Source organism: Eschscholzia californica, unplaced genomic scaffold, assembly GCF_041429995.1.
Source record: "Eschscholzia californica isolate CP2 unplaced genomic scaffold, dmEscCali1.0.p SCAF_5, whole genome shotgun sequence".
Taxonomy (NCBI): Eukaryota; Viridiplantae; Streptophyta; class Magnoliopsida; order Ranunculales; family Papaveraceae; genus Eschscholzia; species Eschscholzia californica.
The window spans coordinates 30379168-30441056 of NW_028238472.1; the positions used below are offsets into that span (position 1 = coordinate 30379168).

General features: G+C 37.1%; 1 long non-coding RNA gene across 2 annotated transcripts; it reads left to right on the forward strand.

The window, feature by feature from the left end:
- Positions 1-42534: 42534 nt before the first annotated feature.
- Positions 42535-53429, forward strand: LOC147538536 (uncharacterized). 2 transcript variants are annotated; one of them, XR_015226172.1, is made up of 5 exons: positions 42535-42746; positions 43398-43469; positions 43900-44215; positions 44571-44678; positions 44766-45317. It is a non-coding gene; the product is annotated as an uncharacterized LOC147538536 (long non-coding RNA). The 2 variants fall into 2 exon arrangements; XR_015226171.1 differs by lacking the exon at positions 43900-44215 and adding an exon at positions 52966-53429 and having other exon boundaries at positions 42559-42746; positions 44766-44830.
- The last annotated feature ends 8460 nt before the right edge of the window (positions 53430-61889 follow it).

Below are 61889 nucleotides of genomic sequence, written 5' to 3' on the forward strand. Positions count from 1 at the left end.
GCTTAGAACCTGAAAAAAAAACCCACATTTTCTCAACCCAAAATGGAGACTTATATATATATGTATCATATTTGTGCAGTTATAGAGAGAGAGAGATGACACACCTATCTAATTCCAGCAGAAAAGAAGGGAACAGGTACTTCCTTAGCAGAAGCTCTATAAGTTTGAGGAGGCATAACGCCGTAAACAAAGACCTTAACCCCAACTTTCTCCCAAACATTCCCATCCTTTAGTTTACCTCCTCCAACAGTTTCTTCGATTGCTATGCAAACACTATCTTGAGCATCCCTGATCCTCTTCTCAAACCTAGACCTAACAGACGTCGATGATGATGAAGGATCATCAGATTCTTTTATAGAAGGAATTGGTCTTTCAGTTTTAGGTGTCTCTTTCAAATGATCTTTCAGGTGTCTCTTTCATTCTCAAACCTCCACTTCTATTGGCGGCTATAAATGATTATTGTTTTGGGAGCTCTGAGGTACAAAAAGAGATTAGAGTTTTAGAATAGATTGAATCCTTTAGTTAGAAGTGAGATATATATATATATATATATATATATATATATATATATATATATACAGAGGGACAGATACTTGCAGGGGTTGCATGAGAGAGGTTGAGGAAGGTGAGAGAAGGTGAGAGGAGGATGTCGGTTTCCTAAGAGTGGCAGAGACGGGGTTGATGAACAAGCGGGAAAGAGGTTTTGGGGGAGGGAAGGTATACTCGAAAAAAGCATCTTTGCAAGATGCTCTTTTTATTTCCTTTGTAATCTAAGCCCTTAGATCATTTGCAAAACCAATCTCAACCATCAAGTTTTGAAAAATTAAATCTCAGCCACTAAATATAAAGTCATTAGATTAAATCATGGTCGTTAGGAGGAGGGGGGAGATACCTTCCTCCCTTATAATATAGATGTTGTTGGGAACTAGGTAAACTGTTCTTGCTGATGAAATAACATAGTGGATCATGTAGCTTTTATGTTTGGATTTTACTTTTAAGATCAAAATTTGGAATGTTGTTTAGGATTCTCTAGATTTCTTATGCACATCTTGTACTTTTTATTTAAAGTTTAACCTAATAAATCACTTAACAATTAGCTTACAAGAGTCTGACACAAATTTAGGTATGTATTCATGTTATCATGTTTATAAAACTACAAGAATTCATATCTTCTTTTACAAGGTTTATCCGGTAGATCCCTCTCGGTTAAAGACCATAGATCACATTTAGTTTTAATTTACATCAAATGAAGAAGATGAGGATGATGATGGTTAAGTTTGTCTCTCGGGTAGAAGAAGAAACATAGTGAGAGATATTCTTAAATATTTTGAGAAAATCACTGGGTTTTAACTACCTCCCATTTTTTCAAAACTAAAAATAAGGGGACAAAAAACTAAATTATCCTATAACTATTTGTACAATTACTCAAAATATTTAAATCGAGAAAACTAAGGAAATAGATATTATCTCATGATCTGACTCATATAAATTGGTAATATCTCTAAAACCGGAAGATAATAGTGAAAAGAGAATGAGATGGATGCAAATCGTGAGAGAGAGAGAGAAAAGTACGTGGCGTGGTAGTTATTTTAGGGAGACCATAACCGATTTTGGTATACTAATTTTTTTTTGGTAACTAAATAAATAATTATTGACACTAGCACCCTTCTACTTAAATTCTACAGTATATAAAAGGGAGCGCTTAAAGCACCCGACATTAATATTATAAGCGGGAGGGGTTTTTCTTGACTCAGATCAATGATCATTGACCCGAGGTCTCCACCTAGTCAACTAATTTGGCCATATATTATAAACGAGCGGGGTTTTTCTTGACTCGGGTTATCGATCATTGACCCGAGGTCTGTATAAGCACCCAGTCAACTAATCTGACCATAATATTATAAGCGGGCGGGGTTTTTCTCTCTCTTTCTAGATTTTTATGATTTCTAGCCTATAATGTGTTGATTTATGAGATTAGGAGAGAGAGTGCAGTTGTGGTTCGGTGAAGTTGTGATATGATAATGCAGGGGTCGCTGATTTGGAACTAAGAATATTATCCAGGGTGGAAAATTTTATAGGGAATATGTGAAATTTAGAAGATTATTCGGGGAAACAAATTTTAAGGGGAACTAAAATATTTCTTCTTCTTCTTCAATTCCGGCCATCACCTTTGGTCGCCACCACTAGTACCATTTTCCTCCTATTGTTTTCCTCCTTTCCTCTCGCTTACTCTGTTTCTCACTGTTTGTCTCCTTCTCTCACACAATTCCTCTCTCTTTCACGGTCTTTCTCTCTCTCACTATATCTCCCTTTCTGTCTCTAAGTATCTCACGCACAGTCCCCCTCTATCTCTCATGACATCTTTTTCTTTATCTCTCTCTCTCTCTCTATATATATATATATATATATATATGTATTTCTCACAGTCCATCTCCCGCACAGTCCATTTCTCTCTCATAGTATCTCTCTTTCCCCCTCTCTCATACACAGTTCTGGCGAACGGAACAGTTCCCTTCGCCAGAAACAAACCTCGAGGATGGTTTTGCCATCCCCCCTCGAGGGACTCGTGGCTGGTTGACCATAAAACTTTTTGTGGCCGACCAACCACAGGTTTTTCGTGGTCGGATGGCCACAAAATGGTTCGTGGTCAACCGACCACGAGATGTAGAGTCCACATTTCGTGGTCTGTCGACCACGAAGTTTTTCGTGGCTTACCGACCACGACGCATTTCGTCGTTCATCGGCCGCAAAGTCTGAAATAGTGAGAAAGAAAAAACGAGTGAGAGTTAGAGGGATAGAGAGACTGTGAGAGTGAGAGAGGTAGAGAGATGCAGTTTGAGACAGAAAGTGAGATAAATAGAGAAAGAGACAAAGAGAGTTAACGAGAGAAAGAGTGAGAGAGAAATAGTGAGAAAGAAATGATGATGGTGGTGGTCGGAGGTGGTGTGGCCGGATTTGGTGATCGGGGAAAGAGAGATAAGAAAGAAAGATTTGAAAAAATCATTTAAGGTTGCCGGCATTGGCAGTTTTCCGACGACTCTTGTCGGCATGGAGAAGATATGGTGAACACAGTTTTATTTCCCGTAACAATTAGAAAATATATTAGTCGACTAAAGTTGACCAGTTTTCTATGAAGTCTTTGCACCCAGATATTTTCTTATTTCTCCAATTTCTCCAAATCAACGGCAAAAGGGCTAGGTGCTTACAAAATCTCGGAGTTGTTTAGTTTTTTAACTATTAGGCTGCCTATTAGTAGTCCCCGCCGTTTATAGCACTTTCGGCACCCGCCGAAAATTACATCCATTAGGGCAAGTCCAATGTGGGGATCGGGCTCCCAATTTTGGGAGCCCTTGATTTTTAGGAGCCCCGGGGCTTTTTTCAATTCCAACGCCGGGCTCCTAACAGGGGCTCCCAAATCTAAATTATGTACGTGTGTAATGTACGTGTGCGGACTTTTAATTTCAATTTTCAACTATAAATTATTAATTTAAAATATAAAATTAAAATTTAATATTATGTTAGAAAGAGAAGGAAATTTGAAAAGATGAAAAAGAATTAAAAAAGGAAAAAATTTGAGAAATGATTGGAAAAACAAATTTAAAACAATTTATATTTTTTGAAAAAAAAATTAGTTTAAAAGAAAAATTAAAATTAAAAAAAATAAAAAGAAGTGGGGTGGATCCACCCCAAATATGACCGTTGGGAGACCCCCAACGGCCATATTTGGGGCTGGGAACCCCCCAGCCCGGGCTCCCAGCCCCACCGGGAGCCCAGCCCCGGGGCTCCCGGGTTAGACTCCGTGGGCTAGGGACTGGGGCTCCCAAATTTTTCCAGCCCCCCCACCCACACATTGAAGTTGCTCTTAGCACCCGCCGAAAATTACATCCATGAAAGATCAGGAGATGGATGTAATTAGTACAACCTCTTTTAACAAAAAATAAAAATAAAAAGAATGCTACAGGCTCCATATATTGGTTATCAATGAGCTGGCAGTTTTCAACAAAAAAAAAAAAAAAAATGAGCTGGCAGTCCTGGCCTACTACTACTATGGCAGGGTCTACACTATTTATGATGGACTAAATATTTCTTTTTTTTTTTGTTGAACTTGATGGATTAAATACTTGGAGCCCCACCAGGCCACCATCCAATATCCCAAAGAAACCTCAATTAGGTATACATGGTGATGGTCCAGTTACATATGTTTGTGTTTGTCCAAATAAAAGCAATATAAAATTGCATTTGTGGGGACTATTGGTCTAAAGAATATACCAGCTCTAAAACCATTTTTGACAACAACAAAATCTATTCATTCAAGCTCATATTGGTTACATTCATGCTGTCATGTGAGGTGTTACAAGATAAGAAAGATGAATCGAATTTAATTTTGTACTTGAAAAGTCATGTACCACGAATGCATTCAATGAGGCTTCTGTATCCATGAGGTGGAGGATTCCAGTATAATGCAGCCATATATTTTTTTTTTTTTTTTTTTTGAGAAAGTAATGCGGCCATTGAAGCTTGTGTACTTTGCTTAGGGGAAAGCCTTTGCATTGGATATGCAGCCACTGCAGTGTGTGAAATAGAGTGCCCACATCATTTCTTATTACGCCTCAGACATTACTATGAAGGCACCACACATACTTGGTGGGAAAGCCCGTCATTAAGAGAATTATGTGGGCATCCTCTCGTAACAAAAAGAAAGTTGCAGCATAGTTTCTAACGAAGTTGTCCATTCAGATTTAAAATATTTATTTTCTCAAAAAAAAGATTTAAGATATTTATCACCAAATGATTTAAGATATGGTCGCGGCTTTAGGGAATAAAGAAAATTCTCCGGGTAATAAAGACTAAAGGAGAGCATATTTACATTTTAGACCGAAAATTTACAAAGTTGTATCTTGCCCCCCTAATCTTCATCTTCCACTAAGTTTATCTTCTTCTCCTCTCTAAAAACCCTAATCCAAGAAACCTAATAGTAGTACTACAAATCAGAATCCCGAATAAATCAAGAGAAGAAGATTGAGGAATTTAAAGACCAACGGGGTTCTTCTTCCATCAAATTTGTGTTGGAATGGATACTAAATCATTGTCAATCAACTCGCCCAATTTTGATATAACATCACTTTGTAGGTTTCAAACTAATTGGATTTTTGAAGGTGTATGAATATTACTTCTAAAACTCAATTTGTAACCCTAATTCCTCAATCTTCTTCTCTTGATTTAATAGGAATTTTGATTTGTAGTACTATTATTGAGTTTCTTGGATTAGGGTTTTTAGAGAGAAGAAGAAGAATATAAACTTAATGGAAGATGAAGATGAAGATTAGGGGGCAAGATACAACTTTATAAATTTTTGGGTTAAAAGTAAATATGCTCCCTTCGTCTTTATTCTCCGGAGAATTTTCTTTATTCCCCAAAGCCGTGGCCTAAGATATTTATCACTAAATGATTCCTACCTTGGGAACAACTCACGTGGTTTTGTTTTATTCAACGGTTATTTCCCAGAAACTAATTTATGAGCCGTTTGTTCCCTGACCTTCTAGTTTAAGATAATCTTTTGTCTAGCCTCTTGTTTTTAAGAAAACTAGGGTATAGTCCGTGCTTGTGGGATACGGAAATTTCTATATTTATGTTATACATAATTATCAAATATTTTGGTCTTATACAAATATTGAAGTAATAAAAATATATTTAAAATAATAACCCAGATTATGAGTTGTTTGAAGGGAGAAATGAGGAAAGAGAGAAAAAGAGTTAGAGAGTTTTTAGGGAGTGGGTAGTTATTTTAACAGTTAAATATCTATCTTTTCAAAGAGTCGATAAAATGAAGGGCCATGCTTTACAAAAGAAAATTGGACGACCGAGATTTATAAACAAAAGATATGACATGGCACCAAAACCTATATCATTTGTTATATAGATATCTACATGACTCTTGTTTCAAATTCCTCAAAACCAAATACTTCCTACTTCTCCCGACCCGGTCCGACCAAACAAATCCATCCTTGAGTTTGGAAAACTCTCGTTAAACATCACAACTCTATAAAAAGCTTCGTTTTCTGGGAGATTCATAAAGGTACCCGTATTAACATTTGAATTGGTTACTGGATTTCATTGACTTACAGAAACACAGGCAAGACACTATGAGATGGCCACTCACGAAATTTCAGAAACTATACCATAAGCTCCATGTACCGACATATTAGAGTTACCCAAGGAGACCACCAATCCACAAACATAAACTGACTTTTCATTTGGAAGATTCCTACCACCCCCTGAATTATATTCATATGGGAATGTTGCATGGACAACTAACCGATCAAACATAAAATCGGTAAATTCATTGGTAACACTTACAATTGCATGTACTGTAATAACATAAAAACTTTAAACCATGCTTTGCTTCATTGCTCATATGCAAGCTTGATCTGGTTTTACTTTTTTATTAAAGCTGATAATATCAACTCAGTCAAAGAACATCGATTTATATGCAAAAATACTATGGTTCATCTGAAAAGCAAGATGCGAATTATGGTTCCAAAAATAGGTACTCTTACCCATGCAAGTTATACAAATAATACTGGCTCTCCCAGACATCAAATACACACCCCACACTACAACGATCTCCACGTCTCGTGAAATAGGGTCCCCTCCAACCTTCCCCTACATCAAAATCAAAACAATCGCCCCCTTCAAAAAAATTCAAGAAGTGGCAAGTATTGACTGCATCATATATGACTCCCAAGCTATATTCAAAGCTGCTATTTCAGAAACAAGCACAAGCAGAAATTCGAAAGAATGTGAATGTAAAGCTATTTTACACGGCATCACATGTGCGCTAGAACAACAAATCGAATTCCTGCACATTAAAAGCGAGAACGAGTCTAATAGATCATCTTGGTAACCCCTACACGACTATTCAATGGCAATATTTAGGCCAAATCGAGTTAATCCGTCAACATAGCTCACACTTCAAATGCATCGTCTTCTGGCATACCTCGTGCAAAGGAAATCTCAAAGTTGACAAACTTGCCAAATGTGACGTTGCCATAACTGTACTTGAGCTTGGAGCACTTTTCCCTACCTCCGTGTAACTAGTTCTTTTGGGTTAGATGGTTCATGTTTTATTTCAACAAAAAAAAAAAACAAAAAAGACTCTTGTTTTAAAACTTTCATCTACTAACCATTCATTGAGTGTTTTCTTTTATGATATTCTATCTTTTTAAAAAAAAAAAAATTAGTTTCTCTCCTCAACTAATATCTTTCTCTCCATGAACTTCAAATAATGAACATTCATTAATAACTTGAACCAAAGCACCCCTAAAATGGATATCTAAAAGTGGAATCTTTAAATTCTGAAAAGCATCAATAACATAAAAAAATATCATTTATAAATTTGGTAAGTTTCCTCTCTTCCTTTGTAATATCATTTATAAATTTAGTATGGACGCTTCTACAGGCACCAGGCCAAATGGTTGTAAGTGGACAGCTCTATAAGCACCGGGCCCAACAACTATTTTCTCTATTGGTGTAGGTCAATCTGTAAGCACCCGTCCAAACCAAATTTGTCACCTGTTCAGAATGAAAAAGGGAAAACCGAGATTTTCTCTTTATAAGAACTCAATAATCGAACCTCAATCTCCTCAATTAATCAAAAAATAATCTCACTCGTCTCTCTCAAATCTTGCTCTCAATCATTTGGTGAAGACGAAGTAGAAATCAAGCTAGATTTGATCCTTTAAGGTTGGTTGAGAAAACCCTAAACTTTTATCAATTTATTTACTTAATTTTTTGTCTGAATGATTGTGGAAGTCAATAACATCTTATAACACATTTAGAATACTTTTTTCAATAATTTCGAACATATTTAGAGCCTATTGTGTGATAATTTGACCTAGAATGAGTCTGCCCTAGCGAAGGTGATGTAGTAACGAAGGTAACAGACTGATCCAGTCCGTCCGACTCGTCGTGGTCAAGGAGAGGCCTATCCAAGACCTTTCATACCGTCACAGATTGCCTTTCTAGTCCGCCACAGATAGGGTAATTCGTTAGGGACGGAAAAGTCACGGGCAGGCCGTGACTTATGTTATTTTTTTCCTTTTCTTTCCTTATCGAAGGATCCCACTCGCCCTAATCTTCATTATATCTTGTCTTTTACTAGTGACACATGAATTTATAAGAATCTAAATTTATATGATTACTCGGAAATTCTATTATGATGTATTTATTCTAAGAAAGCATATTAATTATTTAACGTTTAGTCGTTGCATCACGTATTAGGGAACAAATATTATGACATCACATGTTCCTACCGCGAGTAAAAGGGTTTGTAAGCAACAACGAAGAACAAGAAATTATAATGACTAACCTTCGGAGGAAGAGCCTCCTGTTTCGAAATTACAAACAGAAGAAGTGGTGTCGTGTCATCTTCTGGCTCGGACCCGTATTATAGAGGTCTCACATATCGTTCGCTGCTAAAATATTTTAAGAATCATGCTGCTTTCACGATTTGGAACAAACAGATAAACAAATATTATTTACTAATTTTGGTACATATAATAAAAATTTGTTAATCATTAATCTAAAATATATTTTTATTGTTTTCACGAGATAGCAGTAATGAAGTTACATAAGGTTCTCGTTTGAAGAAGAATAATGGGTCGGACTTAAAAATGGAGTGTCAAGGTGTTCAAGAGAGTGTCCGGAAAATAGGATTGACCCACATTTCCAAATATTCATACATCAAGTTAGATCGGGCTCTACTCACGGCATTTACGTACAGAGCGGTGGTACGAGGACACAAATAATTTCCACATGTCGTTCGGGAGATGCCGGTCATGTTAGAGAATGTGTATCGCATATGTGGTCTTCCAATTGAAGGTCGGTCCATTGTTATGTCGAAGGGAATAGATGAAGAAGATGGTGATGATGATGATGATGATTGATGGGCCTAAAAGGTCTACACCCGCAAGTATACTGGCGTCAAGTAATAAAATCCGGTAAGACCGGGTCGATCCGCAGGGACTAAGTGAAACCTATTCTATAACTCAGAATTAGTACGGTTTTTGGTTTTGATGTGGTTTTGGTGATAAAATATTAAAATAAAATTACGGAAAGAAAATAAATACAAATGATAAAAATGAACTCAAATGGGGGAGGAGTCTAGGTTTTAGGAATTCACCACAAAAAATCACCTTTAGAAACAAATACTTAAAATGGTTAATTCTCTTTTTTATAACTTAGAATTTCGGATAATGAACTATCCTAATTCCGGGAGATGTTTTCGTTAAAACCGAATAAAACATAACGATGTAATCGTTTTATTTTAAATAAATCTCTAAACTATTATCTATCAATTGGTAAGTATGCATCATCAAAGGATTCAACCTAAGTATGATGCATCAAACTAAAAGTATAGATAATGAATTGAAAATCTATTTATCAAATTAAAACGAATTAAACTATGAAGCATTAATCAAGAGTTAATCAAAAAAATATATCTCTAAGAGATCAAAAAAGGGTTTCATCGTAAAATCCTAGATGGAGAGTGATGTGGCGTTAAAATACCACATTGAGATCACTTAACTGGGAACCAGGGGTATTTTGGTCATTTTGTGAAATTTAGAGGTTAAATGGAAAGTGGAGTCAATGGTGAGTCCGACGGCGAAGACGGAAGTCGAATCGGAGTTCGGACGAAAAAGTTAGAGAAGAAATAAAGAAGTCGAGAGAAATGACAAATTTGAAGGCACCTCCTTGGTTTCTAATGAGAAGTAACAGCCCAAGAGTATAAAGAAGATAAGAACTCAAGATTTTATGAGCACCCCCGTCTAAAGGGTCCTCAAAGTCTCATGACTAAGTCTAATTGGGTCAAAAGTCAAAGGGACCTAGGGTTTTTAGTGGGAGACTTCATCTTCTATGATCAAGCAGCTAGGGTTTTGGTTCATGAAGGGGGAGAAAACTAGGGATTAGAGTTCTCGAGTGAGGGAGAGAAAAGGAGGAAGAGAAAGTTGCCGGCCAAAGCTAGGCCGGCCAGCACACTAGCCGGCCATAGCTTGGCCGGCACGGGAAGAAAGGCACCACAAAGCTGCTCGGAACAGCAGTTCAAAGAAGAGGAAGCAGCTCCCGCGAGTTCGCACCAGGCCTCCACGAACAGCACAAGGAGAGCTCGGGTTCTCAAGGCATCAAGCTCGAGAAGGGGTGCCGCGACAGGAACTGACCGGGAACATCAACTGTACCTTGGTCGGCCAGGAGCTGCTCGGGTTTTCAAGCCCTAAACCAAAAGACCATCTTCTTGGCCGGAATTTAAAGCTTCACTTGTGATTGAAAACTTAGGGATTTGTTATTGAGTCTACTGTCTTGATTTCATTGGTGGTTGATCTTGCTGTTGGGTTAATATATTTAGAGAGAGAGCTTAAGTGAAGTTTTCATGGTGATTTTGTGTAAAGGAAAAAGAAGACACTGTCGCTAAGGGGAGGTCCAGTTCGGCTGAGTGGACACCTATTGTATTCTGTTAAAGGGACTCCTATATTCTTTCACAGGGAGATCGACAACATTTCAACACATATATTTCCCGTCGATCTTAGTCTCGCGCCTCATCGGAATAGGGAGATTCTCACCTTAACTCGTGTCTTTCTTTATTATCTTCTCGTTTATTGTGTGTTCCACCATGTCTAGCTAGCTTTTGTATTCGGATACTCCTGAAACATGTTTTGATGTGACAAATGAGTTTTAATGTTTTTAATGATAAAATCTTCCGGGTTTCTAGACCGTTCATGGACTAGAATCTGAGTTATACAAAGAGTTCGTTGATCAATCCAAGTAAATGGGTGAAGTTAACTAACTTTTCATGCTTATAGATCATTAGTACTAGTCACTATCGATTTTTTGGATCGAAGTATCCTTCTCATTCGATTCTTGCTCGACTCTTCCCGAATCTCTCACCTTTAGTTTGGTTAACCTTATTTGTTTATTTATTTGAAATCAATCCAAAAACCCAACTTATTATCTTTTCGTTTTTAGTCTTAGTTAGTCAGTGACATCTAGACCGGTGGGCTAGACTCTTCCGGTATTCGAATTACCTCCCTATCCTTGAGGATCGATCCTGGTCTTACCGGGTTATTACTTGACGCCCGTATACTTGCGGGTGGAGACCTATTTAGGAAACTTTTTAGGCCCATCAGAGAGTCTTAGCTAATCATGATCGAGATTTAAATAAATATGAAGAATAAAAGAGAATGGAAGAAAACTAAAAATTTTCTCGCCGTTTGGCAGCCAAACGCATCCTAAGGAGCAGTTTTCCTTCTGTTTTTACTGTTTTACAGACAAACAGACCCTTAGGGAAATCGATTTTCTCATCTTCTCGGAAATGATTTCCCTGTGGGAAAATTATTTTCCAACCAGTTTTCTCGTCTTCCTTAATTGATTTTTTTTTTCTCTCTCTCTCTACTGTTTTCTCTTTCTCTTCTCATTCTTTCTGTTCTCTCTTTATTTCAATCAAGAAGATCAAAATAATAATGAATTGAAGAAGAATAAGATTGTATTACATGAAGAACAATGAAAACAATTCTCTCTCTCTACAAAGGTTTCTCTCTGTTTTTGCTTCGATTTATCTCTTTCTCACTCTACAATTTCTCTTTGATCTTTATATTCCTATAAACTACTGACTCTGTTATTCTCCTCTCTCTCTCTCTCTGTAAAATATTTGTTGAAGTTCCTGAGAAGAGGAGAATGAACATAGCTTAGAGTTCCTGGTTTTGCCCCAAGCCGAGATATTCCTACCCTCTGTTTCTATGTCATTTTATATAGAAGAAGGATGAAAAGAAATGAAAAGAATCAAATCTTTCTTTCTAACCAATCTTCGAGTACAGCTCACCTACCAATTCGAATTGTGAATTCTTTCCATATCTTCTCTGTGATTGACTGCCCATCACACACTCTCTCTCAAATATGTCTCTCTCTCTTTTCAATCTTTCTCGGTTCTTTCCCTCTTTATAGCTTTTTGAATATCTCTTTCCATCTATGACTTTTCTAATCCGGTTAAGTATATAAGAGGGCGGTTGAGAGAGTGAGAGGAAAAGAAAGATTCTTCCCAAGATTTTGGGTAACACGGTTAAGAAATCTGCATAGTGGCGATGGTTGACAAGAGAGGCAGATCCGGTGCATCGCGGAGCACCAAATACAGGCTACATCGCTCTTCGCGGATGAGGTCACGTGTATGGAGAAGAATCAGCTGTTAGATCTGGAGGGAACACCGAACTATCTTGCGCTGCAGTACACCGGATCATACACTTCAGAAGACCCCGTGGTACAACTGCGCCTACCCGAAGATATCCCGAGATTAAGTTTAGTCGTGAGATCAGACTCTCTTGCGCCACTTGTCTCTATTAGCTCTGTGCTGACTTAGTCAAGTGATATGGACTAAAATTTTGACTCGCTCTATCTTTCTCGTCCGGGCTCAGATTCGACTTCCGTTGTCGCCTATTGATTCGTCTGGGACTTTACTTTTCAACCGAGTACTAAAATTTCCAGAACACTCTCATCTCTAAATGATCGAAATTCCCTCAAGTGTATGTTTCTCCCGATTTAAACCATTTTTCACGTCGAACTCCGTAAAAGACACCTGGAAAACAGAAACACATAATTCATCAGAGTAACTGCCCGAAATGGACTAACTAACCCGAGTTAAGAGATTCAGATGGGACATTTTCATGTCTCATCAAACATCCCCAAACTTAGATTTTGCTAATCCTCGAGCAAAACAGAAAGATAGAATTAAGCCCGGTTCACCAATTTCGTAGGGAATCACGATTGCACTTAGCACGTGCAACAAGCCGTTAAACCTCTAGGTTACCCAAGAGGACGAGTTTTGTCTCGTGAGGGTTTGCAGTGAATATACCCACAAAATTCTAAAATCTCAAAAATTCAGAAGGGTCTAAATATGACATGGACTAAAAATGTTTATCCGAGATAAGTTTTTGAAAGCTAATAGAAATGAAATCCAAGTCAGCCAAACCATACAAATGCTAAAAATCCCTTCGCTAGTAATCAAGATCCGAAGTGCACGTGACCAGCCAATATGAGTATCATTTCGGTTCCAAACAGACAAAAGCTCGATTACTTTCTCAATACATTTCGCCTCGACTGTTGCCTCACAGTCATACACTCAAAAATTTAAATCACTCAGAAATGGTTCACTCAATGTGCGAGTATGAGTATGAAGAAAAACTCAACACATTACAAAAGACGAACTAAATTTTTGGTAAACGACTTGTCTCATAGAAAGGAAACAACCACTAATACAGAATGGGGAACCTAACCAACTCTTCTCACCTGATTTACTTTCTAACAATGCTTCCTAGAGGTCGATAGACTAAGGATGAACTAGAACTCCTGAGAACTCGACGTCTTCAAATCTTCAAGAACTACTTTGGGATAAACACTTAAACACAAACAAACACTTTTTTTCTTTGATTTTTTTTCCTTTTTTCAGTACACTAGTACTATACTCAAAATACAAATACTTTCTTGACATTATTCTTTCCTTGGTAATTTCTCTTCCTTTTGCTTCATGCCTTAATTCTCAGGGTTCTAAATGGTGGATCGAGTTTTTATCTTCCTCTAGTTGACACTGTTTTCAAGTTTTCCAGACTACAAGAGTAAGGTTTACATTCCTGAGGACAACCCTAGTGGTTGTAAAATGTGAACTCCAGAGATCAACTAAGCTCTAATGAAAATGTCCCATCTAAGTCGTTTAATTTAGCCAAGTTAGTTCGTTTCGAGTCTTTATTATAATAAAATGGTTGGTTTTTATGATTAGGTGTCTTTTGCGGAGTTAGGTGTGAAAAACGGTTAAAAATGAGAAAAAGTTACTTGAAGGACATTTTGGTCTTTTGGACACAAGGGTATTCTGGGAAATTTGGACAAGGTCAGTAACGAGTGAAAAGTAGAGTCCGAGACGAACTCGTAGGAGAAAACGGAAGTCAATTCGGAGTCCGGAAGAGTGAGATATGCATAGTCAAAGTTGGAGTCAAACAATGTAGACTAGTGGGACACTTTCGGGCATCATTCTGGCTGGTGGGATAATAGCAGGTGACGTGGCACGTCCTGATTGCACAAAACGGACAGCAGCATGTGGTCCCTCTTTTCACTTTTAAGCCCTCCGGAAATTACTTTTATGCCCCTCCTTTTTGTCTCACTTTATGTTCAACCAATAAGAAATCATTCCTTGAGTAGAAAGCAACCCTAACTTCCTATTTTAACCATCTTTCTCCCATTTTCTCCCAATTAACTCCTAAAACCCTAGCCATCAACCCATCTATAAATAAATCTCTACCTCTTTCATTTCTCTCTAGACTTGAAAGCCCTCTCAACCTCTTCTTACCTAATCCCTCTTCTCTATTCCCATACCTTCTCTTTCTCTACTTTTCTTTCTTTAACCCTAGAATCATCCTCTCAATCCTCTTCTTACCTATTTCTTTCTTCAACCTATCCCTTCTTACCTATTTCTTTCTCTCTTCTCTACTACTAAATCCATTTTCTCCATTATTTTTTCATCTTTCTCTACTACTACTTCTTCTCTACCACTATTCTTTCTTCCATTAATAGTCTTCTCCTTCTTTCTTCCATATTCTTCTATCATCTTTATCCCCTTTCATCTCTTCTTTCTAACTTCTTTCTACATCTAATTTCTTCCTTTTCTTTCTTTTTCTTATTTGGGTGCAATAAAATAGCTATTACTTGGAATTCTTGGAGTAAGATTCTTGAGCACAAATGGAGCAAATCTTAGACAAATTGGAGATACATGGGGATATGGAATTTGATTGGTGATTTCTTTCCATTAATTTCTTAGTATTTTCATTTATTTTACAATGTCAATGAATGTTATTCTAGATTCCATATATAGTTAATTTAGTCATCTAAGGTTGTAATGAAACCCATTTTGGATCTTTTATAATACTTGTTCTTGATTAATTAAATCCTTTGATGTGCTTTAATGTCTACTGATTGTTTATCTATATGGATTGGATTTTCTTTCCATTACTCATGCCTCATAATTAGATATTTCATACTTTCGTTAAGTTGTTAGATGGAGTATGCTTTTTAGATGATGAATAATAGTTAAGTGATCCGAATCTTTATAAGGAAGACAATTAGAATGAGTGATTATAAAATTGTTTTATCTAGAACATCATCCGGAATCCAAATAGTTCATTATATTGGATCCCGAATAAATACAAAAGAGATTTAAGTAATTAAGTGCTTGTTTATAAAGTGAAATTATGCGGTGGATTTTATAACCTTAGATATCTTCTCACCTCTTTCTTAGATAGTTTAGTTAGTTTTATTTGTTTTCTTATTTCTTACCAATCAATCATCAAACTTATAAAGTGGGGTGTGTATGTTAGTCTAAGTTAGCTATTGACATTTTGATTATTGGGCTAAACTCGCCGTCAATATCCGAAGTTACCTACCTATTCCTTGGGACGATTTCCCGATTTACAAATTATACTATAACTTGACCCCGTATACTTGCGGGAATAGACCTATTTTGGGCCTATCAATAAACACTTAAACACAAACAAACACTTTTTTCTTTGATTTTTTTTTTCCTTTTTTCAGTACACTAGTACTATACTCAAAATACAAATACTTTCTTGACATTATTCTTTCCTTGGTAATATTCTCTTCCTTTTGCTTCATGCCTTAATTCTCAGGGTTCTAAATGGTGGATCGTAAAATGTGAACTCGAGAGATCAACTAAGCTCTAATGAATATTGCGAGGTTGAGTAGCTCTTCACTCTACTCGGAATTAGCTCAGAAGAGATCACTCAAAACAACAAAAAAGGCTCAGAATCTCACATAGGTTAAGTCTCCACTAATGATCGATCAAGTTCTCTCAGAAAAGCTACTCGTCACCTATCTCACACTCACATGGCTAGGGCACAGACAACCTCAAGACTCAAAATTCATGGAAAAACTTTTAGCAACAGCATAGCACGACTAACTAGACTCTATAACTATTAACAAGCAAAAACAACTAGACTCACTTTTTTAATCAAAAAATAAAAATTTTGAAAAAAAAATTTTAAACCCTTTTGAATTTTTGAAATAAGGACTTAGAAACCCTTTTGAATTTTTGAAATAAGGACTTAGCAAAAATTTCAATCCCCTATCCCCAAACTTAAACCAAACATTATCCTCAATGTTTTGAAGACTATGCAAAAAAATAACAGGGTGAAGGGAAAAATATTACCTGATTCCAACGTCCTAACCGTGGGTTGCCTCCCAGAAAGCGCTAAGTTTAACGTCTTCAGCCAGACGAAACAGATGACTTGAAAAATAGAAAAAATTATACCTACTGGATTACAAATATGTGATTAACTGTAAACCAATAACCGATACATCTGTGGGTCCACCCAAAACACAAAGTTTTCAGTGAACGATAGTCTCACATTTTTGTGAATTGCAGAGAGTGCATGTGAGGCTATCAAAGAAGAGGGGCAATCCCCAAACTTAGTGGATACACAGTCCACTAAGTAACTATAAATACTAGGACCAACGTCTAGAAAGTTATCAAAAGGATCGACATAATAATGAAGGGTTAATATATCAGTCGAAGGCAAAAAGTCATCTGCAAGCTTAGTGGACAGAATATCCACTATCTCCAAAGACGTTCTTGAGGAGACGTCTGAATTGCCCCAAAAGGGATCAACAACCGAGTTTGAGACCATGTGAAAGGTCAAACTAGACTCTAAGGGTAAGGCAATAGGCTCGGGGACCCAGTCAAGGTCCATGGTTTCCTTAGGTAAACAGTCTGACAAACTATCTAACATGTCTCTAACGTCATTGATGTCCTCAAAGACATCTGGAGCCTCGCAGTCATTCATAATATCATGCCTTCTTAGCATTTCATCTAAGACTGACCCCTTACAAATCTCAAATGTCGGAAAGTTCAGAATTGTGTCATCCCCAAACTTGCTCATAGAGCCATCATCCTGGATATCAACGTCTCATGCAGTCCTATCATGGTGAGATGACATAGGTGGAGGAAGCAAGACAACAAGGTCATCAGACCTTTCAGGCTCTAGGATATTATCAGTAAATTCATCGACATTTAACTTAGTACTAGGGTTAGACGTATTAACCTCGTCATAGTACCTAGTACCTTCCTGAGTTTGCGGTGGTGAAACCCCTTCCTCGTCGGCGAACAACTGTGACTTAAGCATTTTTACTTGTTGAGTCAAGGACTCAATCTCCTGCTGCATTTGAGTCGCAAATTGCGACATCATCTCCCTGAGACGACTCGCGGACTCTGATCGAGATTTATCTTCAAGAGTCTCCTCATAATAACTTCCTCCGTACATATTAGGATCATACCTGTCTCTAAAGTCATTGGTCTCAGAATAGTGTGGACTGTAAGGTCTCTCATACATATTTGGTGTCGGACCATATCCATCACTGATCGGACCATCTCTACACATTTGTTGATAATCTCCTAATGTCATATGAGATCGATCAGGCTCATATGGTCTATTCCACTCACTAATCGGACCGTTTCCAGACAATAGTTGATAATCCCCAAATGTCATACCAGGTTGGTTAGGCTCGTTTCTACACATTTGTTGGTACTCTCCTAGGGTCATACCAGTTCGGTTAGGCTCAACTTGCCTATTCCCCTCACTAAGTCGTTGATAATCTCTTAGAGTCGTATCAGGTCGGTTAAGCCAGTCTTTACGCAACTGTTTGTGGTCTCTTAAGGTTATATCAGGTCGGTTGATGACGGGTCCCTTTAGATCAAGGTCATCATCAACCACAGGGTACGTCCAACCATTAGAAAAATGTGCCATGATGGTCAGGCACGATCACAAGATGAGAACTGACACTTATGTAACTGAACTTGACTCCTTTCTATTGGTCCAATTTTTTTTTAACACGAAAACCGAGGAAGCACTACGAAGATCCTAGAAGGAAAACAACCACAATCAAGCTGACTCAACCAAGCAACCTAAACAAAATCTAGACGACAGACAGGTTGGTCAATTTCACTTAAAAATCTAGACAGCTCCTACTTCGTAACAAAGCTTGAACTATGATTGTTATGAGGGTTACTCCGTCAAAGTACTATGGTCAAACAATTCTCCAGGTGACAGCTAACTATGAAAAATTGCAACCGTCCAACCTGAGGCAACGTTTCCTCTTCTCGAGGCGGCCTTTTTTAAAGAATTGTATGACACTTTCCCTTTTGGAATGCCCAAATAAAAATCGAGTTCCTGGATTGTTTTAAAGATCCTATGAGCTCGATACCCTAAGGCCAATGTCTAAACCAGATTTTAATTTTAAGTGAGGTTTGGGATTCGCAACGTTGTTTCCTAAATGGGCAAGAGATCGGTGATTAAATCCGACTCCTATCTTGTAATGGGGTTTGTGCCTTTACTAAAGACGATTAAACTAAGCAGTTCGTCAAATCAATTAGGCACACAAAACACATACAAGGACCCACTGACAGGGGATTCGTGGGAGATCATAAAAGTTACCTCCCTTTCAAGACGGGCGACGACCTTTGTAGAAGACCCGGGCCACTTTCCGTTAAGTATCCGAACCCGGGGCTTCGTTTGATTTTCGGTTACAATTTAAAAGCCCTCTAATTTAGGGTCAAAACTTTAATCCAAAAATAAAAACTAGAAAGTATAAAGTCACTCTCTCACCAAAAATAGGAAAAATAACTAAAAATAAAACTGTATATTCTTCTTCTTGAGCTCCTCTCCTTGTTGCGCCTTTTCCTTCGCTCCTTAGTGTTCTACACACCAAAAATAGAAAAGCAAGTCAAAGTGTCCAAAATCAAAACTTACCAAAAATAAAATTTTCCAAGAATAGAACAAATTTAAAACTTAGTCCCCGGCAGCGGCGCCAAAAACTTGATGGGCCTAAAAGGTCTACACCCGCAAGTATACGGGCGTCAAGGAATAAAATCCGGTAAGATCGGGTCGATCCGCAGGGACTAAGTGAAACCTATTCTATAACTCAGAATTAGTACGGTTTTTGGTTTTGATGTGGTTTTGGTGATAAAATATTAAAATAAAATTACGGATAGAAAATAAATACAAATGATAAAAATGAACTCAAATGGGGGAGGAGTCTAGGTTTTAGGAATTCACCACATAAAATCACCTTTAGAAACAAATACTTAAAATGGTTAATTCTCTTTTTTATAACTTATAATTTCGGATAATGAACTATCCTAATTCCGGGAGATGTTTTCGTTAAAACCGAATAAAACATAACGATGTAATCGTTTTATTTTAAATAAATCTCTAAACTATTATCTATCAATTGGTAAGTATGCATCATCAAAGGATTCAACCTAAGTATGATGCATCAAACTAAAAGTATAGATAATGAATTGAAAATCTATTTATCAAATTAAAACGAATTAAACTATGAAGCATTAATCAAGAGTTAATCAAAAAAATATATCTCTAAAAGATCAAAAATGGATTTCATCCCTGATTCTATGGCAGATTTTCTGTTGTTGTCTTGCTTTGAGAAGCTTCCTCCTTGGAACCCCTGGTTTATTTGGCTAAGTATAAGAAGACTTTGGGCCTCTTTTCAGATTTGCAAGATTAAGCATGTGTATAGAGAGGTTAACCAGGCAGCAAACCTCTTAGCCAACATGAAGCCCATTGGTGAGATTGAGTTTGACCCCACTAAGCTACCTCCTTACTTGAGCAGGATCACTTTGGATGACAGCAAGGGTAGGGTGAGATTAAGAAAATTTTGGAATTGATTGTATAGTCTGTTTTATGTTTCCTTGTTTCTTTTTGGTTTTTTGTTTGCTCTTTGCTTGTTTCCTTGTTTGGGTCTGGGCCCTTTAATCCCTGCTCATAAATGCAAAAAAAAAAATGGGTTTCATCGTAAAATCCTAGATGGAGAGTCTTAGCTAATCATGATCGAGATTTAAATAAATATGAAGAATAAAAGAGAATGGAAGAAAACTAAACTTTTTCTCGCTGGAAATTGTTTTTCCTGTCTGGCAGCCAAACGCATCCTAAGAAGCAGTTTTCCTTCTGTTTTTACTGTTTTACAGACAAACAGACCCTTATGGAAATCGATTTTCTCATCTTCTCGGAAACGATTTCCCTGTGGGAAAATTATTTTCCAACCAGTTTTCTCGTCTTCCTCAACTGATTTTTTTTTTCTCTCTCTCTCTCTACTGTTTTCTCTTTCTCTTCTCATTCTTTTTGTTCTCTCTATATTTCAATCAAGAAGATCAAAATAATAATGAATTGAAGAAGAAGAAGATTATATTAGATGAAGAACAATGAAAAATTCTCTTTCTCTCTCTACAAAGGTCTCTCTCTGTTTTTGCTTCGATTTATCTCTTTCTCAGTCTATAATTTCTCTTTGATCTTTATATTCTTATAAACTACTGACTCTGTTATTCTCCTCTCCCTCTCTCTGTAAAATATTTGTTGAAGTTCTTGAGAAGAGGAGAATGAACAAAGCTTAGAGTTCCTGGTTTTACCCCCAGCTGAGATATTCATACCCTCTGTTTCTCTGTCGTTTTATATAGAAGAAGGATGAAAAGAAATGAAAAGAATCAAATCTTTCTTTCGAACCAATCTTTGAGTACAGCTCACCTTCCAATTCGAATTGTGAATTCTTTCCATATCTTCTCTGTGATTGACTGCCCATCACACACTCTCTCTCAAATATGTCTCTTTCTTTTCAATCTTTCTCGATTCTTTCCCTCTTTATAGCTCTTTGAATATCTCTTTCCATCTATGACTTTTCTAATCCGGTTAAGTATATAAGAGGGCGGTTGAGAGAGTGAGAGGAAAAGAAAGATTCTTCCCCAGATTTTGGGTAACACGGTTAAGAAATCTGGATAGTGCCGATGGTTGACAAGAGAGGCAGATCCGGTGCATCGCGGAGCACCAAAGACAGGCTACATCGCTCTTCACGGATGAGGTCGCGTGTATGGAGAAGAATCAACCGTTCTGGAGGGAACACCGAACTATCTTGCGCTGCAGCACATCGGATCATACACTTCAGAAGACCCCGTGGTACAACTGCGCCTACCCGAAGATATCCCGAGATTAAGTTCAGTCGTGAGATCGGACTGTCTTGCGCCACTTGTCTCTATTAGTTCTGTGTTGACTTAGTCAAGTGATATGGACTAAAATTGTGACTCGCTCTATTTTTCTCGTCCGGGCTCCGATTCGACTTCCGTTTTCGCCTATTGATTCGTCTTGGACTCTACTTATCAACCGAGTACTAAAATTTCCAGAACACTCTCATCTTTAAATGACCGAAATGCTCTCAAGTGTGTGTTTCTCCCGATTTTAACCATTTTTCACGCCAAACTCCGTAAAAGACACCTGAAAAACAGAAACACATAATTCATCAGAGTAACTGCCCGAAATAGACTAACAACCCGAGTTAAGAGATTCAGATGGGACATTTTCATGGCTCATCAATGATGGTAAAGAAGTGACACCGAACGTGTCAAAGATGCTACTGCATGGGCTGATGGGCATAAAAGGTTACCCTAAATAGGTCTACACCCGCAAGTGCACGGGTGTCAAGTTGTAATAAATTCCGGTAAGACCGGTTCGTTCCTCAAAGACTTAGTCAAACTCAAATTCTAACCTTAATTCTAACTTGGAATCTAACTTGGTTTTGATGATATAATTCAGATAAGGATAACAAATAAACTTAAATGATATAAAATTCAAGAGATGGAAGAACCTAGGGTTTTCGAATCCGTTCTCCTAACAATTCTAATGACGATTTATTATGATTTAATTAGCAAATTTCTTACATAACTCAGATTCTAGTCCATGAATGGTCTAAAAATCCGGAAGATTTTATCATGAAAAACAATAAAAATTATTAACAAATCATATCGATAAAATTAATTATGAAGAACTTCATCTAAAACCCTAGATAAAAGATTAGTTACTCATGGACATTATATAAAAAATTGGAAAATAAAGTAAAGAGAGAGAGAGAAGAAAACAGACTTTTTTTTCTCGCTGGAAACAATTTCCTTCTGATTTTCCACTGACAGCCAAACGCACCCCTGATGGAAAACGATTTTCTCGTCTTCTCAGAAATATTTTCCCACAGATTTTCTCATCTTCTTCACTGTTTTTTTCTCTCTAACTTTCTGTAGTCTCTCTCTCTCTTTACTGTTTTTCACTTTCTTCTAATATTTCTCTCACTAAAATTATTAGACGGAGAAGGAAAATACAGTTATAGTATGAATCATTAATGGATTAAACTTTTGATTTCCCAATACAAATCTCTCTCACTACAAGTCACTCTTTCTCTCTGTTTTACTCTCTTGATCTCTCTCTATTATATTTTGTTGACTTTCTCTCACAAAAAGAACAACATAGGAAATAAAGAAAAGAAAATGAAGACAACAAAGACTCTCCCTCTAAATTTCTCTATTCTTCTTCTCTCTCTGAAATATGTTGTTGAAGCCCAGAGAGAAGAAGAAACAGAGCTCCAATAACCCCCTGTTCCCACACAAAAGATGAGATGCTCCTCCCTCTTTTCTTAACTCTGTTATATAGCTGAAAAGAAAGAGAAAATTCGAAAATCCTGTTCCAGCTCTTTCTCTCACTAAAACCAGCAACAAATCCTTCTCTGTTCGAATCTCCCTTATTGATTTCAATCAACTCCTTCAAATTAGCCTCCCTGGAAATCTCTTTGATTTCTTTTTTCTCCACATAAAATATCCGGAGTCTTTCTCTCTCTCTAGGAACATCCATTGAATCCTATCTTCAGAAATCTCTGACCAAATCTCCTCCTTTCAATCTTCTTAGTGTTTCTATACAAATCTTCCTCTTTCTGTTTTTATGAAAATCTATTCCAAAAATTGATTTCGGGTTCACTTAATCACACTTTCCCTTTCTATATTCTCTACTGTAACCATTCAGCAGGGAAGAGAATGTTTCCTTCAAATTTTCGGTTACCAAGGACCAAATTTGGAAAGCATCCTGGCTGCCCATTAGATAACAAAAGTCGGGGTATTCCTTTTTATCTCATCACTAGGTATAGCCCGTGCCTCCGGCACGGCGAAACTAACAGACGCATTATGTAATAGCAACTACAAAGGTCCAGTCCACTATGTTGGTATTCTAATGTTCCATTTTTTCATGATGGGTTGGTCATGTTTCTGATTAATTTACTATATCCTCTAACTTGGTTTGAAGATTGTATGCTATTTTCAAGTCCTAAATTCATAATTATTTCATATAGTTCTTGATTTGTGCATCATTCCTTGTCTAGTTTCATCGATAAAAAAAAAATACTTCATAGGCGATTCATAGAGACATACACAAATATTAATAGGTATGTCTTATTTATTTATATATGTCTCCACACTTCATTCAATTTCTCCTGATAAAGTGCAACATCAAAACATGTCATAGCTATTTGTTTAGCAAACCAAAATCCTAAATTGAACTATGTTGAAGGTTATATAAGCTCAGCCACTTGTTTCAAATTTCATATGAAAAAAAGGGTTTCACATTAGTTGTCACAGACTTGTAGAATTTTTTTAATATTGGTAGTATATAGGATCTTTATAAACAACTAATAGCCGGATTTTTAAGCTAAATACAATTTTGAGTTGTTAGTTCGGAATAAATGAAGTTCAATGGATAAAATTACCGAATTAAAAATAAATAAAAAATAATACTAATTAGTATAATGAACAAATTAAAGCGAATACTAATATTAACAGATGTTAGAAAAAAAAAAGAAAGCAAAAGGACCTTAACTTTTCTCTTTGCGTTAAAAACTATGAAATTAAATATTTGTGTTGACATATCTAAATAATATTTATGTATATAGGGAGAGGGAGAGATCTTGATAAGAAATATTACAAATCTAAATACTTCGAAGAGGAAACTCCACTACTCTCTGCAAATCTATCTTCTCTAAACTAAAATAACAAAAACTTATGAATAATTATAAAATTAATAGTTAGATGATACTAATCACAAATGAAAATTAGATAGATGATAAGAAGTAAGTTTAGAAATTGATCTACACTTTTTGACATAAACTATTTAGCCTTTCGACTATACGAAAATCTAACGTTCATTTCTTAAAAAAAAAAATGAGAGAAAACTGAGGAAGTTGAGAAGTTATTAACCGAAAAACTTGGAAAAGTATGTAATGTACATTATCAAGATTGAAAATCTTGAAAATCCTGTAATCTGGAGCTGCTAAAAAATCTACAAAATAAAATAAACATTTCATTGTTTTCTTAAAATGAATAACCCAATTTATCGAACACCTCGGTTGCAGAGAGAAGCCCAAATCACGATTAAAGAGAACATTATTTCACCCAGTTAATAGTTTGAATCTCTTAATAAGTACATCTCAAGAAACAAAAATACAAAAAGAACAAACACAGATTGCATGTGTTACCTGTAAAATTTGAAAACAAAAATCAATTTGGATATTGCAAACCTAATAATAGATATTATTTAGAGAAAAAAGAAATTCATAATTTTCTACATAAACTATTTCTATATTTCACATTGACATATCAAGAAAACACTTCAAAGTACAACCTTTCCTATTATTGATTCCAAGCTACTTCAATTCCATCAACTTCACCAAATGCCTTAAATCTATACAAAAATCACCATAACTACATATACATTGCTTTGAAAGTGCATGGTCCACGAATCCCTTTACACAACAAATAACAATCAGAAAAGGACAAACCAATTGGTAGTTGCTGGGTTATAATATGAGAGAAATAAATGTGTACCTGCAAGAGAGAATAATGTCAGAAAAATAGGTAAATTTGTATTTCTATATCGCAATATCTGAGAGACAAATAAATACCTTGAAGAGACAGATATCACTGGAAGAAATTGAGATGATTTGTTAGCTCATTGTAATTTATAATGGTGAAGAGGAAGTAGAAGAGGGGAGTTACAATTTAGTAATGATGGAGAATATAAACATAAATTAAAAGTTAGAGAGAAAATAAGGAGTATATATGAGAGGTTTTACTTCATTTTTAATGGCCTATATCTATTATAATAAATTATATTAATGATGAAGAGGAAGAAGAGGGACTGTTACAATTTAGTAATGAGAAAAATAAAAACAGAATTAAAAATTAGAGAGAAAAAGAGGAGTAGATGTGAGAGGTTTTATTTCTATTTTAATGACATATATATATGTAATATATCTATTATACATAAATATAATGTAGTGATAATAATAACAATCTAATGGCTATGATTAGAAGATAAAATAATTGATGGCTAGTTGTTTTATATCATGTGAAAAATCATGTTTTATAATATGAAAATCATAGAACCTTTTGGTAATTCCGAGTGTATAGGGTATACTAAATCACCATTAACTTTAAACATCTAAAGGCTGGGCGTCACCATTTTCCATATGTTTGACCAATTTCTCATAATTCAAAAATCATGTTTTATTATATGAAAAATTATGGAACCTTTTGGTATTTCTGAGTATAAAGGGTATACTAAATCATCATTAACTCTAAAAATCATAGAACTTTTTTGAACTTTTCAGTTTTTTTTTTAGAGAGAGTAGAAGTTATATAAAAAATTTAATGACATTTATTATATATAATGACCATTTAGTAGAGGACATTTAAAGGAGGGTGTATGAGTGGTTTGTGAGGGTAAGATAGGTTAGGGTTGAGATTTAAAGATAGTGAATCAGATGGTCATGATTTAGAGATATATAAAATGGATAACCGTGATAATGGGTGGGTGAACAAATTATGTTTTTGTTAGGGAGGTAAGAGATCTAACCGTCAAGATTTATTGTCAAACTGAACAAACTGCTAGATTTATCTTTTGGTTTGTCCCAGTCAACAAAAAACATTGTGTTTTATATAATAGACGTGGGACCCATTTGAACCAAATCAATTGGATGACATCACCATCCAATTCCAGTCTAAAAACCTGTTCCTGTGGTTCACGTGAGGTCCATCTAAAGGGTCTTTGATAATTAATTTTAGGTTCCTTTGGTAATAATGCCTATAAACTAACTCATTTACAAAATCATCCCCAAATTAACATTACTTGAACCGACTAATTTACATATCAAATTAGACATCTATTTCTCGTAATATTGGCTTCTTTACATCTTTGAGGCTATTCCTGAAAAATCAATTAACTCCATTAATTTTATCAACTTTGGAAATTAACAAGCGTAAATTGACGACATATAATTGAGTTTTAACAAACTCATCATGGGCATACCTCTTGAATCTTTTTTTTGCAGATAAGAGTGCTACTAAGGTTCCTATTATCTCTCTACGTTATCTGAAGAACTTAGATGATATTGGTGGTTACTCGTGGGGAACTGCGGTGTTTGCTTATCTTTATAGGCAGATTGATTTTGCTTCAAGGGAAGGAAACCAATTGGCAAGTTACCATATCCTATTTCAGGTAAATGCTTATATATTTTTTCTCAATTTTTTATTTATTTAATAATTATATTGGAGTAACAAATAACGATTTGGTATTTAACTTTACATTGGTAGGCGTAGATCGATGAACAATTTAACCTTGGGGTGTATGTTCCCAACCCAAGATAAGTTCCTACATCTAACATCCCCCGTAGGTGTAGATGGGAGGAAACACCAACAATTCTCGGGAGCGTTCGTGAATAGTTGGACGGGTTAACCGAGAGAGACGTAAGTACTTTATTTTTCATGTGTTCTCTAATATAATTGTGAATGTTTTCTTGTTATTTGTAAAGCATCTATGTCATGTAGGTCATTTGGGACCCCTATCGTCCCTTATAGTCCGACGTTGTACTTCCCCTTCCAGAATACTCGTTTTACACCGGATGCATCGCGGTGGACGATATTGTCGAGCCCTACCACCCTGATGGGGTGTTAAGGTAGCTTGGGTTGGTTCTAGTCATATTCAAGATGAGAGAATTTATAGTTGGAATGTCCTTCTCTTCTCACTCTCTACCTTTCCTCGAACAATTACTGTATAAATTCTGTAAACAAGAAAGCTTCTCTAAAACAACAAATGCAAGGTTAAATTCATAACAAATATGCAACTTCAAAGTAATAAGTCGAAATGCTAAAACAAAAAAACAGACCTACAAAGGATTTTATACTACTAATCTCGTGAAGAGGTTATCGATGACACTCGTCGAACAATGGTCGGTCTTAAATAACAGTCATGTCTTTTTCATGAGTCCATAAGATAAGGCAAGGCACCAACATCAACTTTCTTTTTACAAAAGAATATAAAAAAGAACATATTATAATTACTTAATGCCTATGTCCATAACATATTCAATGTTGCCAAATAGCATGTAGTAAACTATCAATTCGGCATACTATTTGTCCTTTGCACGGGAAGGTGTTGCAGAAGAACAATGTGACAATTGCGGGGGCAATGAGATCAGTAATGCCAATGATTGTTGTGATATTGTGTTCAAATGAAGTGTAAAATATTTTGAGAAACGTAGGGATGATTCAAACTGCTGACACTTGGGCGACTCCTTGGGTAAGAAACATGTATTTGAAATATATTAGATATGAGTCGTAATACGACTATTACTCTCCTAGGAACAAATATATTAGATATGATTCAAATATATTAGATATGAGTCGTAATACGACAATTACTCTTACCTCAACTTCATTTTTCAAGTCCAACTCAAAATCCCACAAAATAAGGTTTATTGTACAAAGAAGATAAAGATGTTGATCACTTGGTATGAAGGAAACCCCCAAAATCGGCATTGTCTTACCTGAACAATAACAAGCCCGAGAGCGAAAGTGTTCCCCTGCTCAACTTCATGTTCAAACGACTTCTATTGTTTGATATCTTCTACTGAAGGTAGGGGAGCCTGAGGTAGCCTTATAAGGCCTGGGATGACACCACCACAGTTATTATATCTACTGATGCCTCAAGAAAATTACAGTTTGGAGAAAAATCAACAAGGGTTTTTTAAAGAATGACCCCCATTTATTTAGATATATTAGGGGGACATCCCTAAAAACATTTTCGTTTAGGCATTAACCCCCAAAGTTCATTTTCCGTTCAAATAGTCGTGCAGTAGTGGTCGTGTCACATGCTCGATCTCTGACCACAATACCCCGTCCTAATTTTTAGTATATGACCCCCCATTATTTAGGTAGATAAGGACTACACCCCCAACCAAAATACTTGGTCCATTCGAATAGTTTATCCCAAGCCAATACCTTCCCATCTCACGATTGGTTGAATCATCCTAGGTACATGTCGAACCACTAACTCCGAGGTTCGCCCATAAGCTGGGTCATGCTCACCCCGAGGCAGAGCTAGATCCAATCCACGACTATCTCCGGTTAGTTGACCCTTGTTACGTGCTTTGTCTCATAAGTCTGAGGTTCGGCTATAGATTGGGTCATACTCTCCCCCGAGCTAGAGCCAATCAGAGAGTGACTTTGTCCGAGGTGTCACTTGTACTCCGATTATAGGGTGGATCGTGTCTTTACCAGTATGAGGTAGTTGTATCCAAAAATTACTTGTATGGGTCAAGTTAAAGTTATAATATCCACCAAACATAACCCAAAAAAAAAATAGAAGAACAACTAGTAGTAGTTGTACTCAAAAATGGTGTAATTGGTTTCAAAAGTCTCTGTTTTATAATGATTTCTCACAAAAAACCGATCTTGAATCTTCTAGTCATGTTTTAAGGAGTTGGTATCCATTTCTTAGACATAAGTTTCGAAGAAAAGATGAAATCTTAGAATATTTTGCTAGAGAATAATTAAAATCTAGAATAGAAGTAGAAGATATTGAAGAAGAAGGAGAAGCAATCAAAAAAAAGAAATCGAGGAAGAAATTCATCCATATTAAATCGGTTTTCTGATTGTCCTTCAACAATTAACCAAGATTCAGAGCAAAAAAACAGAACCCAAGTTTGACAATGAAGAAGTGCAAAAACAAGAAATTGGTGAACTCCAGATTGAAACCAACACCCATTTGCTTAGGTTCAGCAGATCCACAAACTGAAGAAAAATCTGGATTTTATAGTGAAAATTTTACTATTGGAAACATCACTTATTCCAAAAGAAGAAGAAGATACTATAGGTGATGTGGCGTTAAAATGCCACATTTGGATCACTTAACTTTGATGAGTTAGTTCTTTTCGAGTTTTATTTCTAACTATTTATGTGTTTTTCTTGGTAGGTACCTTATTTGGAGTTTGATGTTTGATTCGGAATAAAACGAAGCGATTCATCACGTTTTCATCTCATGCAGACGAAGTCGGAGAAAAATAGCACCAGAGGTATTTTGGTCATTTTGGTGAAATTAGAGGTTCAATGGAAAGTGGAGTCAATGGTGAGTCCGGCGGTGAAGACGGAAGTCGAATCGGTGGTCGGACGGAAAAGTTACGGAGGAAAGAAGCTGAAGGACATTTTTGTCTTTTCTGAAAATTAAAAGAAGTAGAAACAATTATGCAAGCACCCCTTGGTTACTTAATGGAGCCCAAAATCCAAGGCCCAAGAGTTGAAAGAAAGGAGACAAATAAAGAAACTTGTAGGCACCCCTACCAAGTGACTTAAGATTTTGGAGAGTTTAGGCTTTGGGCTGCCTTTAGAAAAAGAAAGAGGGCAAATAAAAGGCAAAATCAGACTTACTTCTTCTTCTCAATTAGGTTTCCAGGGTCTTGGGGAGTTGGATAGAGAGAGAGAAAGAAAGGAGGCAGCCGCCAGCCATAGCTTTGGCTGGCCGGCGCAGCAGCTCCTCCACAGCAGCTCGGGACGAGAAGAAGATACGAGCAGCAGCTCCTCCACAACAGCAAGCTTGGGTTCTATCACCGGTCGGAAAGGGACAACAGCACGGGATGACAGTAGCTGCTCGGGACTTTGCCACAACTCAGGACGGCAGAACAGCCCGTGAAAGCTGCTGTGCATCTCGGGAGCAGCTTGGAGCAGTTGAGGAGCTCGGGATTCATCACCGGCACGGGACAGGAAGCTTCTAACCAGGGGACGCGCAAGGACGGCTACATTTGGCTTGGGAAGGATCTGTTCTTGGCCGGTTTTTCATCCCTTTGGTCGGAAAAATCAGATCTGGTCGGACTATTTTGTGGTGATTCGGCCAGTATTTTGGCCGGAAAGTTTAGGGTTTGTACTCAATATATCATTTCCTTGCTTCCCTTGGTATTTGATTTCATTTTCGGTCGAAAACTCTAGAGTGAGAAAGCTTAGTTATAGCTTTAATGGTGGATTTGTTGTGAGGAAGAAGAAGACACTGTCGTTAAGGGGAGGTCAAGTTCGGCTGAGAGGACACCTATTGTATTCTGTTAAAGGGACTCCTGCGTTCTTTTACAGGGAGATCGACAGCACTTTAACACATATATTTCCCGTCGATCTTAGTCTCGCGCCTCATCGGAATAGGGAGATTCTCACCTTAAACTCGTGGCTTTCTTTATTTTCTTCCCGTTTATTACTTGTATCGCCATGTCTAGCTAGCTTTTGTAGTCGGATACTCGTGAAACATGTTTTGATGTGACAAAAGAGTTTTATTGCTTTTAATGATAAAATCTTCCGTTCTTTTTAGACCGTTCATGGACTGGAATCTGAGTTAAACCAAGAGTTCGTTGCAATCCAAGTAAATGGGTGAAGTTAACTAACTTTTCATGCTTATAGATCATTAGTACTAGTCACTATCGATTTTGTGGATCGAAGTATCCCTCTCATTCGATTCTTGCTCGACTCTTCCTGAATCTCTCACCTTTAGTTTAGTTAGCCTTATTTGTTTATTATTTGAAATCAATCCAAAAACCCAACTTATTATCTTTTCGTTTTTAGTCTGAGTTAGTGACTGACACTTAAACCAGCGGGTTAGACTTTCTCGATATTCGTATTACCTTCCTATCTTCGTGGATCAATCCCGATCTTACCGGGTTATTACTTGACGCCCGTATACTTGCGGGTGGAGACCTTTTAGGGTAACCTTTTAGGCTCATCAATAGGTTGTGAAGTTGATGGTTGAGAGGAAGAAAATACTTGAGAAATAGGTGGTTGTGAATCTCCAAGTGGTATTTTAGTTGGGGGTGTAGTCCTAATATAGCTAAACAAATGGGGGCCATATACCAAAAATTAGAACGGGAGTATTTTGATCAGTAGGCGAGCATGTGATTGGCACGACCACTACTTTACGGCTATGTGAACGGAAAATGAACTTTGGGGGTTAACGCCTAAACGAAAATGTTTTTAGTGGTGTCCCCCTAATATATCTAAATAAATGGGGGTCTTGGCCTAAAAAAACCCTATCAACAATTACCTCCGCTTGTGCATACCTATACAAACAAAAACCATGAACAATATTCTATAACAATCTCAAAAGGAAATTTGGAAAACTAAAACTAAACATTTAAATTATTTGAAACTCAAAACTGATCAAATCTAACAAACTAAATTAACTGGTAGAAAGAAACTATACCTTGCCAAAATGGTGAAGAGGTGTTGCAGGCTGGACCCTTCAACGGGTCTGTTTATGAGGAAAATAAAAAGGACAGTTCAAAACTTATTAATCTTAAGAGTTAATTTTTATTTGGCCTCTTATTTTTATGACCAGCTTCCTTTATGGTCCCCTGCTTTCTGTAAATTCAAATATGGCCCCCTTTTTAATGTAAATGTCATAACTACCATTCCTACGAATATTTTTTTTCAAAATAAAATTAAATAGAAAACATGAATTTCACCTCACCTCTCTCTCCACCTCACCTCACCTCACCTCTCTCTCTCCCCATCTCACCTCTATCTCCAACTCACCTCTCTCTATCTCCAACTCACCTCTCTCTCTCTAACTCACCTCTCTCTTCTCCGACAAAGGTCGTCGGCCGGAAAATTTTGACCTTCAAATAAAAAAAATTCTCATTTCTCTATCTCTCTAAACACTCCGGCGAAGGGGTTCCCCTTCGCCGGAGCAAGGTCTGTTCATAAACTTTAAATTTTATTTTGAAAAATATTTATAGGAAGGGTAGTTATGACATTTACATTAAAAAGGAGGGTCATATTAGAATTTAAAGAAAACAGGGGGCCATAAAGAAAGCTGGTCACAAAGTAGGGGGTCATATAGGAATTAACTCTAATCTTAATGGGTTAGCTAATTTGGTCTTTGGAAGACCAAAAAAACTGAAGAGCAATTATATTTGAATAAGAATTAGTGGGTGTAATTATGAAGGAGAGATCAAAGATGAAGACGTTAAGGATTTGAGAGGAGGGAAAGGAGATGAAGTCATGCATATAGGAGATAAAGAGGTGAATTACTTAAAATGAGATAAAGAGGTGTCAAGGGTCATTTATATTAATTAACGTAATAGTAGAATTTTGATGAGCAATAAAGCACCACATTAATTCACGTCATTAATATTAGGATTTTGATTAGACATTAGAGGGGTCTAAAGGCCACAATTGGAGTTAAATCAACATGGACTATCAAGACGGGGGCTCATGATTAGACATTAATAAACTTTTGACGTTAATCATAATGTAATTATCTAAAGGTTGAAATTAATGTTGATCTGGGACAGACGGCTGGATTTTTTCTTTTCTTTTTGTTCTAGTCAACACTCTTCATGTCATAAATAGAGGGACAAGATTTATTATGGGATAACGGACGACAAGATTCATCTTTGGTTTGTCTCTGAATTTGTCCCAGACAGCACTCACCATCCTATTTTATATAATAGATGATATAACCCAGTTGAGTGGTGAAAAATCTCACTCGAATTAACTGTTTCATTTATTTGAGTTATCGCCGGTAGGTGTCGGTGTCGTTGCTGGATAATTTCGGTAGTAAGTGTACTCTTACCCAGGGTTTTTGTTTGGAGGAAAAATAAATTGTGTTTTGGAAGAAGAAGAAAATAAAGGTGAACTTCACCCAGGTTAGTTGACCGGATGCTTATAGAGAACTCGGGTCAATGGCCATTGACACGAGTCAATGAGTGATGTGACACGAAAATGTCACATTTGGAGAGCCTAACTTAGACTAATTAGTCATTTTCGAGTGTTATCAATAATATTTTATGTGTTTTTCATGTTAGGTACCTATTTTGGAGTTAAACATGTAATTTGGAATAAAGAGAGCGAATTATCACTATCATTTCATGTGCCAAAAATGAGAGAAAAAAACCTCAAGCAAATCAAATGACAAGTATAGTCAATGACGAGTCCGACGGTGAAAACGGTATTCAATTCGGAGTTCGGACGGGGAAGATATGAAAGAAACAAGTCCGAGAGTATTCTAGTCCTTTGTGAGAATTTGAAGATGTAGAGACAAGGATGGAGGCCCTCTCTTGGTTTCTAAATCAAAGCCCAAGAGCCCAAGGAAGAATTATATGGGCACCCTCTCTTTATGGATCCAAGTCAACATAGTCTAAAGAAGTTGACTAAGTCAAGGGACCTTAGGGTTTGAGTAGTAAACACAAGTTAGAGTTACTATTCATCATCTTCTACCTTGGGAAGGAGGAAGAAGGAAGAGAAAGAAAAGAGGCAAGAGGGTTGTTCTTGGAGCTTGAAGGGGCCGAGTTACCCAAGCAAGGGGTCGAGTTCTCATGGTCCAGTAATCAAGAGGATCCTTCTATGAGTTTGCTTGATCGGTTCCTTATATCTTCAGAGTGGGAGGCGAAATATCTGGATGTGACCCAACTCATTCTCCCTAGAATAGGCTCAGACCACTCCCCAGTCCTCTTGAGAACGGAAATTTCCAAGGTTCAGCCTCCACCCTTCAGGATGGAGAAATTTGGATGTTAGAAGAAGACTTTTTAGACAACATCAAGTTGTGGTGGGATGAGTGTAAGTTCAGTGGAGTACACAGTGAAGTTCTATGGAGGAAGTTGCAAGTAGTAAAAGATAAACTAAAAGGTTGGTCGAGAGAGAAGCATAGAAGAATGAATGATCGTCTTAAAAGCCTAAAAGAGAAGATAAGGATGTGGGATCTAGAAGAAGAGGGGAGGAATCTAACCAGACAGGAGTTTGAGGATAGGAAGGTGGCTCGAGTGGAGTTGAATAACTTGCTCAATTTGGAAGAAATCAGCCTTAGGCAGAAATCTAGAGTGCAATGGTTAAAAGCAGGGGACAGGAACTCGGCCTACTTCCATAAAATCATAAATTGTAGGGCTAGACTCAATAGGATCAGCACTTTAGAGCACAACGGGTTGAGGGTGACAGAAGAGAAAGAGTTAGAGGCGGCTGCTATCAATCACTTTAGCTCGCTGTATTCCGAGAACAGGTTTTGGAGGCCTTCCATTGAGGATATGAACCTCCCCAGGATTAAGCCAGAGAGTAGCACTTATCTAGAAGCTGAGATTAAAGAAGAGGAGGTCATAAAAGCTATGAAAGATTTAACCAGTGATAAGGCCCCAGGGCCGGATGGATTCCCTATTAGCTTTTACATTCGGTGTTGGAAGATCATCAAAGAAGACGTCATGATGATGATGAAGGAACTCTCGGAGACTGCAAGAATGGATTGGAGGTTGAATCACACGTTCATTGTGTTAATTCCTAAGAAGAAGGAAGCTCATTCTTTGTCGGATTTTAGACCAATCAGCCTGGTCAGTGGAATTTATAAGATTGTTTCCAAAGTTTTGGCCTCTAGGATGAAAGTGGTGATGGACGAGTTGATATCACCTTTTCAAGGAGCGTTCGTGGCAGGCAGGCAAATTCTGGATGGTATTCTGATTGCTAATGAGCTCATAGATTCCCGTAGGAAGCAAGGTAAACAAGGATTGGTAATTAAGATCGACCTAGAAAAAGCCTATGATAGGGTGGCTTGGGATTTTTTATATCAAGTTATGGAGAAGATGGGATTTGGGTACAAATGGAGGTCGTGGATATACGGGTGTGTCAGCTCGGCATCTTTCTCGATTCTTCTTAATGGATCCCCTACTAGTCCTTTTCAGAGTTCTAGAGGTTTTAGGCAGGGGGATCCGATCTCTCCCCTGCTGTTCTTATTGGTTGCTGAAGCTTTAGGCCATTGTCTTCGAGAGGCAGAGAGGAGGGAGTGGATTCGGGGCTTCAAGGTGGAAGAGAATGGGACAGCGGTTAATCACCTTCAATTCGCGGACGACACTCTTTTTTTCATGGGTGACTCTACGACTCAGGTTGTGAAATTAAAGGATATATTGATCTGGTTTGAAATTGCCTCGGGCTTGAAGGTGAATTATTCTAAGTCAGTAATCATGCCGGTTATTCCTAATGCTCCCATGTCGGCTCAAGTAGGCGTCTTTGGTTGTGTGGTAGGGTCTGTTCCAGCTAGTTACATGGGGCTTCCTCTAGGACAGGCTTACAAATGCAAAGGAATCTGGGATCCAGTGATTGAAAGAATTAATCGAAGGCTCTCCTCATGGAAGGCTAAAACTCTTTCGAAAGGCGGCAAGCTCACCCTCATCAAGTCAGTTCTTTCAGCTTTGCCCTTATATTACTTATCACTTTTCAGTATGCCTATTTCAGTGTTGAAAGTGATTGATAGAAAAATGTGCGAATTCCTATGGCACGATAAGGAGAATACTAAAAAGATACATTGGGTAGCCTGGGAAACCATTTGCAAGGAATTAGAGAATGGGGGTCTGGGCATCAAGAATTTAAAGGTAATGAACGATGCGCTGCTCTCGAAATGGCTGTGGAGGTTCGCTCAGGAGAAAACCTCTCTCTGGAGGGACATAATAGATGAAAAGTATGGCAGTTCCAATGGCGGATGGAGTCAGGGCAACATCAAGGCTCCTTTTGGATGTGGAGTATGGAAAGGAATAGTAGCTCGTGAGAAGGAGTTCAAGAAGATTACTAAGTGGCATCTGGGTGATGGAAATTCTATTAGATTCTGGGAGGACGCCTGGTGTCTCACTATTCCTCTCAAGGAGAGATACCCAGCTATATATTTTATCTCGGTCTCGAAAGGGGAATCAGTCGCAAGCCACTTTAACTGGGCTTTAAGTACGTGGGAGATTAGGACTAGAAGGAGGTTAAATGATTGGGAAATCTCAGTTTATGCTGATCTTCTGAGGGTTGTTGATCAGTTTGCTCCAAGTGTTGGTAAGGAGGATAATAGGGTGTGGGTTAGAGAGGAAGATGAAGTGTTCTCAGTCAAGAATTGTTATCTTAGGCTTAGCTCTAATCCGCTTCCTCAGTCGCACGAGTTTAACTTTCGTCTATTATGGTCGAGCTCTATTCCCCCTAGGGTGAGTTTTATGGTATGGGCGGCAGTACTGAATAAACTCCCAACGGTGGACAACCTTAAGAAGCGAGGTTGGATACTACCCAACAGATGCGGTCGGTGCAAAGATAGTGAGGAAACTGTTTCTCACCTGCTGATTCATTGTCCGGAGGCAATGAAGCTGTGGAACTTCTTCATTGGGTCTATAGGGGTCCTATGGGCATTGCCAGCCTCGGTAGATCAGTTATTAGGCCAATTGAGGCAGGTGCCAATTAAGAAATCAAAAAGAGGTCTGTGGAACTTGGTTCCTTTTGCTATCTGGTGGTGTATTTGGAAGGCGAGAAATGAGGGTACCTTTAGGAACTCTACCTCGGCTTTCAAGGTAGCGGAGGAAGATGGGTTGGGGGTCCTTTTTCATTGGAGTAGGTCCCTAGGTTGGACTAGGGGTTACTCGTTTATTGACTTTTTGTCGAATTGGGGGGGGTATTATGAGGGATATGTAATTAGTGTATTTCCCCCCTATCGATTTGTACAGCATTTCATTCTTTTTTTCTTAATATTAATTCAAAGTTTAAAAAAAAAAAAAAAAAAAGGTTGAGAGTAGGGGTGGGAATCGGGCGGGCGCGGACGGGCTCGGGCAACTATGAGCCGGACTCGGGCTCGGATAAGTCGAGCCCGCGATAGGGAGTCGGGCGGATCGGGCCGGACCAAACTCTCACTATAGGAGTCCGTAGCCCGTCCGAGCCCGGCTGCCCGAGCGGGTTCCAACGGGCTCGGGCCGGACGGCCTCGGGTTTTTGAGACTTAAAAAATATTTTAAAAAAACACAATTTTTTAATAAAAAAATAAATAATTAATTAAAATACCATTTTATATATGTTTATAAAACCCTAGAATATATTAGTGTGAAACCCTAAATTACACAACAGAATTTACAAAACAAACATATAAAAGGACAAATTTAGGAAATATTTATGAAACCCTAGAATATATTAGTGTGAAACCCTAAATTACAAATTTAGGAAAATTAGACTATCAAAAGATTCAAAAAAGATATTAAACTCTCCATCTTCATACTAACAAATATGATTTACATCTTAACAAAAAATAAACAAATCTGATTTACATCTTAACAAAAATTTAGGAAAATTAGTTTATCAAAAGATTCAAAAAGGATATTAAACCCTCCATCTTCATACTAACAAATCTGATTTACATCTTAACAAAAAATAAACAAATCTCATTTACATCTTAACAAAAAATAAACAAATATAATTTATTAAACCATAGATTAAACCTTAAATCTTCGTAATAACAAATCTTCAAAAAGAAATTAAACCCTAGATTATCACTTACCTGATTACATATCCGATTTATTAAATCCTAAATCTTCATAAAAATAAATCATAAAAATAAAACAAGGTTACAGTGAAGCAAAAGATTACAACACTACTATCAAAATAAAAAATAAAATTACATCTTTAAAAAATAAAAAATTCATATCATCATCATCATTAAATAATGTACAATCATCTCATATTAAAAAAAACTAACTACTCATTGTCGTCAAGCAAGCACCAGTGCACTACTAAGAGAGATCAAGTAACCAAATCGACACTAGAATAATAGATTAATAGATGAGATGAGTGTTTAGTTTAATGGAGGGTTGGAGGTTACTGGTTATTAGAGAGAGAGAGGCAGAGATAGAGAGAGATGCAGAGAGAGGCAGAGATAGAGAGAGATGCGGAGAGAGGCAGAGATAGAGAGAGAGCAAAGAGGCGTCATTAGGTTTAGGGTTAGGTTAGCTGTTTGAGTCCTTTTATAGGAGAGGAAGGGTCATTTTCTTTAGATCTAACGGCTGAGGTTTATGTCACCTTACTTCAGCCGTTAAATCTTAAGAAACCACGCGGGTTTGGGACGGACGGGTCTCACAAATGGGTAGCGGGTGGGTTCTCACGGACGGGTAGCGGGCGGACTCTATCGGGCGGGCAGCAGACGGGCTTTTCGGGCCGGGACTCGGATTTGAGAGCCTATCCGAGTCCCGGCCAATAAGCCCGAGCCATCGGGCCGGGTATGTCCGGCTCGGGTAGCTGCCGGTCTACGGGTCTAAACGGTCCGGGCGGATCGGGCCGGATCCCGGGTTCCCGGACCGTTTTCCCACCCCTAGTTGAGAGTTAGAAAGAGAGAAGGAAGAAGGAGGAGGGCCGGCCAAGCATAGGCCGGCCAGCACACTAGGCCGGCCTAGTTTGGCCTGCCGAGCAGCAGCCTGAGCTGCAATACGAGCAGCAGCTCGGGACTGCTGCAACACAAGGGGACGGGAGCTGTAGCATAGCAGCTGCTCCGAGTACGAGCAGCAGCCCGGGCTGCAATCAAGGGTAGCAGATCGGACGCCAAGAGGAGCAGCTCGAGCTTCAAGCTTTCTAGCTCGGGCTGCAGCTGCTAGCACCGGACGCGCGTCTCCATGCTCGGGAAAAGCTTCCTTTGGCCCGGATCTAAGCTTTTTGGCCGGAACTTCATCTTTTTAGCCGGATCTTGAAGCTTCTTTGGCTGGAATTCGGCCACTATCTTGGTCCGAAATCTTAGGGCTTTTACTCCCCATCATCTTGGCTAGCTTCCCATATGGTTTGATTTGATTTTGGGTTAGAAATTTCTAGAGAGAGAAAGCTAGGGTTAGCTTTAATGGAGGTTGTGTTCTAAATGGAGAAGATGATGGTGGTCACTATGGGGAACCCAGAAAATTGCTAAGGGGAGATCGGCTGCAACAAAAAACTCATATTTTCCGACGATCTTAGCCTCGAACCACATCGAAAAAGGGGGATTCTCTCATCATTTTATTTCCATTTCTTATTCAATCACCATGTTTAGCTAACTTTAGTGTGTCGATTATATGAGATGAAATGTGACGAATTCGTGATTATGTTTAATATGATTTGATGTTTTGATTATGAATTGATGTTCATTTAATTCGATTATCGTTTTGATCGTATTTTCATGTGTCTTGTCAAGTACTTTGCATAGTTAATAGACGAAAGGAAGTATTCGATATCGATCGTAGTCTAAGTCATAATTTCATGTGTCTTATCATGCACTTCACATAGTTAGGCGACTAGACAACACTTTCGTTGACTAGGGATTAACCGATTATGACGTTTGTTTAACTAAGTATGATCTCCGGATATACGTAGTGCTTATAGACATCACCTTAGGAGTCGAACATCGATTATACTTTGAAACATTAGATCGGACTACACATAGTCGTAGATTTATCATTATGGATTCCCGGACTTCGACACCTCTCTCACTTATGTGTCTCCCGACTCTTGTTCCCCGACTCTTGTTCCTCCGAAGTCTTCTCTCGGATCTCTCTCGCCCGTTTACATATATTGTTTAGTTAGTTGATGGCCTAAAAAGTTTCCTAAATAGGTCTACACCCGCAAGTGCACGGGTGTCAAGTTGTAATATTTCCGGAAAGACCGGTTCGTTCCTCAGAGACTAAGTCAAACTCAAATACTAACCTTAAAACTATTGTGATTTCAAAAGTTGATTAATGGTAATATCAAATCAAATAAAAATATAGCAAATAAACTTTAAATAACACTTAAGTTGATATTCAGAAAAAGAGGTATCTAGGGTTTTCGAATCCGTCCACGTGACAGTTCTAAATGTGATATATTTGCTTTAGTCAACTAAGTTATTTGTTTTACTCGGGTTCTATCACATGAACGCTCTAGAATCCGGAAGATGTTGTCATTAAAAGCAATAAGGACTTTAAAAGATATGAAAATTTAATCTAGAAATCAATTGACTTGCATAAAAACAAAATTAATAAAATTCTCGTTATGGACTTCATCTAAACCCTAAATGGTCAAATTATTTTCTCATGATTAAAGATGGAAGTTTAACTAAGTAAATTATGGGAGAAAAGTAGAAAAATTGGATTTCTTACTGATTTTGCAGCCAAACAGAGCCTTAGGGAAGTGATTTCCTTCGGTTTTTCCCAGAATTCTGCCAAACGCACCCTCAGGGAAAACGATTTTTTCGTCTTCCCGGAAATGAATTCTCTGTGGGAAAATTATTTTCCACTCTCTTTTCTCGTCTTCTCCAACTCTCTTTCTCTCTCTAACTTTCTGATTCTCTCTTTCTCTTTAAGTGTTCTATCTCTCTCTCACCAAGAAAACAGAAAACAAAAAGAAAAATCAAAAACAAGATGAAAATAATGCTTTATTAAAACCGAGTCTCTCTGTTCTGTTTCTCTCTCTCTCTCTACAATATCTCTCTTCTTAATCTCTCTATCTCTCACAACTAAAGAGAAAACAATAAAATAGAAAAAGAAAAGAAACAGAATAACCAGAACCTCCCAACTTCTCTCTACTGTTTTCTTCTAAAAAAACCGAGACTCAGATTTCCCTCCTGCTCTCTAAACCGTGTGTGTTCTCTCCAAAAATGTGATAATAATCCTTCTCTCTCTCTCCTGTTTTATGTTCTCTAAAAACCTCCCCTTTCTCTCTGCTTCTTCTTTTGCTTTATAGACCTAAAGACAAATCGAATCTCTCCTCTAACCGACTCCCAAATTCAGTTTCATCTTCATCCAATCTCGGCCCAATCTATTCCTTTATGTTTCCACCAATCTCTCGATCCTTCTCCAGGTATTATCCTCTTTCTGTTTCGATTCGGTTAACTCCTCTCTCTACATTTCTTTCTCTGTTTCATATATCTTTAGAGAGAGAGAAGAGAAAATCTCTCTCTGTTTGTTACCAAAATAATTAGTTGAAGAAAGAGAGAAAGAGGAAATACGTGAGCTGTCCAATCGGTTTTCACGTGCTGGCGCTGACATGGCAGTGAAAATGGGCCGCTACAGTGTCTCGCGGGACTTTCAAAATGTTGCGACCTCCTTTAGGATGTAAAACATGTGTCACCTAACTGGTAATAACTGTTAGATCCTTTCGGGCTACGGTAATATCCTGCTCTGCATCACACCGAGTAAAGGTTGAAATCAAATCCCGAGCGCAGTCCCCCTAAGCCCACCAGAATACCGAAATAAAAATCTCCCCTTCGGATTCTCGCCACATGTCCCTCTTTGTTCTTGACTTTGACTAAAACTTTGACCTGGTCTATCTTTCGCATCCAAGCTCCGATTTGACTTCCGCTTTCGCCAACGGGTTCGTCTTGGACTCTAGTTTCATCCGAGTATCACAACTTCCAAAATTAGCAAATGACCAAACTGCCCCTCATGTGTGTCTTTCTCCCGATTTTAATTGTTTTTCACACCGAACTCCGTAAAAGACACCTGAGAAGGAAAATCAAACAAATGATCAGAGTAACCGCTCTAACTGGACTAACTAACCTGAATTAAGAGATTCAGATGGGACATTTTCATGTCTCATCATTAGTTTTATTTGATTTATTTCTTATTGCTTAATCAATCTTTAAACTCCCCATTTACCCTTGTCCTTTCCTTTTTAGTCTAAGTTAGTTTGTGATACTTAAACCTTTGAACGAGACCCTTTCGATATCCAAACTACCTTCCTATCCTTAGATCGATCCCGGCTTTGCCGGATTACTGCTTGATACCTCCGCTTGGGTGTGCAACCTTTTCGGGTGCATCAATGAGATGGCCGCCTGCTTACAACCATTTGGCTCGGTGCCTATAGAAGTGCCTAGTTAGCATAGGAAGAACACTATCTCGTATGACAGTGCATTAAAGAAGGTGAATTTATGTACTTGCTCTTCCTTTGCCAAATTAGTTTAAGGAGAGCATTATTAGGATAATTTAATAATAATAAATAACTCTAAAATATAATGACTTGAATAAAAGGTAACAATAAATTTAACATTTTATCCATTCATGTAGTTTTGTCTGATATAAACAATTCAACACTAATATTGATCACTAATGTCAATATCACCATTAACATCGCAACAAAAAAAACATCAAACATTAAAATAACAAAAACTACAAAGTACATAACTTTACTATCATTATTTCCTTAGTTACAAGCCTTTAATGATGCCTCAAGACCTCATGAATGGGGAACCAACATTCAAGGAGAAGGATGCAACCTACATCAAGAAAGAAAAGTCATTCGACTTAAACGAGGGCATCGACTTAAAAGAATACATCAACTTAAACAAAAACATATATAATCTATGTAACAAAACAGAACAGGTTTACGCTGACTAAGAAAAAATTTATGCAAGCTGACTAGGACAAAATTAATGCATTTTCTAGCTTACTCCTCAACCAATGTACAAACAGATCCCAACCATCCATTCTCCTTTTCAGTCTGAATCATGCCCATTCGTCCAGCATTTGGATCATATCGATCTTCATTAAAAATCTTGAATTACTATTCCTTTCCCTCTCCATCTCTTCGTCGACTTTCTCTCTTCCAACGCTCTCTTTATGACTCTCCGTACTAACGATTTAGTTTTCAATCTTGATTAACTCTCTTTCTTTTGATCGATTTATCGACTCTCTCTCTACAACCGTTGCAAATCATAAGGAGAGATTTGATGATATTATCTGCAATCTTCATCTTCTTCTTTGAGTTGGGTCAGTTTCTCATTTCCTTGATTAATTTGTTGCCTTTTAATTCATTTGCTCATTCTTGCTTATGGCTAGGGTAGATCTAATGCCTTTTAATTGTTGAAATCTACTGAAATTAGGATTCCTGAGATACTTTTACCACCTGATTAGGTAATTGTTGGACACATCTTTATTAATAAATTTATACCAGGTTATGATGAATCTTACTTGCTGGTTTGAAAAAAAAAGTAACCTTTCATCTGTAGATTATACTCGGACTCTACGTCTTATTTCATGAGTGGAAAACTGAATTGAATAACATAGCAAACGAATCTACAACCTTTAAAACTTAATATATGGAGTATGCATTATACAAATTGTATATACTAATGATATAAGACATTTTAAACTTTTGTTATTTGTAAGGATTTTGGTTTTGATTTTCTTTGAGCCTGATTTCTTCAAGCAGAAGAATCTTGCACAGTTACAAATTAATAGATGGAGTTTTATAAACTTCTGTCTGTTGAAAGACATGATAAACTTTTGATTACTTGAAGGATTTTGGTCTCGGTTTTATTTGCGCTTGATTTCTTTAAATTTCTATATCATAAAGTTTCTCAAATTTACCTAAAGAGGGTTTTGAATTGATCAAATTAAATTTCGTTTCTTTTGATGCAGTGTGGTGGTGAAATTGACTATGATTTCCTAGAAACAAATATATACAACAAGAAGTTTTTGACTCTTCACCAAGTAATTATTCGATCTTTGTTTTTCTTAATGTTTGATGTATATAATAAGTTGGTATCTTCAATATATCAATTTAATTGTTGATAATATCAGCTTCAGGTGCTTTTTGTTCACATAATTTTTGGTGCTTTGTTGGCCTTACTCACCATTCAGTGTTCAATCTTTATGATTGCGTGCTATCTAATCGAAGTATTAAAAGAAAAAAAATTCATTTGTTATCAAGCGCTTAATTTTTTTAAATTTCTTTATCATAACGATTTATCCAACCAAATGCAATTTGAAGTGTTGTTGATTCTTTGTGATTGCTTAGTTCAACCTAGCCAATCTGTTTTTGTATCACCGATTGTTGTGATCTTGTTCATTTTGCTTATTAATTATCGAATTTTGGTGAAAACATGAATTTCTATTGAGTACTTGATGGATAAGGTTGCAGGTTGATCTGATTGCCTTTAAGTTGGGAGAAAGTAATTCACAATGTGCCCTCAAACTTGTTCTCATGAACTACTAACCTGTGAAGCTCATGATTCCAAGGTTGTTAATGCGGATTGCGGAAGCGTGTAAACCACAACTTTTATTGTAGTACCTTCGAAATGGAACGACATAACAAAATTGATGATCTAATGGAGATTTCTGAGACGGTTACAGATGGGTCTTGCAAGCCCTACCATGCTTGAATTCAAAACATAATGGCGCCATTCTTCAGGAGGATTGGTCTCGGATTCGAATTTACTCACAACTTGTTATTTCATGTACTTATGGGGAGTTAAATATGATGTTTTATTTAAGTAAATAAAATAGAAAGAAGACTAATTACATAACATTGATCGACCTCATCTACCGTGACAAAAATATATAAAACCCCTGAAAGTATCGATTTGTCCCTTGTAAAACTTTTGGCTACTTTCGATATTATTTACTGCTAAATGTAGGGGTATTGACACCATAAGACCTTAGAAGTGTCTGTGTATCGGTGTGTGTTGTAGTAGGTTGTATCTTAAAGCCTAGGTTATTGACACCATTAGACCTTAGAAGTATCTGTGTATCGGTGTGTGTTTTGAGGATAGTTTGTTTTTAATTTGTTTGGTGTATTGGTGATTGGCGCAGACACAAATCATATATGTTACCATTACTGGTGAATTGATGCTTGGAGCTGCTTACACATATAGCTTCCCCATTATGGTGTTGAAGTTGGGCTTACAAGCTATGTCATAGGTATAGACTTTGTAATCCTTCATACTTGTTTCAAAAGATTTGCACATTTTGACAACAATTATGGACACTCCATCTTATTTGTACCAGCCTGTTATTGGCTCGTCACGTCTTAAATGTTAGAAGTGGATGACGAGTACGAGGGAAATGTTGAGGTAAGTGTTGTAACTTATTTAACCTAATTGATCACCCAAATTATAAAATGCCCTTTTAAGGATGCAGAAGCCTTACATTTCATTAGCACTTTTAATAACTAAAATTCGTGTAGGTAGGTTAGATAGATCAACATTCAATAATATAATCATCGAAGTCGAAGAATATAGATCGAGTTAATAAGAAAAGATCTTTGAGAAGTTGCTTTAGATCAATGACTTTAGGCATATTTCCAACACTTGTATGCCAAATTGGGAAGTGCAAGTTGCATTGAATCTTCACCATCGTGTACGACAAGAGGAGATGAAGTTGAGAGTTGGGTTGTAGTTTGCAGGGATGTATAGTATAAAGAAGGAATTGAGTAAAAAGAAGTGGTTGAGTCTCAACATAAGTATTTTGTTTGTGTATTTCATGATGTTAGTCTCACTAGAGAAAACGTAACTGCGGATTGATTTATTTATCTACTTTCGATGACAATTTTGCGCACAATGTCATATTTTTCTTGCCTTTTCTTCCTAAATTATGATTGAGACTGAATTTCATGAATCTGTTATTTTGTTTACGAACCGAGAAAGTAGTTAACGAGCCAGACCATGTTGATTTAAATGTCTTCTTGCCTTTCTGCAGCAAACTTTTGATGTTGGGGTTGAGAAAGTAGATAGTTTAATTACAAGCTATCATCGAAAGAGAAATATGTACAGATTTTGGAATGGGGACTTTGTTTCCACTTTCCACAAAGTGAGATTTGTTATAAAAATAGTATTAAAAATCGAAAAGAAAATTTCAATGAGCAATAAATAGTAAATTAAATAAGGGACTTATCTTTTTGCAGTGCTGAAATCAAGTATTAATCGAACCAACCAGAAAGAATGAACCTGCAATAAACCGTAGTAAAATAAAGGTGGAACAGAGGCACAAGTTGGACTCGCTTTCCTGAAGACTTTAAACGCCCCTGCTACCGTAGAATTAGGTATTACTTTGCAGTCTGTGAACGTAGTCCCCTAGGATTCAACTATTCCTTATCAAAATTGAAGAAGCAAACTTCAATTTTGATCTACTGATCTTGACAGAATTCGAAACAGAGAGAAGTAAACAGAGAGCTGAGAGAGAGAGATATAGAAGACGAAATACTTTTTCTCTGTCTTTTCCTTCTGGGAGTTTATCCCTATTTATAGAGTACGAAACCAGATCATGAGACTTGGGTAGTTTTGATCTAACGGTGGAGAAAAAGTAGCCAGTAGAGGAAGAATAGGTCTGAGAAGATTAAGGAGGTGGACTATTTCCACTATCCAGTAGTGGAAGAAAAAGTCTGAGAACTAGCCAGTAGTGGACTCTTTCCACTGGCCAGTAGGGGAGGAAAAGGTCAGAGAAAAATTAGGGCATTTCTCTGGTAGACCAGGACCAAGACCGAGACCGAGACCAAGACCGAGACCGAGACCTAGACCAAGACCTAGACCGAGACCTAGACCTAGACCGAGACCTAGACCGAGTCCGAGTCCGGGTTCCGGGTTCCGGGTCGGGTCGGGTCGGTGACCCGACCCGCGAGGGTGTGAAAGGTATAAATATGAGTGTGCCTAAGGTAAGGGTGCCTCTAAAAAATGATGGGTCTCTCCTCCGGAGAGCACTATTGTAACCCCAAGGGCCACACCCCTTTACACCCAACTTTATCCTTATAAACACAAGCTTATTTTTCTCTTTGAGAGATGTGGGACTAAATTAATTTATGTTGTGAAAGTCTCTTTAGTACTTATTAGATTTTATTCAAAACCTATTACTAACAATCCCCCACATGAATAAAATTCGAAGAGCTGATTAGAAGAGAAGAGTGCGAGGCTTTGTGAATCAGCGAAGGTGTCGCTATGACTTGAACCTTTGCTTTGTGATGGTTCGTTGGGACTACCAGTCGTTCAGTGAACATAATGTTCTTGAACTGAACTTCTGTTTTGTAGACTCGGTCAAAAAACCTCACACACAAGTCCTCTGATTTATGTCAAGATCATTCGGTTGTGCTCGTTATCGGCCATGAGCATATCCTAGTATTCATGAGCGCTCTAGAGAATAGCCCAATTTTCATAGGAAGCGGCCCCACTTCCACACTCATATAGGTGAGTCCATCAAGGGTGTCCTGTTCCACCCCACTTGGTATACCCAAGCTATAGATCTCATCCCCCACATTGAACAGGTACACTCGCCTTGTCATAGGGATGGGTAGGAGATTTCTCCCTTGAGTGTTTACAAGCTCTCATCTACAACTTAGTTGTCCCATTGAACCAAGGTCATGGGATCTCCAATTCCAAGGTTGGGTATCCGTCATAGATGATTTACTCTGATATGGGCTTTAGCCCCATTCCCCTCGACGTTAAATTTACAACATCTCTTGATAATCCTTTCGTCAAAGGATCTGCCAAGTTTTCCTTAGATCTCACAAAATCTATGGAAATTACTCCATTAGCCAGTAATTGCTTAATCGAGTTATGCCTACGGCGAATATGTCTAGACTTTCCGTTGTAGATGTTGTTTTTAGCTTTAGCTATTGCAGCCGTGGAGTCACAGTGAATCAGAATTGAAGGCATTGGTTTAGGCCAAATTGGAATATCATCCAAGAAGCTTCGTATCCATTCAGCTTCTTCAGCGGCTTTATCAAGTGCGATGAATTCTGATTCCATAGTTGACCTTGCTATGCAGGTTTGCTTGGATGATTTCCAAGCAACTGCAGCTCCTGCTAATGTAAAAACAAACCCACTCGTGGATTTGGATTCTTCAGAGTCTGAAATCCAGTTTGCATCTGTGTATCCTTCTAGAACCGCAGGGTACCGTGAATAAATGTGATAATGTGTATTTAACGTATCTTAGTACCTTAATTAGTGCATCCCAGTGGGTCTGTCCAGGATTACATGTGTACCTGCTCAGTCTGCTTACCGCGTAAGCAATGTCTGGTCTAGTGCAGTTCATTATGTACATAAGACTTCCTATCACCCTAGAGTACTCTAGTTGGGATACTGCCTCACCCTTGTTCTTCTTTAAGACTAAGGAATGGTCAAAGGGTACTCTTGCAGGTGAGGAGTCAAATTGACTAAACTTCCTTAGTACAGACTCAATATAGTGTGTTTAACTCAAGATAATCCCTTCAGGTTTTCTTATTACTTTTATCCCTAGAATTACATTTGCTTGTCCTAGGTCTTTCATTTCAAAGTTTTTAATCAGAAGTTCCTTAGTTTGGTTTATTATCTCTAAGGAAGTGCCTATGATTAACATGTCATCTACATATAGACATATAATCACATAACACCCATTTACACATTTAGTGTACACACATTTATCTGACTCATTAATCTTGAACCCATTCTCTAATACTATTTGATCAAATTTTTCATGCCATTGTTTCGGTGCTTGTTTAAGACCATATAGGGATTTAATGAGTTTGCAGACTTTGTTCTCTAGTCCCTTGACCTCAAACCCCTCTGGTTGGTCCATGTAGATCTCTTCTTCTAATTCACCATTTAGAAAGGCAGTTTTTACATCCATTTGATGTATCTCTAGGTTGTAGATTGCTGCGATTGTTATTAGAATTCTAATCGAAGTGATCCTTGTGACAGGAGAATAAGTGTCAAAAAAGTCACGTCCTTCTTTCTGTCTGAACCCTTTGGCTACTAACCTAGCTTTGTATTTTTCTACTGTGCCATCTGGTTTTCGTTTCCTCTTAAAGATCCATTTACTTCCTATGGTTTTAGAACCTGGAGGTAAATCAACGAGTTTCCAAGTGTTGTTTTGTATTATGGAGTCCATCTCACTTACTACCGCTTCTTTCCAGAATGGTGCATCTGGAGAAGTCATTGCCTGACTGTATGTTTGGGGTTCATCTTCAGTCAGGTAAGTGAGGAAGTCAGGACCGAAACTGTGTTCTGTCCTAGCTCTCTTACTCCTTCTAGGTTCATCATCTGAGAGTGGAGTATCTGAGCTAGTGGAAGGTCGACTAGACTCAGGGTCTTTCCTTTTAAGAGTTTCACTCTTTCTAGGGAAAGTGTTTTCAAAAAACTCAGCATCTCTAGATTCTAGAATCGTGTTTGAGTTTATGCTGTCGACGGAAGAATTTATCACTAGAAAGCGATAGGCACTGCTGTTTTGTGCATACCCTATGAATACACAATCTATAGTTTTAGGTCCTATCTTAGATCTTTTAGGTAAAGGTATTGCAACCTTTGCCAGACACCCCCACACTTTTAAGTGTTTAAAGGTAGGCTTTCTACCCTTCCATAGTTCATATGGAGTTTTATCTTGTGTTTTAGAGGGTACTCTGTTAAGCACATAACAGGCAGACAGAATAGCCTCTCCCCACAAGTTAAAAGGTAACCCTGAGCTTACTAGCATAGAGTTCATCATTTCTTTTAGTGTTCTGTTTTTCCTTTCTGCTACCCCATTGGATTGAGGTGAGTAAGGAGCAGTTGTTTGATGTATTATGTCGTGATTCTTACAGAATTGAGTGAAGAGATCTCCTACGTATTCTCCCCCTCTATCTGATCTAAGGACTTTTATCTTTTTATTTAGTTGATTCTCTACTTCTAGTTTGTAGGTTATAAAACTTTCTAAGGCTTCATCTTTGCTATTTAGAAGGTAGATGTTACAAAATCTAGAGTGATCGTCAATAAAAGTTATGTAGAAGCGTTTGCCTCCTCTCGAAGGAGTTGCTTTTAGGTCTCCTAGATCAGAGTGAATTAATTCTAGCGGTTCATTAGTTGTTCTTTCTACGGTTTTAAATGGTTTCTTTTTAAGTTTTGTCTCTACACAAATTTCACATTTGTCTTCTTTTTGTTGTTTAGTTGTAGGAATGTATCCTTGTTTCATAAGTCGTTCTAAAGTGGAGACACTAAGGTGTCCTAGCCTACCATGCCAAACATCTGAATTACTATTAGGATTATGCACAATCGAGTAAGCAGAAGAAAATACTTTATTTAATTCAGAATCAGAAACAACATTTAACTTAAATAGGCTCTCAGTACAATACCCTTTCCCCACATAGACCCCCCTTTTGGACAGAATGACCTCGTCACTTTCAATCACAATCTTAAACCCTTTCTTGTTTAGTACCGAAACAGAGATTAAGTTTTTCCTAATTTCAGGAACGTGAAGCACATCATTCAGAGTCATTGTTTTTCCAGAAGTCATATTTAGTACAATCTTCCCTTTTCCTACAATTGTGGACGAAGAGTTGTTACCCATATACAGTTGTTCTCCTGTTTTTACTGGGTTATATGAAGAAAATTGTGACCTTTCTGAACAGATGTGTTTGGTGGCTCCTGTATCGAACCACCAATCTTTAGTGTTCGTCACTAAGTTGGTTTCAGTTACCATTGCACAAAAGTTCTCTGTTTCGACTACGTGAGCAAGATTGGGTGTGGGATGTTTGGTCGGGGGGTTAGGGTTAGGGTTTGCTTTCCTGTGTCTGCAGTCCTTGGCTAGGTGACCAGACTTACCACATACATAACAAGGTTTGGAATTACCATGGTTAGGCTTGGAACCAGCCCATTTGAATTTAGAATTACCTTTCTTCCGCTGGTTAGAAGGTTTGTAATTGGTAAGCTTTTTCTTCTTTACCTCTTCCACGATGTGAGCTTTGGATACAAGTGAAGCAGCCACCTCATTTTTCTCTTGTTTCAGATGTTCTTCTTCAACCCTGATTTGAAGAATCAAGTATTGCATGTCAATGTCCTTCCTTTTGTGTCTGAGTTTCTTCTTGTACTCATTCCAGCTGGGTGGTAGCTTTTCGATAACTGCAGCAACCTGGAAAGCCTCATCTATAACCATTCCCTCAGTTTTGATTTCATTTAGAATGAGCCTTAGTTCCTGAAATTGGCTTACTACAGATTTTTCATCTTCCATTTTGTAATCCAGAAATCGCCTTACTACGAACTTCTTAATACCTGCATCTTCAGATATATATTTCTCTTGTAGAGAGTCCCATAATTCTTTGGCAGTCTTAGTATGGCAGTAAATATCATATAAGATGTTATCTAAGCAGTTCAGAATATAGTTTCTGCATAGATAGTCAGCCTTATTCCAGGCCTCTACTGCTCCAGATCTACCAGGTTCACTTTCCCCCACAACAGTGGTAGCTAGTTCGGTTAAAACATAGTTTATATTCAAAGTGGTTAGAAAAAATAACATTTTTTGTTGCCATTTTTTCAAATTTTGACCATCGAATTTCTCTGGTTTTTCATTGCTCATCTTAAATTCCATTTTCAGTAAAACAGTAAATTGTTTTAGTCGATTTTGAAAAGGGAATGCTTTAAAGTCTTCAGATTGTTATAAAAATAGTATTAAAAATCGAAAAGAAAATTTCAATGAGCAATAAATAGTAAATTAAATAAGAGACTTATCTTTTTGCAGTGCTGAAATCAAGTATTAATCGAACCAACCAGAAAGAATGAACTTGCAATAAACCGTAGTAAAATAAAGGTGGAACAGAGGCACAAGTTGGACTCGCTTTCCTGAAGACTTTAAACGCCCCTGCTACCGTAGAATTAGGTATTGCTTTGCAGTCTGTGAACGTAGTCCCCTAGGATTCAACTATTCCTTATCAAAATTGAAGAAGCAAACTTCAATTTTGATCTACTAATCTTGACAGAATTCGAAACAGAGAGAAGTAAACAGAGAGCTGAGAGAGAGAGATAGAAGACGAAATACTTTTTCTGTGTCTTTTCCTTCTGGGAGTTTATCCCTATTTATAGAGTACGAAACCAGATCATGAGACTTGGGTAGTTTTGATCCAACGGTGGAGAAAAAGTAGCCAGTAGAGGAAGAATAGGTCTGAGAAGATTAAGGAGGTGGACTCTTTCCACTACCCAGTAGTGGAAGAAAAAGTCTGAGAACTAGCCAGTAGTGGACTCTTTCCACTGGCCAGTAGACCGAGACCGAGACCGGGTCCGGGTCGGGTTCTGCGAGGGTGTGAAAGGTATAAATATGAGTGTGCCTAAGGTAAGGGTGCCTCTAAAAAATGATGGGTCTCTCCTCCGGAGAGCACTATTGTAACCCCAAGGGCCACACCCCTTTACACCCAACTTTATCCTTATAAACACAAGCTTATTTTTCTCTTTGAGAGATGTGGGACTAAATTAATTTGTGTTGTGAAAGTCTCTTTAGTACGTATTAGATTTTATTCAAAACCTATTACTAACAAGATTCAGTACACCTACACTCATATATTGGTTACACTCAATATTGTTTATTAACGTTGGGTTTGTTTTCATGCATGCCTATTCAGTAACCACCACCTGCATAAATTCATTCAACAATTGCATAAGTTACGATTATGGTTTGGTTTGTTGTCTCTTGATCTCATATGTTATAGTTTTGTATTTTTTCGGTTAGGATTTGAGCTTACCGTTTCAAAGTAGGAGTAAGTGAATGACTAGAAGAACTAAGAATATTGGTAGGTTTTGAGTCAAAGGTTGTTTGTTCTCAACGCACATTGCCATATGAAATTATCAGTGATTTAAGAGAGAAAACGAACAAGCCTCTATATGTAAGATTCTGCTGTTTTATTAGTTATTCAATTTGTTGATAATTCATATTAAAGCGAGAAAGACCCCGAATTGGATAATGGCATCATATAATTCTAAAAAAAGCTAATTGAGCAACTTCTTTATCATAAGTATTGGTGATTTTTAATGAAGTTATATATTTTGTAATTCTTAGTGAGTTTGTAATATGTAACTCACGGAGATGGACATTTGTTTACTAAATATACCAATGGGAAAATTCAAATGCAGTAAAAAACATTTTCCAATGCAGTTAGTGGAGGATGTCTTTTATTTGACTAAAGTGGACAAACGGTCTGAGCGCCTGAGCGGCAATATATCAGGCAACAACTTTTTATTCGAAATTGGCCACACAAAAAGATCGGCTATCAGATTTTCTGTTATGGTTCCGGGTGGATATTGTTTAAATGTGTGTCGGTACTGATATCTCTCCCCTAATAACTCTAGCTTAGGAGGTCTTAGGCTCTTAGCAACACATTTGGAACAATTGGTTGGGTTCCCATTAATCACATGTGCTTTCTTTGCAAGGGTTTTAGTAATTTGTGCTATTGTTGCTATTTTCTTTACAAGTTAATTAACTTGATTAATTTATTCCTTTTCAGCTGAAGATATTAATGAAGTTTTTGTTTCTAATAGTTGATAAGATGTTGATTTGAAACTGAAGTTTCAAAATGAAGAAGTTCCAATTGGTTAAAGCTGAAATGAAAGAGATCGGGCGAGAGCGTTAGCAAAAAAAAAAAGCAAGTTGATGTTCATAAGGAATAGTCCAGACTTTTTTGGAATTAATTCCACCTTTCTTGTCTTAATCATTAAAACTCAACGACAGATTTGCTTGATTCATGTATTCTTGAAAGTATTAGTTAGATGCAGAAAATTTTTGGTAGAGATTGTAGAAGTCCAAATAAGACCCAGGGTTAGGATTGTTGGTCAATTAGAATGTTAAATTGATTATGTGTTTTGTTAATATTTGCTAACTTCACAAAACTCATTCAATCCAGATCATAAAGGGTAAAATTTGTTGCTTTATAGGGTTCACGATTTTTAATCTTATCAGAAACTAATTTAATTTCTCGCTCACATGTTATTGATTTTCTTAATATTGTACATTACTTAGGCTTCAAATCAAATAAATGATGGTCTATGATAAGTTGTGATTATATTATTATGATTAGTAAGGAGTCTTATACATCTCACCTAAAATTGTTAATACTTATTCGAACTTGGACTATTGTGATTTGATGCCTAACGGTTTTAATTTTATGTACGTCGATAATATCAATCATGTTTGATAAAGCTATTATGTTTGACGTATGTTGCACTGAGTACTCTATGTAGTAGTTAAAGGCTTCTCGTATCAAAATTCTTCAAGCTTCGGATGACTTGGTTAGCTCCATCAACGATACATCTTCAAAGGACACTAAATTACAAGTTTTGACCTTTTTATTTTCGAAGTTGTTAATTTATTGTAGAACTTTTAATCACTCTTTTGAGCCTTCATATATATATTTGTCTCGGCGTGCCGGAGGCACGGGTTATGCCTAGTGAAGATAATAAGTCTCAAGTAAAGAAAAATTCTTATTTTGTCTTTCTCTAGGGTTGAACAGCATTTATTGGGTTTTAGGTCGTTTTTTGTTTCACAATGTAAAGGATTTTCGATTAGGTAGAATGAAAAAACAAAAAAACTTCGGTCGAACCAAATGAAATTGATTTATTTTCCCAACCATTATTTACAGGCGAAATATGTCATATTTCTGTCGTGGATGAAATTTGTTTACTTTTTCGGTGGCTCTGGTTGAAAGTTTTCACTATTTTCATTCATGAACTTTTTTTATGCTAAGGCAAAACATCTTTTCATGTATATGTCTGTTGAAACACATTTCTGTATTTGATCTTATTCATTATCAAGCAATATACACACACATATATATATATATATATATATATATATATATATATATATACAGCTAAGATTATATCTCTTAGGAAACATATCTAGGAATGTATCTTAGGAATCTATATAACTAGGAAACAATTAGACGGCTAATATATGACTGTTATCTAGTGTACACAGCTAACACTCCCCCTCAAGTTGGAGCATATATATTAATCATGGCCAACTTGTTACAAAGATAATCGACTCGAACCCTGTTTAAGGCTTTCGTAAAGATATCACCTAGTTGTTCTCCAGTGTTTACATATCTTGTAGAAATCAAACCTTGTTCAATTTTCTCACGAACAAAATGACAGTCAACTTCAATGTGTTTAGTTCGCTCATGAAAACACTGGATTAGAGGAAATATGAAGAGCAGCTTGATTATCACACCATAATTTTGCTGGTACAGAAATTTTGAGACCTACTTCAGTCAGAAGCTGATATATCCACATTATCTCACAAGTTGATTGTGCCATAGCCCTATACTCTGATTCTGCACTAGATCGTGACACAACATTTTGCTTCTTGCTCTTTCATGCGACCAAGTTTCCTCCAACAAAAATACAATAACTTGAAGTTGATCTCCTATCTATTTTAGAACCTGCCCAATCAGCATCTGTAAAACATTCAATATGAGAGTGGCCATGATTTGCATACACAATTCCACGTCCGGGCGCCCCTTTCAAGTAACACAATATTTGTTCTAGTGCTGCCCAATGATGAATTGTTGGAGATGACATAAACTGAATACTGACTGAATATGTAATATCTGGACGAGTTACTGTAAGATAATTCAGGTTTCCAACCAACCTTCGATATTTCTCGAGATCTTCGAACGGTTCTCCATCTCTCGTAAGGTGCACAGTCGGAGTCATTGGAGTGCAACTAGGTTTTGCTCCTAATTTTCCTGTCTCAGTTAATAAGTCAAGGACATATTTTCTTTAAGATAGAAATATACCCTTTTTACTCCTTGTAACTTCGACGCCCAAGAAATATTTCAGCATCCCCAAGTCCTTCGTGTGAAACTATGTATGAAGAAAAGACTTGAGAGATGAGATTCCTATCATATCACTTCCGGTTATAACAATGTCATCCACATATACAACTAACAAAATGATACCAACTTCAGATTGTTTATAAAATACTGAATCATCAGACATGCATTTCTTTAAACCAAAAGTCTAGACAGCAGAACTAAATTTTCCAAACCAAACACGAGGACTTTGTTTCAAATCGTAAAGAGATTTTCAAAGACGATAAACTCGTCCATACTCCCCCAGAGCAACAAAATCAAGAGGTTGCTCCATATACACTTCTTCTTGAAGATCACCATGAAGGAATGCATTCTTGTTATCCAGTTGATGCAAAGGCCAATTATACGTAGCCGCCATAGAACTAAACAAACGAACAGATGTCAATTTTGCAACAGGAGAAAAGGTTTCTGAGTAGTCCACTCCCTAGGTTTGGGCATAACCCTTTGCCACAAGACGAGCTTTTAATCGTGCAATGGACCCATCAGGATTGACCTTGATTGCGAATACCCATTTGCAACCTATAGGTCGTTTCCCTAATGGGATATGGCTTCTTTAACAGTTTTAGGAATGGTAATAGAATCAAAGGAGGCAATGAAAGAACACGAAGAAGATGACAAATTATTATATGAAACAAAAGAAGAAATAGGATAGGTGCATTGGCGTTTACCTTTACGCAGGGCGATAGGGAGATCATCACTTACAACGGGATCTGTTGACGAAGGAGCGGGTGCAGGACATGAATCAGAAGGTTCTCGTCTGGAGTAAACTTGTATAATAGGAGGCTTAGCATGCACTTGCTCCTCAACAGATGTAGAGAACTTAATGGAGTAGACTAACAAATCATCATCATCCTCTTGGCGAATGGGAGTAGGTGCAGACGGAAAGTAAGGTGTGTCTTCCTTAAAGGTAACATCAATTGAAACAAGATACTTGTTAAGGTAGGACAATAACAACGATAACCTTTTTGAAGACGAGAATAACCAATAAAGACACACTTTAGTGATTTTGGGTCTAACTTAGTGATGGATGGACGAACATCCCTAACATAACAAGTGCTGCCAAATATGCGTGGGTCAACAGGAAACAATGGTTTATCAAGGAAAAGAATCGTATATCCATTAAGAACAGAAGATGGCATGCGATTGATAAGAAAACATGCCGCAGAAACAGCATCAGCCCAAAATAGTTTAGGAACGTTCATTTGAAATAGAAGAGCTCGAGCAGTTTCTAGAAGATGTCTATTTTTACGCTCTGCTACACCATTCTGGGGTGGAGTATCAACACAATAAGTTTCATGAAGAATTCCATTCTGGAGCATATAAGAGTTAAACAAAGTGGATGTATATTCTTTTGCATTATCACTCTGCAAAGTACGAAGGGAAACATTAAACTGAGTTTTAATTTCAGCACAAAATGCACAAAACACAGAAAATAATTCTGAAAGATTTTTCATTAAATATAGCCAAGTTACACGAGAATAATCATCCACAAAGGTAACAAAATAACGAAATCCAGGTTTTGACAAAATAGGAGAAGGACCCCAAATATCAGAATGAACTAACTCAAATGGAGTTGTTGCTCGTTTATTGACTCTAGGATACGAACTAAAACGATGATGTTTTGCAAACTGACACGACTCACAATCTAATGATGACACCTTACTGTATTGCGGATAAAGTTTCTTGAGTAAAGGAAGAGAAGGATGACCCAACCGACGATGAGCCTCAAACGGAGAAGTTATACTTGAGCAAACAACTGATTTTTGTAGCGATGTACCGAGAATGTAGAGACCTCCAGATTCATGTCCTTTACCAAAAATCTTCTTCGTCATAAGATCCTGAAACAAACAATGATCAGAAAAAAATGAGATGAAACAATTGAGTTTACGAGTAAGTTGACTAACTGATAGCAGATTAAAGGATAAACGTGGAAGATGTAATACAGATGACAAGGGGAGCAAAGGGGTAGGATTCATGGTGCCAGACCCACGAACACAAGATAATGACCCGTCAGCTAAAGTATCCGTTGAAGTGGAAGCATGTGGTTGAAAAGTAGAAAAGAGATTAGAATTACCTGTCATATGATCTGTGGCACCAGAATCAATGACCCATTTGGAGGATGAAGAAAGAAGACACGTGTTGGGTTTACCTGAATCAGCAATAGCAGTGACGGAAGGAGATGAAGACTTAAGTGACTCTTGATATTCCGTGAACCTAGCAAATTCATCACTTGAGACAAGAATAGATTTTTCAGAGTTATCATTGGTGAATGCAACGTTAGCCATGTGTTTTTACTGATTTTTATACTGAAGCTTTCGACATGCAAATTTAGTATGGCCCGGTTTGCGGCAATAGTTGCAAACGATGTTTCCAGATATCATCATTCGGTTTTCAGATCCTTGTGAGCCCCCTTCTTTGGTTTCATTATAATTATTCGATCTCACGGGTGCATAGTTACTGTTTTTACTTACCAAAGCACTACTGAGCAGAGCAGGTGGAGTACTTTCAGTGCGAAGAACACGGATAAAAACATCTTGTAAAGATGTCATCTCAGAACCAGAGAGAATTTGTGACTTAGCAGACTCAAATCAGAAGAAAGACCAGCAAGAAAACTCATGATAGCCATCTTCTCACGTTGTCTTTGTTGAACCTTCACATCAGGGCTAAAAGGCAGCAACATATTAAGTTCCTCGTATGTCTTCTTGAATGCCATAAAATAGTTTATAAGGGACTGATCTTGTTTCTCTGCACGGTAAAAGGCTTTACAGACCTCATACGTACAAGAAAGATTCCCTTTGCCGGAGTACAAAAATTCCAAATAGTCCATTAGTTCTTTAACAAATTCGCAATGATTAATTAGGCCAATTACCTCACTATCAATGAAATTCTGAATTTGAAGGAACAGACGAGCATCCTCTCGGAGCCATGTTTGTCCTAAACTCCCTTTGTCCATCGAATCTTCTCTTGGAGGATCATCAATCAAATGATTGTCTTTGTCTATACTACGAAGATAAAGACGAACAGTTTTACTCCAATCCATATAGTTGGATCCATTTAGCATGTGGTCTGTGATTTTAGAAAGCACCGGCACTACATCCGTTACAGTAGAACACTTATTTCTATCCATAACAGTGAAATAAAGTGAGAGGAAAACCAACAAAATAGAGAATGAAAGAGGGATGATACGAACAAAACCTTAACGAGGCAGCAAATGAAAGATCAACGATAGGACAGCAGCGAAAATAACCCGTAGCAGCAATGTATCCTCTAATGTTTTGAAAGAAGACCCTTACTCTGAAAATTACTTAATGAAATCTTTGTAAACCCTAATGCTCTGAAAATAAACTTGATGTTTTGAAAAAAAAAATGAAAAAAAAGAAGAAAAACTCAATGCTCTAATACCATGTTGAAACACATTTCTGTATTTGATCTTATTCATTATCAAGCAATATAAACATATATATATATATATATATATATATATATATATACAGCTAAGATTATATCTCTTAGGAAACATATCTAGGAATATATCTTAGGAATCTATATAACTAGGAAACAATCAGACAGCTAATATATGACTGTTATCTAGTGTACACAGCTAATAATGTCGACATATTTCGTCTGGTGTGGATGAAATTTGTTTACTTTTTCGGTGGTTGTGGTTAAAAGTTTTCACTATTTTCATTCATGAACTTTTTTTATGCTAAGGCGAAACATCTTTTCATGTATATGTCGCTTATGAACCCTTGTATGGAGATGAGTACTTCTGTTAATCAATCAACAGTTAGGGCTTCCATCCCTTTTTTACCGTGTAAAGTTTTAAGAAGTGGTCCGGTTTTTTTAACTTAATTAATTTTGGAAAAAAAATAAAAGTATCTCTCTCCCTATACTAAAACCAATTCTCTCTATCTAATCCACTGCCTATACTAAGCATTGTTCTTCTTATACCAAAGACCTTTATTACTCACAAGTTGATGAATTATTGATTTTTCAATACCAAACAACAAATCTCCCTATCTTTTGGTATGATTTTTCAAACTTTGAAAGGCATGTCTTCCCAGAGCTCATTATAGTGTTTAGTGGTTTTCCAACCTGTGTCGTTTCCTCCGCTTTAAAAGTTGGCCCCTATCCTAATAGGAATGGTTAAAAATATTAAAATTTTGATTAAGCTAATAATAGGGAAGTCCAACTTCACAACCGCTAACTGGGGATCATGAAAATGAAAATAACATATTTGAGTAAAGCGATCGGGGTATCTGTGACACTGCAAATTCAGATTTTTCACGTAGGCCCTCATGAAAACCAAAACATAAAATATTTCTCCGTAGAACAGTAACCACAATCGATGTACTCATCAAAAAAGACAAATAACATCAAACATGAAACTTATAAGTAACAATAAGTCAACTAACATCACTTTATTAAGTTTTCAAAACTGAAATGATGATTCTAAATCATCGAAACGTATGGCGGACAAGAAGAAATAAATGAAATAATTACTTAGGAGATGCAACTCCAAACGCCGATTATTGTGCTCAGGGGCGGATCCACGTAGGGACGTGTAGGGGCACGTGCTCCCACGGACCCATGGTTGAGTGATGATTCAGAGGTGAAATGTGTTATATAATAAAAACTCCAACCATCTTTCATCAAAGAATAGATGGTGTGGTGGTAATACCTAAAGTTGTCCGCCTTATAGTTCTCACATTCGAATCCCTTACGCCTCACCTTTTCCGTTTCAATTTTCCTATGAGTAAATTTGGGTATGCCCACTAGTTTGTAATTAGCTATGCTTTTAGCCCTATATTTCTTCATTTGGACTTCCTATTTACAGATCAGTTCACTTTTTAGTCTCTTTCCATTGTTAATTCAATGACTCCCATTAACATTGTTAGAGATATTTTTCTCTATATCATTCTTATGCCTTCTTTTTATTTCATTTTTTAACACGTATATACAAATGCATATATATATATATACATACATGTTATGTTCTGATTATTTTTCTAAAATGAGTTTGTCCACCCTATTTTCTTAAATTCTTATATATAATTCGAATGTGTATAAGACTACCTACTTATATTGATTTCAATCAAAATAACTTGTAAGAAAATAATGGTTGAATTGGATTCGAATGTAACGATAATGTACAGGAATTATTCCCTTTCACATTATATTAAAAAATTTGAACAATTTTTGTTTGAACTAAAAGTGCCCCCACAAAAAAAATGTTCTGAGTCCGCCACTGATTGTACTTATTCATTTCATTATGTATCTTCACATTATATATTAATCATTTGTCTATAACATATAATTTAATGATTCTTAGAGTCCAATATCAAAAGAAAATCACATTGCCGTCAACACAGACTACACACTAGTATATCTATAGTCAATTTAAAGATTGTCATTTCCTAATCAGCTTCTCTAGCTACTAACCGGTGGCGACTAATGAGCAGCAACTAATAGGTGTGATTATTATTGTTTTGGCACCAAAAATGAAAGAAAACAACATTCTAGTTGTTGTAGTTATTAATATCACTTTCATATAGAGATACGCCAAACATAATTACCTTACTAACAGTTTATACAATATACATACGCCTAATTATTTTGCATGAAATATAAAGGTCCATATTTTCATAATTTGCTTCCGGCCACTAAAAAGTTTGACCTGGCTATATACATATATATATTTATATATATTTCTTCCATTCTATGTATTTTTCTTTCTTTTTCTCTCTCGTGGTTACTTGCCACATTCTCGTTTATTAACTATAAACATTTTTTTCATATTTCATCAAAAAAAACTATAAACATTTCTTGGTTCTATTTTGCAATAATATCGTACGTAATGAATAATTATATATTTATATCAGTTTTTCTAATCAAATATTTTATACAAATATTCATATTTTTTCATCTAATCACATCCCTCAAAAGTTCATTAAATTATGTTCTTCTATCATTTCTATATTTACAATAAATGAGATTTGAATACTTTAATTAAATTAGTAGTTATAGAAATAATGTATGCATACATACACTTTCATCTAATAAAATCGTTCGATGTTTCGAGAAATAAGGATATTTTCTGGGAAAGATAGTTTTGGGTGGAAACAAATTTTTCTGTTTCCTCCAAACACTACCCACTTCTTATGTTTTGATTTTCTTCTTCCACCATCTTCCTTTTCACCAACATCAACTCCGGCGGTCATTATTTTCGGCGACAACAACTCCGGTCATCTATCTCCCTCTCTCTCTTCATCCCTCTCTTTTATCTTCTCTCTCTTTCCTCTCTCTTTCTTCTTTTTCTTTTTTCATAGTTCCGGTGAAGGGGAAAACCAGACGAGTTGTCTTGTTCTACCAAGCGAAGCTCGCCTGGATCTGGAGTCCAGATCCAGACGAAGGGTTCCAGCGAAGGACCATTCCCTTCGCCTGAACTTAGAGAGAGAGAGAGAGAGTGAGAAGAGAGATACAGAGAAGAGAGAGAGACTGGGAAGAGAGAGAGACTGCGAAGAGAGAGATAAGAGAAAGAGACTGAGAAGAGAGATAGA